General features: G+C 44.7%; 3 protein-coding genes, 1 long non-coding RNA gene and 1 pseudogene across 4 annotated transcripts; 2 read left to right on the top strand and 3 right to left on the bottom strand.

Moving 5' to 3' along the window:
• Nucleotides 1–40,784: 40,784 nt before the first annotated feature.
• On the bottom strand, nt 40,785–41,454 carry LOC103653103 (uncharacterized). The gene is made up of 2 exons (XR_002750460.2): nt 41,282–41,454; nt 40,785–40,855 (listed from the first exon to the last, which is right to left on the bottom strand). It is a non-coding gene; the product is annotated as an uncharacterized lncRNA (long non-coding RNA).
• A 1,029-nt stretch (nt 41,455–42,483) lies between these two features.
• Nucleotides 42,484–43,856, bottom strand: LOC103655218 (sodium/hydrogen exchanger 1-like; annotated as a pseudogene).
• An 8,363-nt stretch (nt 43,857–52,219) lies between these two features.
• On the top strand, nt 52,220–53,417 carry LOC103653102 (probable serine/threonine-protein kinase PBL8). The gene is made up of 3 exons (XM_008680065.4): nt 52,220–52,361; nt 52,890–53,023; nt 53,136–53,417. Exons 1-3 carry the CDS (start codon nt 52,241–52,243, stop codon nt 53,355–53,357), a joined length of 477 nt encoding a protein of 158 aa, XP_008678287.1. The 5' UTR covers nt 52,220–52,240; the 3' UTR covers nt 53,358–53,417.
• Nucleotides 53,418–54,796: 1,379 nt separating this feature from the next.
• Nucleotides 54,797–57,300, top strand: LOC100273294 (Vesicle-associated protein 4-2). The gene is made up of 7 exons (NM_001147735.1): nt 54,797–55,115; nt 55,634–55,704; nt 55,913–55,994; nt 56,094–56,209; nt 56,348–56,425; nt 56,533–56,652; nt 56,784–57,300. The coding sequence occupies exons 1-7, from the start codon at nt 54,956–54,958 to the stop codon at nt 56,841–56,843; spliced, it is 687 nt and encodes a 228-aa protein (NP_001141207.1). The 5' UTR covers nt 54,797–54,955; the 3' UTR covers nt 56,844–57,300.
• A 1,672-nt stretch (nt 57,301–58,972) lies between these two features.
• Nucleotides 58,973–64,832, bottom strand: LOC100275557 (uncharacterized). The gene is made up of 10 exons (NM_001149611.2): nt 64,615–64,832; nt 62,619–62,883; nt 61,794–62,000; nt 61,327–61,577; nt 60,934–61,150; nt 60,754–60,858; nt 60,058–60,330; nt 59,821–59,942; nt 59,546–59,665; nt 58,973–59,422 (listed from the first exon to the last, which is right to left on the bottom strand). Exons 1-10 carry the CDS (start codon nt 64,698–64,700, stop codon nt 59,335–59,337), a joined length of 1,734 nt encoding a protein of 577 aa, NP_001143083.2. The 5' UTR covers nt 64,701–64,832; the 3' UTR covers nt 58,973–59,334.
• Between the last annotated feature and the right edge of the window lie 6,657 nt (nt 64,833–71,489).

Raw genomic sequence — 71,489 nt, 5'->3', positions numbered from 1 at the left:
TAGGTTTGAGCTTTGCGCAGAGGGGTACACTTTACCCACTAGTCCGGTTTCTGCGATCTCACCGTCGTGAGACCCGAATGCCGAATCTCTTTCTTTCCTTGCACGTCCCCACCTTAACGGTTATACCGGAAGGAGTCAGGCCACCGCCATGTCCAAACCGCACAAAACATTCCCCCTCCTTATCCTCCCGGGGCTCCCCAGCCTTCATAACCCTGGGGTTTGGATCGTACGAGTTCAGATTGAGTGACTGCCCATACAGTCTCGAGTGGTTGTACTTGTCATGAGTACAGGTAGTGAAGGATGACAAACTGGTCCTTATGTGAGGGGACAATCCTTCTGCTCACACCTAAACCAGCTGAGCCATCACCTTAGGCCCTCCCCTAAACCAGGGAGTCCCTGATCATCCCTACTCAAAGATGATAAGGATGAAAACCCTTCATCATACATGAAAGTCGCCTAGAGGGGGGTGAATAGGGCGAATCTGAAATTTATAAACTTAAGCACAACTACAAGCCGGGTTAGCGTTCGAAATAGAAACGAGTCCGAGAGAGAGGGCACAAAACAAATCGTGAGCAAATAAAGAGCGAGACACGATGATTTGTTTTACCGAGGTTCAGTTCTTGCAAACCTACTCCCCGTTGAGGTGGTCACAAAGACCGGGTCTCTTTCAACCCTTTCCCTCTCTCAAACGGTCACTTAGACCGAGTGAGCTTCTCTTCTCAATCAAACGGAACATAACGTTCCCGCAAGGACCACCACACAATTGGTGTCTCTTGCCTTGGTTACAATTGAGTATGATCACAAGAAGAATGAGAAAGAAAAGAAGCAGTCCAAGCGCAAGAGCTCAAATGAACACAAATATCACTCTCTCACTAGCCACTATTGATTTGAGTTGTCTTTGGACTTGGGAGAGGATTTGATCTCTTTGGAGTGTCTAGAATTGAATGCTATAGCTCTTGTAATGTGTTGAAGGTGGAAAACTTGGATGCCATTGAATGTGGGGTGGTTGGGGTATTTATAGCCCCAACCACCAAAATATGGCCGTTGGAAGGCTGCTGTCGCATGGCGCACCGGACAGTCCGGTGCGCCATCGGACACTGTCCGGTGCGCCAGCCACGTCAGCCAGCCGTTGGGGTTCGACCGTTGGAGCTCTGATAGGTGGGGCCTCTGGGCTGTCCGGTGGTGCACCGGACAGGTCCTGTAGACTGTCTGGTGCGCCAACTGCGCGTGCTCTGACTCTGGCGCGCACTGTAGCGCATTGAATGCGGTTGCAGTCGACCGTTGCACGTGAAGTAGCCATTGCTCCGCTGGCACACCGGACAGTCCGGTGAATTATAGCGGAGCGCCCTCTGAATTTCCCGAAGGTAGCGAGTTCAACTTCAAGTGCCCTGGTGCACTGGACACTGTCCGGTGGCACACCGGACAGTCCGGTGCGCCAGACCAGGGTGCCTTTGGGTTGTCTTTTGCTCTCTTTGTTTGAACCCTTTCTTGGTCTTTTTATTGGCTTATTGTGAACCTTTGGCACCTGTAAAACTTATAGACTAGAGCAAACAGTTAGTCCAATTATTTGTGTTGGGCAATTCAACCACCAAAATCAATTAGGAAAAAGGTGTAAGCCTAATTCCCTTTCAATCTCCCCCTTTTTGGTGATTGATGCCAACACGAACCAAAGCAAATATAGAAGTACATATTTGAACTAGTTTGCATAATTGTAAGTGCAAAGGTTACTTAGAATTGAACCAATAAATTCTTATAAGATATGCATGGATTGTTTCTTTATATTTTTAACATTTTGGACCACGCTTGCACCACATGTTTTGTTTTTGCAACTCCTTTGTAAATTCTTTTCAAAGTCTTTTTGCAAATAGTCAATGGTAAATGAATGAGATTTTGAGAAGCATTTTCAAGATTTGAAATTTTCTCCCCCGGTTTCAAATGCTTTTCCTTTGACTAAACAAAACTCCCCCTCAATAAAATCCTCCTCTTAGTGTTCAAGAGGGTTTTAGATGTTAGTTTTTGAAGAGGGTGATCCAATTTGAAATTCTATCAAAAATAAGATACCAAGTTGAAAAACTTCATTATTTGAACACAAATTTTTGAAACCGGTGGTGGTGCGGTCCTTTTGCTTTGGGCTAATACTTTCTCCCCCTTTGGCATGAATTGCCAAAAACGGATACTTGAGTGAAATATAAGCCCTTTCAAACTACTTTCTCCCCCTTGGTGAATAACATATGAGTGAAGATTATACCAAAGACGGAGAGTTGCCCGGAGTGACGGTGAAGAATGAGTAATTTCGATGGAGTGGAGTGGAAGCCTTTGTCTTCACCGAAGACTCCAATTCCCTTTCAATCTATGACTTGGTTTGAGATATACTTGAAAACACATTAGTCATAGCATATAAAAGAGACATGATCAAAGGTATAGTAATGAGCTATGTGTGCAAAACATCAAAAGAAATTCCGAGAATCAAGAATATTTAGCTCATGCCTAAGTTTGTTAAAAGTTTGTTCATCTAGTGGCTTGGTAAAGATATCGGCTAATTGTTCTTTAGTGTTAATATATGCAATCTCGATATCTCCCTTTTGTTGGTGATCCCTTAGAAAATGATACCGAATGGCTATGTGTTTAGTGCGGCTATGCTCAACGGGATTATCCGCCATGCGGATTGCACTCTCATTATCACATAGAAGAGGAACTTTGGTTAATTTATAACCATAGTCCCTAAGGGTTTGCCTCATCCAAAGCAATTGCGCGCAACAATGGCCTGCGGCAATATACTCGGCTTCGGCGGTAGAAAGAGCGACGGAATTTTGCTTCTTTGAAGCCCAAGACACCAGAGATCTTCCCAAGAACTGGCAAGTCCCCGATGTGCTCTTTCTATTAATTTTACACCCTGCCCAATCGGCATCCGAATAACCAATTAAATCAAATGTGGATCCCCGAGGGTACCAAAGCCCAAACTTAGGAGTATGAACTAAATATCTCAAGATTTGTTTTACGGCCGTAAGGTGAGCTTTCTTAGGGTCGGCTTGGAATCTTGCACACATGCATATGGAAAGCATTATGTCCGGTCGAGATGCACATAAATAGAGTAAGGAGCCTATCATCGACCGGTATACCTTTTGATCTAGGATTTACCTCCCGTGTCGAGGTCGAGATGCCCATTGGTTCCCATGGGTGTCTTGATGGGTTTGGCATCCTTCATCCCAAACTTGGTTAGAATGTCTTGTATATACTTCGTTTGGCTAATGAAGGTTCCCTCTTGAAGTTGCTTCACTTGAAATCCCAAGAAGTACTTCAACTCCCCCATCATCGACATCTCGAATTTCTGTGTCATGATCCTACTAAATTCCTCACATGTAGATTCGTTAGTAGACCCAAATATAATATAATCAACATAAATTTGGCATACAAACAAATCATTGTCAAGAGTTTTAGTGAATAGAGTAGGATCGGCTTTTCTGACTTTGAAGTCATTAGTGATAAGAAAATCTCTTAGGCATTCATACCATGCTCTTGGGGCTTGCTTGAGCCCATAAAGCGCCTTAGAGAGTCTATAAACGTGATTAGGATACTCACTATCTTCAAAGCCGGGAGGTTGCTCAACATAGACCTCTTCCTTGATAGGTCCATTGAGGAAGGCACTTTTCACGTCCATTTGGTAAAGCTTAAAGCCATGGTAAGTAGCATAGGCAAGTAAAATGCGAATTGATTCTAGCCTAGCTACGGGTGCATAGGTTTCACCGAAATCCAAACCTTCGACTTGTGAATACCCCTTGGCCACAAGTCGGGCTTTGTTCCTTGTCACCACACCATGCTCATCTTGTTTGTTGCGGAAGACCCACTTGGTTCCTACAACATTTTAGTTAGGACGTGGAACTAAATGACATACCTCATTCCTAGTGAAGTTGTTGAGCTCCTCTTGCATCGCCACCACCCAATCCGAATCTTGAAGTGCTTCCTCTACCCTGTGTGGCTCAATAGAGGAAACAAAAGAGTAATGTTCACAAAAATGAGCAACACGGGATCGAGTAGTTACCCCCTTTTGAATATCGCCGAGGATGGAGTTCACGAGGTGATCTCGTTGGATTGCTTAGTGGACTCTTGGGTGTGGTGGTCTTGGAACTTGTTCATCTTCCTCATCTTGATCATGGGCATCTCCCCCTTGATCATTGCTCTCCTCTTGAGGTGGCTCAACTTCTTGATCTTCTCCTTCATCATTTTGAGCCTTATCCTCATCTTGAGTTGGTGGAGATGCTTGCATGGAGGAAGATGGTTGATCTTGTGCTTGTGGTGGCTCTTCGGATTCCTTAGGACACACATCCCCAATGGACATGTTCCTTAGCACGACGCACGGAGCCTCTTCATCACCTAGCTCATCAAGATCAACTTGCTCTACTTGAGAGCCGTTAGTCTCATCAAACACAATGTCACAAGAAACTTCAACTAGTCTAGAGGACTTGTTAAAGACTCTATATGCCCTTGTGTTTGAATCATATCCTAGTAAAAAGCCTTCTACATCCTTAGGAGCAAATTTGGATTTTCTACCTCTTTTTACAAGAATAAAGCATTTGCTACCAAAGACTCTAAAATATGAAACATTGGGCTTTTTACCGGTTAGGAGTTCGTATGATGTCTTCTTGAGGATTCGGTGTAGATACAACCGGTTGATGGCGTAGCAAGCAGTGTTGACCGCCTCGACCCAAAACCGATCCGAAGTCTTGTACTCATCAAGCATGGTTATTGCCATGTCCAATAGAGTTCGATTCTTCCTCTCCACTACACCATTTTGTTGTGGCGTGTAGGGAGAAGAGAACTCATGCTTGATGCCCTCCTCCTCAAGGAAGCCTTCAATTTGAGAGTTCTTGAACTCCGTCCCGTTGTCGCTTCTAATCTTTTTGATCCTCAAACCGAACTCATTTTGAGCCCGTCTCAAGAATCCCTTTAAGGTCTCTTGGGTATGAGATTTTTCCTGCAAAAAGAACACCCAAGTGAAGCGAGAATAGTCATCCACAATAACTAGACAGTACTTACTCCCGCCGATGCTTATGTAAGCTATCGGGCCGAATAGGTCCATATGTAGGAGCTCCAGTGGCCTATCAGTTGTCATGATGTTCTTATGTGGATGATGAACACCAACTTGCTTCCCTGCCTGACATGCGCTACAAATCCTGTCTTTCTCAAAATGAACATCTGTTAGTCCCAAAATGTGTTCTCCCTTTAGAAGCTTGTGAAGATTCTTCATTCCAACATGTGCTAGTCGACGATGCCAGAGCCAGCCCATGTTAGTCTTAGCAATCAAGCAAGTGTCGAGTTCAGCTCTATCAAAATCTACTATAGCTGACCCTCTAACACTCCCTTAAATGCTATTGAATCGTCACTTCTTCTAAAGACGGTAACACCTACATCTGTAAAAAGACAGTTGTAGCCCATTTTACATAATTGCGAAACTGAAAGCAAGTTGTAATCTAAAGAGTCTACAAGAAAGACATTGGAAATGGAATGGTCAGGTGATATAGCAATTTTACCCAATCCTTTGACCAAACCTTGATTTCCATCCTCGAATGTGATAGCTCGTTGGGGATCTTGGTTTTTCTCATAGGAGGAGAACATATTCTTCTCCCCTGTCATATGGTTTGTGCACCCGCTATCGATGATCCAACTTGAGCCCCCGGATGCATAAACCTACAAAACAAGTTTAGTTCTTGATTTTAGGTACCCAAATGGTTTTGGGTCCTTTGGCATTAGATACAAGAACTTTGGGTACCCAAACACAAGTCTTGGAGCCCTTGTGTTTGCCCCCAACATACTTGGCAACTACCTTGCCTGATTTGTTGGTTAGCACATAAGATGCATCAAAAGTTTTACATGAAATGTTATGATCATTTGATGCAGTAGGAGTTTTCTTTTTAGGCAATTTTGCACGGGTTGATTGCCTAGAACTAGATGTCTCACCCTTATACATAAAAGCATGATTAGGGCCAGAGTGAGACTTCCTAGAATGAATTCTCCTAATTTTGCTCTCGGGATAACCGACAGGGTATAAAATGTAACCCTCGTTATCCTGAGGCATGGGAGCCTTGCCCTTTACAAAGTTAGACAATCTTTTAGGAGGGGCATTAAGTTTGACATTGTCCCCCTTTTGGAAGCCAATGCCATCCTTGATGCCAGGGCGTCTCCCACTATAGAGCATGCTTCTAGCAAATTTAAATTTTTCATTTTCTAAGTCATGCTCGGCAATTTTAGCATCTAATTTTGCTATATGATCATTTTGTTGTTTAATTAAAGCTAGGTGATCATGAATAGCATCAACATTAATATCTCTACATCTAGTACAAATAGTGACATGCTCAATGGTAGATGTAGAGGGTTTGCAAGAATTAAGTTCAACAATCTTAGCACGTAAAATATCATTCTTATCTCTAAGATCGGAAATGGAAGCATTGCAAACATCTAAATCTTTAGCCTTAGCAATTAATTTTTCATTGTCATTTCTAAGGCTAGCAAGAGAGATATTTAATTCTTCAATCTTAGCAAGTAATTCAACATTATTATCTCTAAGATTGGGAATTGAAGTATCACACACATTTGAATCAACCTTAGCAATTAAACTAGCATTCTCATTTTTAAGGTTGGTAATAATATCATGGCATGTGCTTAGCTCACTAGTTAATTTTTCACAATTTTCTACTTCTAGAGCATAAGCATTCTTAACCTTAACATGCTTCTTATTTTCCTTAATTAGGAAGTCTTCTTGAGAGTCCAAGAGATCATCCTTCTCATGAATAGCACTAATTAATTCATTTAGTTTTTCCTTTTGTTGCATGTTTAGGTTGGCAAAAAGGGTACGCGAATTATCCTCCTCATCACTAGCATTATCTTCATCACTAGAGGATGCATATTTAGTGGAGGATTTTGATTTCACCTTCTTCTTTTTGCCGTCCTTTGCCATGAGGCACTTGTGGCCGACGTTGGGGAAGAGGAGGCCCTTGGTTACGGCGATGTTGGCGGCGTCCTCGTCAGAGGAGGAGTCGGAGGAGCTCTCGTCGGAGTCCCACTCGCGGCACACATGGGCATCGCCACCCTTCTTCTTGTAGTACCTCTTCTTTTCTCTTCTTTTTCCCTTCTTGTCTTCGCCCCTGTCACTATCACTAGATAACGGACATTTAGCAATGAAATGACCGGGCTTACCACACTTGTAGCAAACTTTCTTGGAGCGGGGCTTGTAATCCTTCCCCCTCCTTTGCTTGAGGATTTGGCGGAAGCTCTTGATGATGAGCGCCATCTCCTCATTGTCGAGCTTAGAGGCGTCGATGGGTTGTCTACTTGATGTAGACTCCTCCTTCTTCTCCTCCGTCGCCTTGAATGCGACCGATTGTGCTTCGGGCGTGGAGGGGCCATCTAGCTCGATGAGTTTCTTTGAGCCTTTGATCATCAACTCAAAGCTCACAAAATTTCCTATCACTTCCTCGGGTGACATTAGTGTATATCTAGGATTACCATGAATTAATTGCACTTGTGTAGGGTTAAGAAAAACAAGTGATCTAAGAATAACCTTGACCATTTCATGGTCATCCCATTTTGTGCTCCCGAGGTTGCGCACTTGGTTCACCAAGGTCTTCAAGCGGTTGTACATGGCTTGAGGGTCCTCGCCTTGGTTGAGTCGGAACCGACCGAGCTCCCCCTCGATCGTCTCCCGCTTGGTGATTTTGGTCACCTCATCTCCTTCGTGCGCGGTCGAGTACGTCCCAAATCTCCTTTGCGCTCTTTAATCCTTGCACCTTGTTATACTCCTCTCGACTTAGAGAGGCAAGGAGTATAGTGGTGGCTTGGGAGTTGAAGTGTCGGATTTGGGCGACCTCGTCCGAATCATAGTCTTCATCCCCCGGTGATGGTACCTGAACTCCAATTTCAACAACATCCCAAATGCTTGTGTGGAGTGAGGTTAGGTGATGCCTCATTTTATCACTCCACATATTATAATCTTCACCATCAAACATAGGTGGTTTGCCTAATGGGACGGAAATTAAAGGAGTACGTTTGGAAATGCGAGGGTAACGTAGGGGAATCTTACTAAACTTCTTGCGCTCATGGCGCTTAGAAGTTACGGACGGTGTGTCGGAGCCGGAGGTGGATGGTGATGAGGAGTCGGTCTCGTAGTAGACCACCTTCCTCATCTTCTTCTTCTTGTCACCGCTCCGACCCGACTTGTTGTGTGAAGGGGATCCCTTCACCTTGTTGGTGGACTCCCCGGATGGAGCCTTCCCATGGCTTGTGGCGGGCTTCTCGCCGGTCCCGGTCTCCCTCTTGGCGGATGCTCCCGACATCACTTCGAGCGGTTAGGCTCTAATGAAGCACCAGGCTTTGATACCAATTGAAAGTCGCCTAGAGGGGGGGTGAATAGGGCGAATCTGAAATTTATAAACTTAAGCACAACTACAAGTCGGGTTAGCGTTAGAAATAGAAACGAGTCCGAGAGAGAGGGCGCAAAACAAATCGTGAGCAAATAAAGAGCGAGACACGATGATTTGTTTTACCGAGGTTCGGTTCTTGCAAACCTACTCCCCGTTGAGGTGGTCACAAAGACCGGGTCTCTTTCAACCCTTTCCCTCTCTCAAACGGTCACTTAGACCGAGTGAGCTTTTCTTCTCAATCAAACGGAACACAACGTTCCCGCAAGGACCACCACACAATTGGTGTCTCTTGCCTTGGTTACAATTGAGTATGATCACAAGAAGAATGAGAAAGAAAAGAAGCAATCCAAGTGCAAGAGCTCAAATGAACACAAATATCACTCTCTCACTAGCCACTATTGATTTGAGTTGTCTTTGGACTTGGGAGAGGATTTGATCTCTTTGGAGTGTCTAGAATTGAATGCTATAGCTCTTGTAATGTGTTGAAGGTGGAAAACTTGGATGCCATTGAATGTGGGGTGGTTGGGGTATTTATAGCCCCAACCACCAAAATATGGCCGTTGGAAGGCTGCTGTCGCATGGCGCACCGGAAAGTCCGGTGCGCCAGCCACGTCAGCCAGCCGTTGGGGTTCGACCGTTGGAGCTCTGACAGGTGGGGCCTCTGGGCTGTCCGGTGGTGCACCGGACAGGTCCTGTAGACTGTCTGGTGCGCCAACTGCGCGTGCTCTGACTCTGGCGCAAACTATAGCGCATTGAATGCGGTTGCAGTCGACCGTTACGCGCGAAGTAGGCGTTGCTCCGCTGGCACACCGGACACTGTCCGGTGCTTCATCGGACAGTCCGGTGAATTATAGCGGAGCACCCTCTGAATTTCCCGAAGGTAGCGAGTTCAGCTTCAAGTGCCCTGGTGCACTGGACACTGTCCGGTGGCACACCGGACAGTCCGGTGCGCCAGACCAGGGTGCCTTTGGGTTGTCTTTTGCTCTCTTTGTTTGGACCCTTTCTTGGTCTTTTTATTGGCTTATTGTGAACCTTTGGCACCTGTAAAACTTATAGACTAGAGCAAACAGTTAGTCCAATTATTTGTGTTGGGCAATTCAACCACCAAAATCAATTAGGAAAAAGGTGTAAGCCTAATTCCCTTTCAATACACATTTTGAAAAGCATTTTCTTTTGAAAACTCACACCTTTTCTCAAATCATTTGTAACAAATATATCAAGGATTGATGCGGCAAGCGGCTAGGTGGCCATAATAACTTGTGTCAAATGCATATCATGCATAAAATAACAGGCTGAGGGTTGTGGTTGAAAAATCATAGGTAATTTATGCATCAAAGGGATCCAGTGAGCTTGTCGTGCTTATTCAGCGAAGGGGGAACGGGAGCTCGCGAAACTGGCTTCTAGCTCCACTGCCTGGCATAGACTTGCAGATCTGGCCTCCACGAGACGACACGAACGCTCCGATAACTATGCATCATGAACAAGCAAACATACAAACCAGCAAGTATATCAACAGATATTTAGTATAGTGGTCAGAATAGTGATACATGGATGGGTAGAGTCTTGAGCAGAATTTGTGTCTGGTGGTGGAGTGGAGGTGCTTACCAGGAGGGTGGACTGGAGGCAAAGCGACACTATGCGTGTAGCCGGCACAGCGGAGTAACTGAGTGGGTGGGGTGTTTGACTTGGCTGAGGGTGTTGAGTGTGTGTGGATAGGGAGAGGGTAGCTGGGTGTATTTATAGCTGGGTGTATGTGGTGTAGCACAGTGAAGTTCACTGTTGGTGAGAATAGTGACGAATGAATCGTATGACTTAGTATGAACAGGAGAGTTATAGGCAGAATATGGGACAAGAGTATTTTGGGAGTTTTCTGGAATATAAACCATGCTTAAGGGATGACATGGTTGGATAGGGAATATTTTGATAAGAATTTAGAAACAAGAATTATTGGAATCGGAGTTTGGAAGCCTGGTTCGAAGGAATCTCAAAGTTAAGCGTGCTCAACTTGGAGAAACCTGGGATGGATGACCAGATGGGAAGTTCCCTACTGGAAGTAAAATCACAGTCACCGGAGTTCGTAAGACTGGAATATGGGTCTGGCTGGTCTATAGGTGGACTGGACAACATGATGGATGAGTAGTTAAAATTTGGGGTGATCGGATGATCGATGAATAGTAATGATGAATAGTGACGATGAATAGCGACGACGAAAAAGTACCATAGATGCCATCGATGAATAGTAACGATGAAAAATAGTGTCGGTGAATAGTGTTGATGAATAGTAACGATAATGAATAGTGACAGTGGATAGTAACTGTTGGAATGTGTGCTCATACCCTAAACAGGGTTGGGGTGGTATTAATAGAATAAGTTACTGGGCCAGGCCCATTACACTGGGGGTATAACGGTCATTACAAGGGGTACTCCACAAACCCTAGACGGGTAGTCTAAGAGTAACGATGAATAGTAATGGTGAATAGTGATGGTGAATAGTCGTATGAACGAACGATGAACGATGAACGAACGATGAACGATGAATAGGAACTATGAACGAACGGACGAACGATCGGAATTTCGGCAGCATAACGGCAGGACAAAGATTATCTGGAAAAACGATGAATAGGGACTATGAACGAACGATGAACGGTGAATAGGAACTATGAACGAACAATGAACGATCGAATGATCGAACGAACGAACGATCGGAATTTCGGCAGCATAACGGCAGGACAAAGATTATCTGGAAGAATGATGAATAGGGACTATGAACGAACAATGAACGATGAATAGGAACTATGAACGAACGATGAACGATCGAATGATCGAACGAACGAACGATCGGAATTTCGGCAGCATAACGACAGGAAAAAGATTATTTGGACGAACGAACGGACGAACGGTCGAATGATCTGACGAACGGACGAACGAACCATGAACGATCGAATGAACGAACGAACAAACTAAGAACAGGGGGACGAATGATTGAAGAACGACTGAACGATCGTTGTGCTAGTGTGTGCTTGTGTGGGAAGTGGAGTGGGCGTGTGGGGGGAGTGGAGAGAGTTGCCATGAAATGGCTTGGGTGGGATGAGAGGAGGCCCTTGCCCCTCTATTTATAGCCATGGTGGGGGATTAGGGGGAGGGATGAGAGGATTAGTGGGAGGATGAGAGGATTAGTGGGAGATTAGCATGGATTTGTCTTATATGAGTGTAATTAGCTTGTAGAGCTCACCGTATGACACCGGAGACGTACGTACACGTATGAGCATGAGGAAAGTTATGAAGAAAATATTTGTAGGGACTTGAAAATGATTCTAAAGGTATTTCTTAGGAAGAAAATACTTGGAGATATATTGGTGGAATATTTGGGCAATATTTCTGGAAAGAAATTGAGGGGGGTTACTGGGGAAATATCTGGGCAGTATTTCTGGAAAGAATTTGAGGGGATCACTAGAGAAACATTTGTAGGATATTTTGAGGAGGATTTTGGAGAGAATATAGACCACTATATTTTATTTGTTGATATCAACTCGCAAACAAATATTTTGAAATGAAATTTGAAATTCATTTTGAATTTAGAGCGAGTTTGAGAAAATTTCAAGATTTTGAATTTTTTGGGATGCTACAAATCTACCCCACTTAAAAGGAATCTCGTCCTCGAGATTCGGCTTAGAAGGGTTATGGGTATAGCTTTACTTCAGCTACATATCTTCACTTTTGTAACACCCCTGGTGTTACTATAACTAAAACTTGAGTGTGGCATCATAAGCATTGGCATTGCATATGTTTGATACACCTAGAGTGCATTCACTAGGCAAAAATTTCAAACAAGTTGTATTGTTTTAATGTTTTTGCAAATAGAACCCTGGTTAAAGGACTTAACCCTAAATAGTGGTTAAAGGGGTAAAACTTAACCTAAGATGAGAAAACCTAAAGACTTTAGGGAAAGAGTCATAAAATATCCCCAAAAACAAAGTAGAGTCACATTTATACCCCTGGGATACCAGAACCCCTAATTGGAACCCTGGAAAACCCTAAAACTAAACCCTAGGGGCCTATGTGCAAAATTAGTCCACTTTTGGACTAAGGTGCAAAAACCAAGTCAAATAAGTATCCTAAGTCATTTGGTTCACAAATATGTGGACTTGAAAGCTAAACCCTAAGTTTTGGACTCATTTGCAAAAAGGACCTTGATTTTGATTCCTATGCTAAGTCTGAAATCAGGGTTATAGGCCCAACTTTGGGGCTGTGTAGCTTTCAAAATAGTGAGAATTCATGTTAGGTGACCACATCAAAGTTGAAGACCAATCATAGGAGAACAACTTTGTTTAAGGGTTCAAGCCATGATCCTATGAGAAATTTGGAGAAAAACCCAATCAAAGATGGACTGTCAGGCTGCCTGAAGTCTGAAATACAGATTAACTGTGTTGTGAGATAAACTTTGAGCTCGATTTTGAAGGGGATCTAGTGACTTTTTGTGGGAGCACATTGTAGCAAAATGATAGACGGATTATAGCTCTATAACTTTGCTGCAGAAAGTTGGCTTAGGTTTCACATGAAAATTTGAGAAAACTGGGCTCCAACTTGGTCAGTCAGTCGAGCTTTTTACTGAACCCAGTGCACTGTTCACCGTCTTCAGATAATATCGCGTGGTGGATAAGGTTTTGGACCTCGCCGGCGATAAGGATGCCACGGTGGTCGGGATGGACTGGAGGCCGCGGTAAATATCCTTGGTCACGTGGCAGTAACTCTCTGTGGTGGCGGACTCTAGTTAAACGGCGGTCGCCGTGCCATCCCCGAGTTCTGCCGCGCGGCGAGCTCACCTGCACCATTTAAAATCCGCGATCCTCATCCGTTGCCGGCCAGCCGCATTCCGGCCTTGTGCCACGTATCTCCACCGCATCGCCGTAAGCCTTAGTGACTCTCCGTTGATCGCCGGAATGACCGCCACGGTAGGAGCCACGAATCCATTGCGCCAGTACTCTTCTTCCTCCTCCGGCCACCAGCACAACCTGCTCGAATTGACCGCCGCCGCTGTCGCTCCCTATAAATTGAGCCCCCCACCAGTTCCGTAAAGTCCTAAGCTAACCAGCCACCTCGAATTAGCCCCGATCGTTCGCTGAGGTCCGCGAATTCGGAGTTTCCCCCAAATCGATCTCCGCCACCGTAAAACCCACCCCACCACGGCCAGACCATTCCGGTAAGGCTCTGCGCCTCTCCACTATTGTTCTAGTAGCTATGTAGGCCCATAAAGCTCACCGTAGCATCCGCTTGACCAATTCGGGCCTGGATAATTGAGAACATAAGATCGACGCCGCGGTTTCCGCCGTGCTCGTGGACCGGTCGTTCTCGGGGTGTTCAGGTCCAATTGATGTATGTTCCGAGGCTGTCGTAGGTCAGTAATGCCTCCCCGGTAGTTGGCCGTAGCCGCCGTCGCCGGCCATGGCCAGTACGAACCACGTCGGAGACAATCTGTGTGCGCGCCGTGATCAGGGGCATTCGCAGGGAAGAAATAGAAGGGGGAGGGCCTTTCTGTGATTTGTCAGCGACACAGTGCAACAGTAAAGAAGCTTGTTCTCCAATTAGCCAAACCCCGAGGGCCTCTGTGCAATTCTGCCATCGCGCGCGGACGCGGGCGCGCGCTTCCTGCGTTGTTGGGCCGGTTCAGGCCGGAATCAGCCCAACACTATTGAATATTTTCCTTTTTCTTTTTCAGGAACACTTTAGAAATATGTAGAAAAATGTAGAAAAATGATAAAATTGTGAAACCAATTTTCCTAGGCTTCTTATTTTCCCTAGAATTTAATAAAAATAGTTTTGTGATTTTTAGTGGAAATAAGAAATTTTAGGGTATTTAAAGTAGTTAAAAGTATTAGTTATGGATTTTTAGAAAATAATGGGTAAGCCCAAAAATGCCCAAACTTTTTATGGGAACTTAAGGAAATATTTAAAGCCTTGGGTAGAGTTTGAATTGATTTGGACCATGTTTGATAACTAGAACCCAAAACCACCCCCTGCCCTATGAACTCCTTTACCGACTCCGGAAACCCTAAGTTCTCGGAGTTCCGTGAAGGAAAGTTGTATTCAAGACTTAGTCAATAAATTTTTATTATCTTTGCATCCTCATGAGCATCCCATGGCATCCATTCTTATACCTATGTGTGGTTATGATTAGAACGTGAAGAAGAAATAGAAGTCACCGAAGACAGGACACCACCACCTTCGGATTCGCAACCAGGCAACTGCTTCTACTTCGATATTTGTGGATCCGAACCCGATTCACCTGTAAACGAAGGCAAGCCCCGGTGCATTTGCCACCTCCCTTGATATTTTAAAAATCTTTCTCACTTGCTTGATGCATTAGGTGATAGGAGTTGATTGCTAAAACAATTCCTGCATTACCTTTCTTGAATTTGATTACCTTCCTTGATCACCCGTTTTACAAAAGATTTTGATGCTTAGCCTTGCTTTAGAAAACAAAATGTTTTGTTTTTACAAAATATGATGTGGCAAAAGTGGGTGGGATGTTTTCGAAAATAAAACTTGATGATGGATCTATCAAAGGCCTTGATAGGTTCAACATCGGAAAAGATGTACCTCTACCAGGTACCAAACTTTGGGTTTGAAATAATTAAGTTGAGACCGGGCGGGTGACTTGCACGAGAAAGGAGTCTCGGTGTAGTGTCTCCGTCTGAGTCGATTAAGGACCTTGTCGATGTAGGCTTGATGATCGAGGACCCTTTAACTGGTCACATGCCTCGTCATGGGTAAGCCTTGCCTCGGGCAGACTAAGGCCAGAATAAGATAACACGAAATGGGCGTGGAGCGGTGGCGAGAGTAGTGTGTACCCGCTGTGGCAAGAGGCTGGACGGTGGTGTATCTGTGATCTCGGTTTGCGTGAACCTGATCTGGTCTTAAGAACCCTGGTGGCGGGTTGACATATGCAAGGGTTAAGTGCTACATATGTCGTGTGATTGGAGATCCTCAGCTGAGTATAATCGATTCGGATCGTCGTACCTTCGCGGTTATGAAGACTTGGTCACTGCCCTACACGTAGCATTCCACTAAAGACGATGGGCTTTTGTTAAGAAATTGGCTAGTGCAGGACCAGTGATTGAACTAGGGTAGAAAGAACTCTAGTGCAGGTAATTTTACTTACTTGACAAATAAAATTGGATTTTTAAGGATCCACTTTAGTAAGCATTTCTGCAAAACAGAGTCCTTGATTATTGAAAAGCCTTACCTTGACTCCCATATAACCAGCATACCCTTGAGAGTCTTTTCTTTAGTCGGGTAAGACTTGCTGAGTAATTCCATACTCAGGGTTTATCCCTTCGTTGTTTTTAGGTGAGGAAGTAGCAGATTTCTGCTGCTTCTGTGCCAGGGTGGTTCCCAAAGAAGAAAAACAAGACTGAAGTGCGGGAGGACTCGGTCCTCCACATAGGATCTTTTGCTTATAACTTATCGGGAGGAGTCTGTGCCTCCCTTGGTTTGTATAATATTACTACTCAGCACTCGCCTTTTTAGTTCTGGTCTGTAATAAAATAACTTAAGCTTGCTTCTAAAATAAATGTAATTTATGTAATCGCTTCCGCATTTCTTTATCTCCGATGTTCTGTAATGTCTGCAAGACGGGTGAAACGTTCCTGGTAAGGTAAGAAAAGATACCGAACTTGTCAAGTGACTTAGGAACATCTACAGGGTGTCTGATGTCTGTTAGACAAGGACAACTGTAGGTGGGCCTAATTACTTGGGAGGTTCCGTCACAGCTGGTATCGGAGCGTAGCCCTTCTTTGCAGATATTATGAGGCATCTTCAAAAGGATTTTCAAAAGTCTTACCTAAAAACTCTTTTCTCTTCTTACCTAAATATTCTGAAGAGTCTATCTTAAAGACCAGATAGGAAGAGTGCAATGTATAGAAGGTTGAATCGACTAAGGTTGATTCTATACTTACACATGCATCATGCTAAGAATTATACTAATAACATTTTCCCCCTTAGAAAGATGCCGCCACGCATAAGGCTAACGGCACGCAAGTCAACGGGACCGATTGGAGTGCCTCGGCATCAACTGGCCCCCCGACATGAAAGCAGCAGTAGTGGAAGTAATGACCCCATCGGAGATCTTGAAGCCCGAGTGAGTCGACTTCAAGCAGCGCTTCAACACAGGACCGATGCTTGGGTCGCAGACTGAGATAGAATCAATGAACTAAGAAGGGACATCCGTCACCTGCAGGATCAGCTTGCTGATCGAGACTTAGCACTTGACTGGGCAGTACAGTCTCGTTTGCTAGCATGCGCTAAGGAAGCAAGGGCTCAGGCCTGAATTAAAGAACTTAGCTCAACTGTCGACAACCTGCAGGTCTACTGCAATACGTTGCATGAGGAAGTCCATGTACTATACTCACAATTACACCTAGTGTGCCTGCACACCCTGCTGAGGCGGAAGCCGGACCCTCTCACATTGCGGGACGCGCGCTGGGTGGGGAGTTAGACCTTTTTGAGCCCCCTCCTTCTTTGAGGTTGGTTGACGTCTGGACTCCCACACCTGACGATGAGGCCGCCAAGAGTAATGGAAAGCAGGACTAATGGTGTAATAGAAGTAGAGTAGTGTATTGTAGGGTGTACTGTTGTATAATAGGTTGAACTTTTGTATAATGGGTAATGTATCCTGTTATGTAATATCGAGTCTGTATCATTACTTTTTATAGTAATGTAAAATGGAAGGTTTCTCTGGCATATTATGTTTACTTCAAATGTTCTTTGCCACAGATGCCGACCAGGACTCGAGGACAGGACGCAGCAGGAACTTCTGGGGGAAGGGATGTTACCCCAAACCCACCTCCGGTTCCTCCCACGTTAGCCAAGGCGATTGCCGCGTTGGTGAATGCCACCGCAGACAATACCCGCTTCCTTAGGGAAATGGCGGGTCAACAGCAATTCCAGCAGCAGGCAGGAAGGGGTTATCAGCAAGGCCCCCGTGAAACTACTTATTTGGACTTCTCTGAAACCCGTCCACCCCTATTCGTCAAAGCTGAAGATCCACTAGAAGCTGATGAGTGGATACGGGTTATTGAACAAAAGTTTGGTCTTCTCCGCTGCTCAGAAACGCAGAAGCCGTTATTCGCAGCACAACAACTACGTGGTCCTGCCAGTACCTGGTGGGGAAATTTTGTGGCTATTCAACCTGTCAACCATCAAGTCACCTGGGAAGAGTTTAAAGCAGCCTTCCGTGAGCACTACATACCCGAAGGAGTGCTGCATATGAAACAAGAGGAATTTATGAAGTTAAAACAAGGAGGAGATACCGTCAATCAGTATCTCAACAAGTTTAATCACCTGTCGCAGTATGCCATCGACCAGGTGAATACTGATTTAAAGAAGAAGAACTGTTTTATGCGGGGTTTAAATGATCGGCTACAGAGAAAGATGGCCACATGCATAGATCTCACGTATGGAAAGGCTGTCAGCACAGCCTTATCTGTTGAAGCAAAATACGCAAGTTCTGGGAAGAATAAGGGATTCAGTGGTGAGAGGCCTAATCAGGGCTAGGCGAAGAGGCAACGGTTTGTGATCCGACCTTCAAGCCAAAATCGCACTTTTTCTCGTCCACCCTCATTCCCTTTCAAACAGCCAATCATTATTCGCCCTAACAATACCCCCACTACCCCAAATCAGCCGGGTGCCCCAGGCACTCGATTCCCTGCCTTGCCTAGTTCTTCAACTGGGTGTTTTAATTGCGGCAAGTCGGGACATTTCATCAAAGACTGCCCATATCCTAAGCAAAATCAATCAAATGCTCTGCAAGGATCTGGGAGATCAGCTCAGCCCAAAGGAAATGTTGTGGGGAAAAATACAAAGAAGACGGGGCGTGTATATTACACCCAAGTGGCCACTACACCGGAAGGAGAGCCGGTGATGATGGGTACGTTTCCCGTGGCCAGTCACCCTGCAATTATTCTTTTTGATTCTGGTGCTTCGCATACCTTCATTAGCAAGAAATTTGTGGAGCAACATCACATTGCATGCCATGAATCAAAAGAGGGATTTAAAATTCATTCACCTGGGGGACACATTTTTACTAGAGAAGTGGCCTATGAAGTGCCAGTAACAATGGCCGGACGGAACTTTCCTGCTAACATGATTGTTCTGAAAGGCCAGGATATAGATGTAATTTTGGGTATGAATTGGTTAACCCAACACAAGGCAATTCTCAACACTGAACTCAGAACCGTCAGGTTGAGCTATAATCAAGAAGAGATTCTTTTGTCTCTCCCCGTAACCAATCCAGCCAAAGCTTCTGGTAGAATATTCGAAGCCATTGTACCGGAGATCAAGAACATTCCGGTAGTATGTGAGTTTCCAGATGTATTTCCGGAAGATTTGCCTGGACTGCCCCCTGAAAGAGATGTAGAATTCGTAATTGAGCTAAAGCCCGGTACGGCTCCCATCTCCCGAAGATCGTACCGTATGCCCCCTAATGAGTTGGCGGAATTGAAGATTCAATTACAAGATCTACTGAATAAGGGATTCATCCGGCCAAGCTCGTCCCCATGGGGTTGCCCCGCCATTTTTGTTAAGAAGAAGGATCAAACCTTGCGAATGTGCGTGGATTATCGACCCTTGAATGAGGTCACTATCAAGAATAAGTACCCTCTTCCAAGGATCGACATCTTATTTGATCAACTGACTGGGGCGAGGGTATTTTCCAAAATTGATCTCAGGTCGGGCTATCACCAAATCCGTATTCGGCCCGAGGATATACCGAAGACCGCGTTTACTACGCGGTATGGATTGTTTGAATACCTGGTAATGTCTTTCGGGCTCACAAATGCTCCTGCCCACTTCACCTATTTGATGAACTCGGTGTTCATGCCCGAGTTGGACAAGTTCGTGGTAGTCTTCATCGACGATATCTTGATATATTCTAAAAATGAAGAGGACCATGCTCAGCATCTACGGATTGTATTGACGCGCCTGAGGGAACATCAGCTATATGCCAAGTTCAGCAAGTGCGCGTTCTGGCTGGAGGAAATTCAATTTTTGGGGCACGTGTTATCGGCTAAAGGAATTGCGGTAGATCCTAGCAAGGTCAAAGATATTCTGGAGTGGAAACCCCCAACCACTGTTCACCAAGTCCGGAGTTTTCTTGGACTAGCTGGGTATTATCGCAGGTTCATACCAGATTTTTCTAAGCTTGTGAAGCCAATCACAAGTTTATTGAAGAATGACATTAAGTTCAATTGGTCTTCTAAGTGTAATGAAGCCTTTGAGCAATTGAAGACATTATTAACCACTGCTCCGGTATTGGCTCAATCGGACATCACTAAGCCTTTTGATGTATATTGTGATGCATCTGGCAGTGGGCTCGGCTGTGTACTGATGCAAGAGGGCCGAGTAATTGCGTATGCTTCAAGGCAGTTGCGCCGACATGAGGAGCATTACCCAACTCATGATCTGGAGCTAGCTGTTGTGGTTCATGCCCTGAAAATATGGCGTCACTATCTGCTGGGAAATATCTGTCACATATATACAGATCATAAAAGTTTGAAGTACATCTTCACCCAGTCAGAGTTAAATATGAGGCAAAGACGATGGCTTGAGCTTATTAAAGACTATGAACTGGAGATCCATTATCACCCAGGCAAGGCCAATGTGGTGGCAGATGCACTGAGTCGTAAGACTTCCTGCCACTGTCTTATGGCGAAGACCTCCGAGAACACTTTGTGTCAAGAGATGGAGAAGCTAAACCTGGGGATAATCCAACAAGGGACTCTGAATCAGCTAAAGCTTGAGTCAATCATTTTGCAAAGGATAATTGATGCTCAAAAAGATAATCTGGGTATGAAGCACATACGAGAGAAGATAAAGGCTGGAGTAGCCAAATGTTTCAAGGAAGACGATCAAGGTGTGATATGGTTTAAAAACCGCATAGTAGTGCCAAAGAACGAAGAACTCCGCCAGCAAATTCTTGATGAAGCACATCTTAGTCGTTATTCTATTCATCCCGGAAGCACTAAGATGTACCAAGACTTAAAGCAACATTACTGGTGGACAAAGATGAAGATCGAAATTGCACGCTATGTGGCTAAGTGTGACACTTGCAGACGTGTCAAGGCCATACACATGAAAACTGCTGGTCCATTACAGTCGTTACCAATACCAACATGGAAATGGGAAGAGATCAGTATGGACTTTATTGTGGGATTGCCCAGGACCGCAAAAGGATATGACTCTATTTGGGTTATCATTGATCGACTTACCAAGATCGCCCACTTCCTCCCTGTCAAAGTAAAATATCCCGTCATTACCTATGCGGAGTTGTACATCGCCCGTATTCTCAGTTTGCATGGTGTTCCAAAGACTATAGTGTCGGATCGTGGACCACAATTTGTATCCAAATTCTGGGAAGAACTTCATAAATCCCTGGGTACTAAGTTACTCCACAGTTTGGCCTATCATCCTCAAACCAGTGGACAGACTGAGAGAGTGAACCAAATACTTGAAGATATGCTGTGGGCATGTGTTCTGGACTTCTCACAGAAATGGGATGAATGTTTGCCTTTGGCGGAGTTTTCATATAATAATAGCTATCAAGAAAGTATCAAGATGGCACCCTTTGAAGCTTTATATGGACGTCGATGTCGTACTCCGCTAAATTGGTCTGAACCTGGTGAAAGGTGCTTCTTTAGGCCTGATATGGTGAAAGAGGCCGAGGATAAGGTTCAGAAAATTATTTATAATATGAAGAAGGCACAAGCTCGTCAGAAGAGTTATGCAGACACACGGCGAATGCCCTTATATTTCCTGGAAGGAGACTATGTTTACCTGAAAGTCTCACCAATGAAAGGAGTATCGCGTTTTGGGGTTAAAGGGAAACTTGCACCCAGGTACATTGGTCCATTCCTGGTGCTTGAGCAATGTGGACCAGTGGCATACCGACTCCAACTACCCGAAACATTGTCTGCTGTGCATAATGTGTTCCACGTGTCACAATTGAAGAAGTGTCTTCGGGTTCCCGATCGAACCATTGAAGTAACGGATGTTGTCCTTGAACCGGACTTGACATACTCTGAGCACCCTATTCGAGTCTTGGATCAAAGGGACAGGGTTACCCGGAGAAAAACTCTCAAGTTTTATAAGATACAGTGGAACCAGCATTCTGAAGATGAAGCTACTTGGGAAACTCAAGACTTCTTGAATAAGAATTTCCCAGGCTTTCTAGACTCATGTAATTTGTAAAGTGTATATAGTTATTGCAATAAAGGAATGAACCCCCACACCACCCCTGCCTTGTACCAGAATTAAGGAAATAAAAGTATTCCGCGTTTCCTTTTCCATTACTTACCCTAGGACTTTTAATCTCGGGACGAGATTCTTTTATGGGGGGAAGGATGTAACACCCCTGGCGTTACTATAACTAAAACTTGAGCATGGCATCATAAGCATTGGCATTGCATATGTTTGATACACCTAGAGTGCATTCACTAGGCAAAAATTTCAAACAAGTTGTATTGTTTTAATGTTTTTGCAAACAGAACCCTGGTTAAAGGACTTAACCCTAAATAGTGGTTAAAGGGGTAAAACTTAACCTAAGATGAGAAAACCTAAAGACTTTAGGGAAAGAGTCATAAAATATCCCCAAAAACAAAGTAGAGTCACATTTATACCCCTGGGATACCAGAAACCCTAATTGGAACCCTGGAAAACCCTAAAACTAAACCCTAGGGGCCTATGTGCAAAATTAGTCCACTTTTGGACTAAGGTGCAAAAACCAAGTCAAATAAGTATCCTAAGTCGTTTGGTTCACAAATATGTGGACTTGAAAGCTAAACCCTAAGTTTTGGACTCATTTGCAAAAAGGACCTTGATTTTGATTCCTATGCTAAGTCTGAAATCAGGGTTATAGGCCCAACTTTGGGGCTGTGTAGCTTTCAAAATAGTGAGAATTCATGTTAGGTGACCACATCAAAGTTGAAGACCAATCATAGGAGAACAACTTTGTTTAAGGGTTCAAGCCATGATCCTATGAGAAATTTGGAGAAAAACCCAATCAAAGATGGACTGTCAGGCTGCCTGAAGTCTGAAATACAGATTAACAGTGTTGTGAGATAAACTTTGAGCTCAATTTTGAAGGGGATCCAGTGACTTTTTGTGGGAGCACATTGTAGCAAAATGATAGACGGATTATAGCTCAATAACTTTGCTGCAGAAAGTTGGCTTAGGTTTCACACGAAAATTTGAGAAAACTGGGCTCCAACTTGGTCAGTCAGTCGAGCTTTTTACTGAACCCAGTGCACTGTTCACCGTCTTCAGATAATATCGCGCGGTGGATAAGGTTTTGGACCTCGCCGGCGATAAGGACGCCACGGCGGTCGGGATGGACTGGAGGCCACGGTAAATAACCTTGGTCACGTGGCAGTAACTCTCTGTGGTGGCGGACTCCAGTTAAACGGCGGTCGCCGTGCCATCCCCGAGTTCTGCCGCGCGGCGAGCTCACCTGCACCGTTTAAAATCCGCGATCCTCATCCGTCGCCGGCCAGCCGCATTCCGGCCTTGTGCCACGTATCTCCACCGCATCGCCGTAAGCCTTAGTGACTCTCCGTTGATCGCCGGAATGACCGCCACGGTAGGAGCCACGAATCCATTGCGCCAGTACTCTTCTTCCTCCTCCGGCCGCCAGCACAACCTGCTCAAATTGACCGCTGCCGCTGTCGCTCCCTATAAATTGAGCCCCCCACCAGTTCTGTAAAGTCCTAAGCTAACCAGCCACCTCGAATTAGCCCCGATCGTTCGCTGAGGTCCGCGAATTCGGAGTTCCCCCAAATCGATCTCCGCCACCGTAAAACCCACCCCACCGCGGCCAGACCATTCCGGTAAGGCTCTGCGCCTCTCCACTATTGTTCTAGCAGCTATGTAGGCCCGTAAAGCTCACCGTAGCATCCGCTTGACCAATTCGGGCCTGGATAATTGAGAACATAAGATCGACGCCGCGGTTTCCGCCGTGCTCGTGGACCAGTCGTTCTCGGGGTGTTCAGGTCCAATTGATGTATGTTCTGAGGCTGTCGTAGGTCAATAATGCCTCCCCGGTAGTTGGCCGTAGCCGCCGTCGCCGGCCATGGCCGGTACGAACCACGTCGGAGACAATCTGTGTGCGCGCCGTGATCAGGGGCATTCGCGGGGAAGAAATAGAAGGGGGAGGGCCTTTCTGTGATTTGTCAGCGACACAGTGCAACAGTAAAGAAGCTTGTTCTCCAATTAGCCAAACCCCGAGGGCCTCTGTGCAATTCTGCCATCGCGCGCGGACGCGGGCGCGCGCTTCCTGCGTTGTTGGGCCGGTTCAGGCCGGAATCAGCCCAACACTATTGAATATTTTCCTTTTTCTTTTTCAGGAACACTTTAGAAATATGTAGAAAAATGTAGAAAAATGATAAAATTGTGAAACCAATTTTCCTAGGCTTCTTATTTTCCCTAGAATTTAATAAAAATAGTTTTGTGATTTTTAGTGGAAATAAGAAATTTTAGGGTATTTAAAGTAGTTAAAAGTATTAGTTATGGATTTTTAGAAAATAATGGGTAAGCCCAAAAATGCCCAAACTTTTTATGGGAACTTAAGGAAATATGTAAAGCCTTGGGTAGAGTTTGAATTGATTTGGACCATGTTTGATAACTAGAACCCAAAACCACCCCCTGCCCTATGAACTCCTTTACCGACTCCGGAAACCCTAAGTTCTCAGAGTTCCGTGAAGGAAAGTTGTATTCAAGACTTAGTCAATAAATTTTTATTATCTTTGCATCCTCATGAGCATCCCATGGCATCCATTCTTATACCTATGTGTGGTTATGATTAGAACGTGAAGAAGAAATAGAAGTCACCGAAGACAGGACACCACCACCTTCGGATTCGCAAGCAGGCAACTGCTTCTACTTCGATATTTGTGGATCCGAACCCGATTCACCTGTAAACGAAGGCAAGCCCCGGTGCATTTGCCACCTCCCTTGATATTTTTAAAATCTTTCTCACTTGCTTGATGCATTAGGTGATAGGAGTTGATTGCTAAAACAATTCCTGCATTACCTTTCTTGAATTTGATTACCTTCCTTGATCACCCGTTTTACAAAAGATTTTGATGCTTAGCCTTGCTTTAGAAAACAAAATGTTTTGTTTTTACAAAATATGATGTGGCAAAAGTGGGTGGGATGTTTTCGAAAATAAAACTTGATGATGGATCTATCAAAGGCCTTGATAGGTTCAACATCGGAAAAGATGTACCTCTGCCAGGTACCAAACTTTGGGTTTGAAATAATTAAGTTGAGACCAGGCGGGTGACTTGCACGAGAAAGGAGTCTCGGTGTAGTGTCTCCGTCTGAGTCGATTAAGGACCTTGTCGATGTAGGCTTGATGATCGAGGACCCTTTAACTGGTCACATGCCTCGTCATGGGTAAGCCTTGCCTCGGGCAGACTAAGGCTAGAATAAGATAACACGAAATGGGAGTGGAGCGGTGGAGAGAGTAGCGTGTACCCTCCGTGGCAAGAGGCTGGACGGTGGTGTATCTGTGCTCTCGGTTTGCGTGAACCTGATCTGGTCTTAAGAACCCCGGTGGCGGGTTGACATATGCAAGAGTTAAGTGCTACATATGTCGTGTGATTGGAGATCCTCAGCTGAGTATAATCGATTCGGATCGCCGTACCTTCGCGGTTATGAAGACTTGGTCACTGCCCTACACGTAGCATTCCACTAAAGACGATGGGCTTTTGTTAAGAAATTGGCTAGTGCAGGACCAGTGATTGAACTAGGGTAGAAAGAACTCTAGTGCAGGTAATTTTACTTACTTGACAAATAAAATTGGATTTTTAAGGATCCACTTTAGTAAGCATTTCTGCAAAACAGAGTCCTTGATTATTGAAAAGCCTTACCTTGACTCCCATATAACCAGCATACCCTTGAGAGTCTTTTCTTTAGTCAGGTAAGACTTGCTGAGTAATTCCATACTCAGGGTTTATCCCTTCGTTGTTTTTAGGTGAGGAAGTAGCAGATTTCTGCTGCTTCTGTGCCAGGGTGGTTGCCAAAGAAGAAAAACAAGACTGAAGTGCGGGAGGACTCGGTCCTCCACATAGGATCTTTTGCTTATAACTTATCGGGAGGAGTCTGTGCCTCCCTTGGTTTGTATAATATTACTACTCAGCACTCGCCTTTTTAGTTCTGGTCTGTAATAAAATAACTTAAGCTTGCTTCTAAAATAAATGTAATTTATGTAATCGCTTCCGCATTTCTTTATCTCCGATGTTCTGTAATGTCTGCAAGACGGGTGAAACGTTCCTGGTAAGGTAAGAAAAGATACCGAACTTGTCAAGTGACTTAGGAACATCTACAGGGTGTTTGATGTCTGTTAGACAAGGACAACTGTAGGTGGGCCTAATTACTTGGGAGGTTCCGTCACAACTTTGCAAACTCTTCGAGGAGATGGAGCTTCAACAAAATCTGGCCTTTGAGGAGCATCTGATTGCTGATTGCAATCGCTAATTCTGGCTACTCAAAGATCATCTTCAGGCTTCTGGCTTTCGCTTGGCAGCTAGCTTATTGAGGAAGCATTGATGCCAACACGCAAACCTTTCTCTTGCGAACTCCCACATGGATTCCTTTCTTGATTGGTCTTCTGGTGCTTCATCAATAGAACTTGGGTGACCACTTCTCATCTAGAAACTTATATGCTTTGATGATCTAGTCCTCCACAAGCTTGCGACAGGCCTTCTTCTTTTTCTCCATAGCAGGAACCTTGCTGGAACACTACCCCACTTAAAATTGAATGAGGGTAGAACTCTTGAATCTCGGGGATTTAAACTCCTTGAAGTACCTCATAACAAGGGTGTTACGGGGCCTTCTTCTGCTGTTGCTGCTTGAGCAGGCTGCGGAGAGATGACTGACATAGAGTTGATTTTGGGAGAACCTTCTTCTCATCTTCTCTTCATTTTTTTCCTTACACTTTTCACTGTCTCTTTCTTTCTCTTTGCTCTTCCCACTGGAGGATTCTATCAAAGAGTATTACCATCATACAGAGGAGGAAACCAAGGACTATGAACCATGTACAATAGTCTTCAACCCAAGAATCACCAAGCATTGTGATCTTAGGGGCGAGGGAGTGCAAAAATGGAGTTGCTTGCGATTTGGCAGAGGGGATTTTATCTGGTGTGTGCTTTGCTTTGAGCGAGATGGGAGTTGAGGGAGCTGGTGTGGGGAATTTATAGGCGAGCAACATTGATGGTGGTGCTCGGGGGGTGTGGAGTGGTGGTGATGGAGCAGGTGACACGAGGTAACGGGTGCGACATGGGGAAGGGAGGGACGGTGTTGCTGGCGGTGATGGCGGCGGTGGGTGCGCTGCAAAGGGGAAGTGGGGCGGTGGTGGTGCGCATGGAGGCGGGCACACGTGCGGGGGGTACGGGTGAGTGGTGGGGTCAATGACCTTGATGTTCGTGGTCTCTGGTTCCAAGAATCTTTGCCTCTCTGTATGGTAATAACTCCTTTTGTCCTCTTTTCCTGTTTACTTTGACTCAGGGGCAGTGCTTTGATTCTCAAGGTTGGTCCTTTTGACTAAGCGGCTGGACTGGTTTCTTCTATAGCTTATTCCAGGCTTCAAGGGTAAGCTTCCCGATATCTTCTTGGGTAAGGCACTTTTCTCTTTAGATGGGTTAAGATGAGAATGGAAGCATAAGGTGAGGATTAGCTCTAACTTGTTATCTATGTTTTTAGAGAAAACCTTTCTTAAAAAGAAGGAAAACACACAAGCTCAGCAATGATAAGCACAAACAAATCAAATGTTTTGAATAAGGGAGGAATAGAGTTTTTCAAAGCACGAACTACTCAGATTCGGGGGCTAAGCATAGCTACTATTTCTCGGCTCCTGAACTGAGAACTATGCTAAATGCAACTTATGAGCACTAACGTTAAAGCATGACATATGCACTCAAAAGGGAGGAAAACATCAAGCAAAATTCATTTTGAAATGCCCTAGGGGGCCACACAATTAGAGTTTTGCAAAACACGAGTCTACACGGTTACCTCTCATACATGCAGGGCTCTGGCCAAAGTGAAGAAAAACTTCACTACCCAATGGATGCAGAGGACTGGGCATAACTAACTCAGATCTGGCAGCTTCTCTTCTAGCAAGGCTGGCGCACAACTTCAATCTGATACATCTCCTGGATGGGTCAAGAGGGAGCTGATGTTGATGACTTCTTCTGGCAGCGACTGATATGGCAGAACAGGGTCGAACTCTTCTTCAAGCGGGACTGGCTCTTGTAGCTCCTCAGAGGGCGGTGGTGCTGGTGCTTGCAGCTTCTTCTTTGATCTCACGGGACGGTGCTGGAATCTTCTTCATGGTGAGGGGCTCAAACAACTCTAGCGGGGGATCTTGGGAGGACTCGGGGTGCTCTTGCTTATCCATAGCCTGAGGGAAGACTAAAATTCCTTCCAAGACTATGGCTCCTTCCGGGAGTTCCCAAGCCTTCTTTTCTCCTCTGGTAGAGACCGGGTGACCTTCAAGAATCTAGGGATCTTCAGCTCTCCTCGGTTGAACTGGGTTGGATGAAGCGGGTTCTTGGATTCGTAGGGCTCTACATTGGTTATGGGTTACCAAGTAGGCCTCCATCAACTTCTGGACATGCTCATCCTTGGCTTGCTTCAGGGCTTCAACAGCAATGACTTCACGACTTTCCAAGGCAGTTGCACGGGCTTGAGCTGTGGTGAGATCCACATGGAGCTAACGGTTGCGCTTCTCTCCATCTTCTGCTCGGGCAATCATCTAACGGTGGTGCCGAGCCAAGAAATCATACTGGGCATCCAGGGTGAGCAGGTATGCAGTGAGGTACACGAATGTGGGGTCGTCCTCAAGCAACCGCTGACCTTCCAATGCACGCATCCTTGCCATCTAAACTGGACAGTTTCTCTGAAAGGGCGGAAAGAATCTGAGCGGGGTGTCGGCCACTTCTTCTTCATAGATCTGACACAGGGCCCTCAATGCCTTGCGAGCGACGACTTGGCAGGTGTCTTTGAATCTGTGCCCCACAGCAGTGACACTCCATTCCACATGGCGCGGACTGGATCCAATGTACACAGTCACGACACACTTCTCTGTGCCATGCTCGACGAATTCACGAGCATCATACTCTGGCTGGCTCCTGATTCCAAGGCAAACTATGCATGCTCTCAGCAACTTGGGGAAACCATCTTCATTCTAGCAAAAGCTGGTTTGGCAACGAACCTCCATCTGACTTCTAAGAGAAGGAAAGGGGGAAAGCATTTTTGAAATGAAGGGATGAGAGCAAGAATTTTTTTTAAGAAAATAGTTTTGACTCAAAAACTTTTGGATCAGGCTAAGGCTTACGTCCTGTGGCCAACCTAACAGCTCTGATACCACCTGAAGCATCCCGGTCCTCTCGGACTCAAATGTGATACAATTACTAGTCCCAGGAGGCTAGTAAACACATTTATACATCAGATAGTTCCAGATCTGCTTAAACGAGACAAACCTATAAAGGTGGCGAACAACTTTAAGAGTTGGTCCACAACTCGGGACATATCATCAGAGTGGGGCTGAAGCAGCCCGATATACGCAGCGAAGCAAATCAGCGGTCCAACAGCCACAGGCAAGGTAGGGAACAGTCGTAACTCTTACCCGATCTCCTTTTTCTGAAAAACAACAAATAAGCAAGGGTGAGTACAAACGTACTCAGCAGCCCACCTTCACCCGCGGAATGGGGAAATCAGATATAATGCATGGAATATGTGGAGCTCAGGATATTTTTGCAGAAACAGCAATATTTTATGTAGGGTTGTTTTGAAAAACATTTTGTATTTTGCAAAGCGCATCCTCTCCAAAAGGAGCAGGAAGTTTTTCAATATTAGAACAAAATCCCCTGGACTAAACCATCCAGGTATCTCAGCAGTTTCCCACTGGTTTTCATTTTCAAAAACAACTACTGGACTTCTCGTCCACCGTAGCTCATGGCTCAACCGCCGGACCTTTTAAAAACCACTTTTCTCAAAATCATCTCTCTTTTTTTTGGAAAACAAAACACTAATTATCATACCACACCAGACTCGTCCATACCTGTGGACACAGACTATTCGAACAGGTTTGAACTTTGCGCAGAGGGGTACACTTTACCCACTAGTCCGGTTTCTGCGATCTCACTGTCGTGAGACCCGAATGCCGAATCTCTTTCTTTCCTCGCATGTCCCCACCTTAACGGTTATACCGGAAGGAGTCAGGCCACCGCCATGTCCAAACCGGACAAAACATTCCCCCTCCTTATCCTCCCGATGCTCCCCAGCCTTCATAACCCTGGGGTTCGGACCGTACGAGTTCAGATTGAGTGACTACCCATACAGTCTCGAGTGGTTGTACTTGTCATGAGTACAGGTAGTGAAGGATGACAAACCAGTCCTTATGTGAGGGGACAATCCTTCTGCTCACACCTAAACCAGCTGAGCCATCACCTTAGGCCCTCCCCTAAACCAGGGAGTCCCTGATCATCCCTACTCAAAGGTGATAAGGGTGAAAACCCTTCATCATACACATTTTGAAAAGCATTTTCTTTTGAAAACTCACACCTTTTCTCAAATCATTTGTAACAAATATATCAAGGATTGATTGCGGCAAGCGGCTGGGTGGCCATAATAACTTGTTTCAAATTCATATCATGCATAAAATAACAGGCTGAGGGTTGTGGTTGAAAAATCATAGGTAATTTATGCATCAAAGGGATCCAGTGAGCTTGTCGTGCTTATTCAGCGAAGGGGGAAGGGGAGCTCGCGGAACTGGCTTCTAGCTCCACTGTCTGGCGTAGACTTGCAGATCTAGCCTCTACGAGACGACACGAACGCTCCGATAACTATGCATCATGAACAAGCAAACATACAAACCAGCAAGTATATCAACAAATATTTAGTATAGTGGTCAGAATAGCGATACATGGATGGGTAGAGTCTTGAGCAGAATCTGTGTCTGGTGGTGGAGTGGAGGTGCTTACTAGGAGGGTGGACTGGAGGCGAAGCGACACTATGCGTGTAGCCGGTAGAGCGGAGTAACTGAGTGGGTGGGGTGTTTTCCTTGGCTAAGGGTGTTGAGTGTGTGTGGACAGGGAGAGGGTATCTGGGTGTATGTGGTGTAGCACAGTGAAGTTCACTGTTGGTGAGAATAGTGACGAATGAATCGTCTGACTTAGTATGAACAGGAGAGTTATAGGCAGAATATGGGACAAGAGTATTTTGGGAGTTTTCTGGAATATAAACCATGCTTAAGGGATGACATGGTTGGATAGGGAATATTTTGATAAGAATTTAGAAACAAGAATTATTGGAATCGGAGTTTGGAAGCCTGGTTCGAAGGAATCTCAAAGTTAAGTGTGCTCAACTTGGAGAAACCTGGGATGGGTGACTAGATGGGAAGTTCCCTACTGGAAGGAAAATCATAGTCACCGAAGTTCGTACGACTGGAATATGGGTCTGGCTGGTCTTAGGTGGACTGGACAACATGATGGATGAGTAGTTGAAATTTGGGGTGATCGGATGATCGATGAATAATAACGATGAATAGTGACGACAAAAAAGTTACCATAGATATCATCGTTGAATAGTAACGATGATGAATAGTGTCGGTGAATAGTAACGATGGTGAATAGTGTCGATGAATAGTAACAGTGGATAGTAATGATGAATAGTGATGGTGAATAGTTCGTATGAACGAACGATGAACGATGAATAGTTACGATGAACGAATGATGAACGATGAATAGGAACTATGAACGAACGGATGAACGATCGAATGATCGGACGAACGAACGATCAAAATTTCGGTAGCATAACGGTAGGACAAAGATTATCTGGAAGAACGATGAATAGAGACTATGAACGAACGATGAACGATGAATAGGAACTATGAACGAACGATGAACGATTGAATGATCGAACGAACGAACGATCGGAATTTCGGCAGCATAACGGCAGGACAAAGATTATCTGAAAAAACGATGAATAGGGACTATGAACGAACGATGAACGATGAATAGGAACTATTAACGAACGATGAACGGTCGAATGATCGAACGAACGAACGAACGGAATTTCGGCAGCATAATGGCAGGAAAAAGATTATTTGGACGAACGAACGAACGAACGAACGAACGATCGAACGATCGGACGAACGAACCATGAACGATCGGATGAACGATCGAACGATCGGACGAACGAACGAACAAACTAAGAACAGGGGGACGAACGATCGAAGAACGACCGAACGATCCTTGTGCTAGTGTGTGCTTGTGTGGGAAGTGGAGTGGGCATGTGGGGGGAGTGGAGAGAGTTGCCATGAAATGGCTTGGGGTGGGATGAGAGGAGGCCCTTGCCCCTCTATTTATAGCCATGGTGGGGGGATTAGGGGGAGGGATGAGAGGATTAGTGGGAGGATGAGAGGATTAGTGGGAGATTAGCATGGATTTGTCTTATATTAGTGTAATTACCTTGTAGAGCTCATCGTATGACACCGGAGGCGTACGTACACGTATGAGCATGAGGAAAGTTATGAAGAAAATATTTGTAGGGACTTGAAAAATGATTCTGAAGGTATTTCTTAGGAAGAAAATACTTGGAGATATATTGGTGGAATATTTGGGCAATATTTCTGGAAAGAAATTGAGGCGGGGTTACTGGGGAAATATCTGGGCAGTATTTCTGGAAAGAATTTGAGGGGGAGCACTGGAGAAACATTTGTAGGATATTTTGAGGAGGATTTTGGAGAGAATATAGACCACTATATTTTATTTGTTGATATCAACTCGCAAACAAACATTTTGAAATGAAATTTGAAATTCATTTTGAATTTAGAGCGAGTTTGAGAAAATTTCAAGATTTTAAAATTTTTTGGATGCTACACACAACAAGTGTGTTAATTGAAGTCTTTTATCTAAAAGACACTCTACACAAAAGTCGCCTAAGGGTGCAGCTGGAATAGCACAACAAGTGCGTTAATCGAAGTCTTTTATCTAAAAGACACTCCGCGTGAAAGTCGCCTAAGGGTGTAGCCGGAACAGCACAACAAGTGTGTTAATCGAAGTCTCTCATTAAAAAGACACTCCGCGCAAATTCGCCCACGGGCGCAGCCGGACCAACACAGGCGTACGAATACGGCAAACAGGCCACATTACCATAGAAATTACAATTACATACACACGGCGAGGGCATCACATATTACAAAGGCTCAACCTTCGGGATGATACCCATCTCCCTGTAGTTAAACATCATTATCCTCAATCCCTCACCCTCAAAAAGCTCTGAAGATCCCCCTCGCCTATGCTCGCCCCAGTAGGCGAGGACAACAATTCTCGTTTACCAACCCGGTCTACTCGGAGACGGCCACGCTCCATCCCCATACGACGGCGCCTGCCACTCCGTGAAAATTCATCCACACTATGTTTTCCCACCACCCTTCGCCGCCTACACCCAGTACTCGCACTAGGAAGATCTCCGGCACCCTCCACACGCGGCGAAGTCTTCGCCGCAGCCACATCCAACGCAACAAAATAATCCAAGCCTTCATCCGAGGACTCCTCCGTCCAAGGAAATGAACTCCCAGATTCACTATCGGACTCAAAACACTCATACACATAACCAAACAAACTATCATCGACAGACACTACGGTTGAGGCCGCCACAAAATCAGTATTGTCAGCAGCGGTTGCTTGCGCAAGCCCAAACGTCGGAACCTGCACAGCAACCGAGGCTCAGCATCACAGAGACAACAGTTTACACTTAAAATCTCCAAACCCTATTCCGCCACCTGCGAAGGCCCGGCCACCGCCGCGGGGTCTTCGGCAGCTGGTTCGCCCATCGCCTTCGAAGCGTCCCCACCCGTCACCGCAGGGGCTGGCGCGGGGTCTTCACCAGCTCCAGTCGGCGCGGGGTCGTCGAGGGGCCCTTGCCCGCATCGGATGGCGGCGCCAGCTCCACCCCGATGCCTCGGGGAGCGTGCTGTCGGGCAGCGTGCCGTCCAGATCGCCAAGATCCTCCACCTCTTCATCGTGCGCCATCTACAGCAATAGCACATTCCTTCAGCAAAACCACACATACCCACACATATAACCACACAAAGAATCAAAGATGAGCCTTTACCTGCTCAATCGCCCGGTCGGACCTCTCCCGGACCGTCTCTCGGCCGTGAGGGCCCCACATCCTGCCGAAGAGCACTCCCGCCGACCGCTTCAGAGCCGGGTCCTCGACCTGGAAGATTTCGTGTTCGAAGCCTTCGTCCGACTGGTCGAAGACCTCGAAGTGTCCGCACCCCTCGCGGGACAGAGCATTCACGGCCCCCTCGCAGGTGACGAGGGAGGCAAAGGACATGAGGCCCGTCACGATTGTCGGGAGCACCCCCCAGCTCCTCCTGTAGCCACTCGAGGAAGCGGAGGCCCACCTCTTGGCCGGGCGCTTCGAAGGCGGCGATTCGCACACCCAACTCCCGGTACGCGTCCACAAGCTGCGCATGCGTCCGCTCGACCTCCGCGCGCGTCGAGGCCTCGGTTTTGTCCACGCGATTGCGCAGGTTGTTGAGCCTCGCCTCCAGCTCCTCGGCGCGTTAGCGGGCGAGACTGGCCTCCACCCGCGCAAGTTTGGCCTCGGCTTGAGCAGCCTGCGCATCGGCAATGGCCTTGTTCGCGTCCCTCCTCTCCTCCACCAGCTGACGCCAGAGATCCCCCTTCTTGGCCTCCGCAGCAGCCAACCTCTCCGTCAGCCTGCGGCTTTTGTTTTCCGCAGCCGACTTCTCCCGAACAGCATCCGTATGCTGCGCCCGGAGACACTCGATTTCGGCAGCAAACTCTGAAGTCAGAGCACCCGACGCAACATGGTCGGCGAAGTCGGCCGCCTGCCACAAAAACCCATGAGATTCGCAATCACATAAAAACAATGAACTATCAAAGTCCAACAGGACTTACATGCTTCAGCTGCTGCGACGCATGCCTCAGCTGATGGGACACAGAGCCCGCCACATATTTAGCGGCGGCGGCCGATGAAATCTCGCCGCTCGCGTAGAAGGTGGACCACGGGTCCTGCGAAGCACCCTTTGCACCAACCGCCGCCGTCGGCGAAGTGGCCGCCACCAGAGTCGGGACAACAGCCAGCTGTCCCACATCCGACCCTGCACCATGATCTTGTTTAAGACCTAGTCCCCGTTAAAAAAAGTTTACCAACGAGATAATCCCCCACACAGATGTCCGTGTCAAAGTCAGCAACACACGCCGCCGCCACGTCAGTGCGCGCCGGCGACGACAGGCTTCGCTCCTTCGCTCCTTCGCGGGCTCGGCCGAGGGCAGCTTGCCCGCACCAGAGGCAGCAGCCTTCGCACCCGTCAAAGACTTGCTAGGCCCGGTGGTTTGCTACTGCCAGGGGCGGCAGACTTCGCGCCTCCCCGCGCCTTCTTCGCCTCGCGAAAAGGGTCCTCGACCCTAGTGACCGCCCGGCGCTTCCGCGCCACATCTTGACGATCCTTCTCCATCACTGCCGATACAACAACAGCAATATTCCATCCATAAGGAAAAATATTCAACTCACGAGCCATACGAGACGTAAATATGTCTTCGCCGGCCGCGCGAGGGATCGGAACGTTCCTTGGCCATCGACCCCCGGTAACCCTCACCATTCGCGCCGAAGACTCCCGGAGCTCGGGCGAAGACATCCTTCCCCCGAGGGCCGCGCAAGTACCCATTAACTCCACAGCAAAACGATCAGAGACCCCCAACCCTTCGGCTGCAGTACCTAATTTTCTCTTCTTCATGGCCGACGCAGCCTCCGTGAAGAACCTTCCCCAGCCGCAGCCACTGGTTTCTTCCCGCAACGATCGACGGCCACAGCAGCGTCATCCCTGGGATAGCCGTCGTACGGCAAACGATTCAACTCGAAGACCCTATTCAGGCGAACGTTGGATCCACGAATATCCCAACTCCGTAGAGCCTCTGTCCGCGGCACATACCGCCCCACAATCCTCACAACTCCATCCTCCACTTCACGCACGAATGCGGCTGGGTCCCGGCCGTGCAGATCCAACGTGAAGGCCGGACTTCGCACTTGCTGCTCGCCCAGGGAGGGCATCTAGCGAGGGCATACTTCGCCCAGCGCCCAGCCATGCGCCAAGGGCCACACTCCATAACCGCTGAATTCCTCAACCAAATCGCGCCCGCTACTCATGCGGGCAGCACACCGAAGGGCCCCTTCGTCCCTATCATCCTCCGCCACCTCAAACGACGGGAACACCACATAACAGTGGGAGCACATCACAGCCGCCGGGAGTCCTGGGAGGTCTTCGACTTTGCCTCCCGACACATAAAACCAATAATCATACCAATTGCCCCACTTGTTGCGGGCGCAGGGAACTAGTTCCACAACTTTCGCCGAAGTCTTCCCAATCCTCGGCGTAAAGGTGCACAATCCAAACTGTGCAATCTTGCTCCCAAATTTTCTCTTCTACTAGTGCAGACAGTAATTCTTGGCGAAGACCTCTACAGAGGGCTGACCGCCATACGAAGTCACCGCTCAGACATACTTCGCCAGGGCCACCACGACATTAGGTGTCAATTGGTGGATCTGCACGTCATACCTCTGCAAGACCTCCGCCACAAAACGATGCGCAAGTAGGCGAAGGCCGGCGATAAAAAACGCCTCGAACACAACTATCTCACCCTCCGGCTCAGGAATCTCTTCCGCCCCCGGAACTCGTCCAACTCCATTCCCAAAATACCCCAACTGCTCCATGTCTTGCACGCGAACCGAGGAGATCCTCGAAACGCCAAACTCCACCATGTGGCCCGGGTGTAACTCCACCGCCGCCAAATCGCTCATGGTATCCTCGGACGACGATTCGCCCAACGGCGCATTCGGAGCGGACGAAGAAGAAGTCGACATTACTACATACCGTCGGCGGCGGAGCGCGGTTTGCTTGACGCGGGCTAGATCTCCGATGAAGAGGAACAAGGAGGGCAGGCGAGTGGGCGAACGGTTTCAAAATGTTAGGGTTTTGCGGCGCACAGAAAGGTAAGAGAGCCAGGGCCGCGCCGCCCCCCTTTTATACATAGGGCGCGACGCTTCGGGAAGCCCGCAGTCCAACAGTACCACGTCCATCAACGGTCACATCAAAAACCCCTCGCGGAACCACTTCGAGCGAGGGCAGCGTCTCCACCATCTAGCGACGTCTTCGGCACCAGATGACTCAGTCGAACTGGTCCCTCGGAGGGCAAATGTTGGGGCGAAGGCAAAGATGCTACCCTTCGCTCTAGGCCTTCGTCACCTCGCTGCACCAACGGAGGCAAGATGACCGGCGCGGCCCACCCTTCGTCCTCCTCACTATAAGATGAAGGCCTACGACGAAGTCTCTCCATCCTACGCCCTCACCCGACCTGGAGGCCCACGTGGGATTCGGCCCACTGTAACAGGCCCCGCACGGAGAAGCGTGTTACGAGCCTGATTTGTAATAGCTTTTCTGTAATGATAGTCGGTAACCCTCCCTTATGGGAATATTCTGGGGATAGTCCAGGTGACTGAGGACATAAACGTCATTACATTGGGACGTTGGGCACTCGGGCACCTATAAATACCCCTGTACAGTGCCTTTGAGAGGCTGGATTAACAGAGCAATTGCCATCTCGAGTTAAACCTTGCTTGCACTCTTTCCACTCCCATGTTGGATCAACTTGCCCAGTAGAGTAAGTTCCAACACCTCTATATCAACAGTAATGACAGAATCGTAACTACATTAATTTTTTATAGTATTGATTTAAATACAATTGTAACTTAGGTACGTAATGCAAAAATGAAGTAAAGTATTTTTTGAATTATGGCATTTTCTGAAAATCGCATGAGTACATAATGCAAAAATTCATTTGCAGATGCAAAATTTTTTATATTGAAATTATTAATTATGTGTTCACAAATGTGTGGGCAAAAAAAGGTTTTTTCCATGTGTTGGTGAACCGGCGGCACGAGGTTTCTTCTCTGTCACTTTTCCTCCACCGCATCCAGCTCCTCGTCGATCGAGCTCCTCCACGCTGTCGGCAGCAGATGCCCGTGCTCCTTGATGACGGACATCGCATCCGAGCTCCTCGATGACGCCCACCACCATCGTCATCGAGCGACTCTGCACCGCTATAGTAGAGCGCCTGCGCGCTGGTGGTAGACGTGAGCTCGACAGTGAGTTGCGACACGCTAGTCGTCTTCCCAGCGTCGCTGCTATCTTCTCTGCGGTGGCCATGGCATTGTGTTCATCAGACGTACGTGCGACATAGCGCACTTATAGCGGATGAACATGACTCCTCTAGATTTAGCGGCTCTAACGCGTCTGCTAAATTTTACCGTCCCGTTTATCGGACCTTGCTGGAGGCCCTACGGAGACGTCTGTCGCTATATTTAGCGGAGAAGATGATTTATAGATTATTGTTGGAGACAGTCTAATGCTTGATTTAGTGCAATCAACCTTTATAAACTATCACATTAGATATCGATCACATTACCGACCACACCATCAATCATCGTCATGGTTTACTAGGTGAGTGTCCGTGCGTTCAACGGAAACGTATAATACCACAGCAAATTATGTACAAATGTGTGTTATATTGTTATTTTAGTCGAAGTATTTCACCAGCACATTGCAACCATTAGTTCTATATATGATAGTAGAGTGTCGTGCATCGCGATAGAATATAAATCATTCAATGAAATATTAATTCACAACGATTACTGAAGTTTATTTTATTGTTTGATATTGACTATTCTATGTATTTCAACAGATTCTTTATCTTTTACTTGCTTGCCAGTGGCCCATGTTATATGAGGTTAGCAACATTTTGACCCTCATCCACAGACACAACACTGAAGTTCTGAATTGAAGCAATAATCTTAGAATTGTCAAACTTGCATTTACCATCACTCCCAGTGTAACGGTAATCCTTCTCTCTTTCAATGCCACCAGCCTTGGAGATGACTGAAGGACGCGTCATCTGCACACCATTGCATCCCGAATCACATAAATCAGGTTCCGATGAGTCACACTGCAACATTTGCAACAAGATTGGGGAATAGTGAGTTTGGATTAATGTGAGGTAAACCAGGTACCATTATCTTCAAGCCAGCAACTATGCAAATTCTACTGCCCAAAACATACAAATATATGATTGACATCTCAAGGCTTTAGCTTCATGCATGTTCATTACTCGATAATAAAGCACTGCAAAATCACTTTGTCACATTCAAGAAAAAATAGCAAAAGCATCATCCAAAATTAAAACATTACATAGATCAGATATTGGTTAACTGACATATACAGTGAAATTGCTTCTTGCCCATGATTCAGGAACTTTAGATTCAAAATAGCCAAATAATGATCCAGAAGATATCAAAAAAAAGCTCGTAAATCTCTACTACTAATAATAACAAAAGTCACCTATTGAAGCTGAACCATGGATGGCTATTACAATAGTAAGTGAACACATTGCGATCTCCTGTTCATAGGTAGGCCTATGTATACTTAACTGATGACCCAAGACCAAACCAAAATAATCAAGATTGAAACCGAAATATCCAAAACCAAAAAATAGCCATTAGTTCAGGAACTTAACTGATGACCCAAGACCAAACCAAAATAAATATAAATGGAACTAAAACAACTTGGGTTTGTAGGGAGAAGATCAGTACCTTGTGATCCTTAGGCTTAGTGAAGAACTCCACAGTTGGTTTTGACCCAATGGTCAGCAAGACACCAGAAACAAAGAGAATCTGACAACATGACAAGCAACAGAATCATCAATAAGTTCAGGATCACCTTCCATAATGTGCCCCTGAGTTATAGCAAAGGCGATGAAATAAGCCCAGGTAGTGTAGTCCGCATTATATCTTCTATTTGTACAAATAGTAGCATTCTGATAGCAATGTTAGTGATAGAAAAGGGGAAATCATCTCAGGGGAAGAAATGAGCTTCAATTAACTACAGGCAGTTACACTTCAGTAGACTGAAGGAGACCAAATAAGGTTTGTAATATTTTTAAGGGAAAATGTAGTAAATGCTCGAACCTCCACAGCTGTTCCAGGTTCTCCCACGTCCTGAAATATGAATAGGCATTAGGTTATGACCCAGTATAACATGAAGAACTCAAAAGGAATAAATTCTAAAGGTGAACTCCACCTCATGGGGATTGACCAAAACAGCAAAAGTAACTCTGAATCAATGGGGACTATAGAAGATGGATAGAGTAAAATATTCTGGAAGGACAAAAAATTTGCTGGCTGTCTACATATTGTAATCCATACTCTATACATTTAATCAATGTCTTTTTTAGAACAAAAATATATCCAGTAAATGTGCACCAAAATAACATCATGTTGTTCTATTTTGTGAACAAGCAGATATCGCATTAGCTTCAATTGTTAACTGTTACTGAAATAAATCATCAGATGAAAGGTCAGCAGCTAGAATGAATATTTACTGAAATAAATAGACAACAGGTATCTCATTAGCTTCAATCGTTAGAATTCTAATTTGATAACCCAGATAACAATACATACCAAAGAGCTTCCAGACAATTCCTTTTTCAGTTGTGAAAGATCATCATCAACAGATGAAGTCTCAAGCAGTGCAAACTGTTCACCAATAAATAGAGACAGTCATGTGATATTAGCACATGGCAAGTATTTATATTGGTTTGTAAATGTTTATTTTTACCTTTCCTTCTAATAAATCATCAGTTGCTAACTAGCCGAGTGCCTCTGCTTGGGATTCCATTGCCATAACTAAGCATTAAATTTAGATATAGAGCTTAGTTGATGTTTGATTGTAGTGAACAACGTAGCCATCAAACTGTACTTGTACATGCTCAGCCCTAAATGATTTTACGACATAGTCTCAGTAGGGTACTTGTACATAGTCAAAACTTGCCTGACATGTCATCAGGCTCATGAAACATGGCAAAATTGACAGCGAGGGAAAATTATAAGACTAAATACATTTCATAGGCATATTGGAAGTTGTACGAAACCAAACGCCAACCAAAAGGAAACATTGTTTTTTTAAAAAAACACTCTGACCTCAGCAATCCTGAAACAGTACCACTCTCAAGCTGCGCATTAGCAGACACGTCAAGATCCTGAGGAAAGAAGAGCGTGCAAGATTGGTAGATCCATTAATCATGTATTCACATCGATTAAAAGATGACTTATTGAACACCGCAGAGCTAGAGCTACAAATAAGCAACATGATTATGACATGGGTTGTTTCTAGTTACTGATAACCAGTGGAAAATTCTAAGGTTGGTATGAAGTTATCTTACCTACATGTGTTACGGTACAGAGTTCTACTCAGGCCTTCTATGTCAGAAATTCCTTTGCTTCCAGCCACTACCTCAAGAACTTGCCTGAAACCGATAGCTCCGAGTCAAATTTTCTGGGGGCAACATTCATGTGAGAATAAAAAATTGAGTAACAGATAAGTCTGACGAGTTCAGCTCCCAGTAATAACAATGGAACAATCATGACTTAGGAAATAAGGCTAATAAAGCACAAAAGTCAATGATCAATGCTCAACAACATTGATCAGGGTAGAAATACAAATTTCCATGTAAAAGACAAGTTTCTTGTTTAGTCTCTCTACAGAGAAGGGCATGAGTTAAGGTTGGATTACTTGGATGCTTCTACAGAGAAAGCATGTAAAAGAATGGAGTACTTAAATGAGAAGCAAATATTCTCTACACTGGAAAACAGTTGTCATATTTAAAAACTCAGCAACCAGTCTATACCGAGCAAGAAAACCCAAGAATTGATTGCAAACTGTTGCAACGTACCTGACTAAACAAGGCTCATTGCGACCTTTTACTGTTGAATCTGGCTCATACTTTTCTTTCTTCTTGGATGGCCAGACAGATTTTACATACTGGCTTCCAGCATGAGTATTTATTATGTCACAATATGGAGAATATGTTTCTATCATCAACCTCTCAACAGGAATGCCTCGTAGAACCTCAAGATTTTCGTTAGTTTTCAGAGAGCAACCATTAACACCTGCAACCACGATGCACAATCATCTGACCCGACTGGGAGATAAAGAATAACAGAGTATCAAATTTTACAGTTGTTTCAGTTATCAATATCCAAATGGAAATTTTCAACACAGAACTGAATCACAAAGAGGAATTACAACAGAATTCGGAATAGCTTGTTACAACTACCTAAAGGGTGGTTAATTGACTATCTTTACTCTGAAGTTTATCATGTTGCAAGAGATGCAGATTTTTATTGCTAGGTAAAGAGATTTTACCGATAAACACCTTCTCAAAAGAAAGTAGCCTATCCCAATCTTCAACATTGTTTCTTTGAATCACCTGTTTGAAGACAAGTTAACTCACTGATTAGGTTTTAAATCTATGGTTATAACATCTAAGAAGACTTGCAAGGTTGAATTTTGCAGTTTCGATTTTAAAAACAATTAAAGAGACTACATGACTTTTGTGACATTTAGTTGAGAATGAAAACACTGCAACTTCTATATATAAGATTAAGAAATGAAGGCTGTTGATGTTGGTATGTTTTTCTATAAACTTTGTCAAAGTTAGAGAATTTTGACTTACGACAACAAAAAATGTCCTATGTTTTGGAATGGATAGAGGAAACAAAAGCAGTAACACAATTCCAGACCAAAGCTCAAACCAGATAGACCAAACACAAGATTTATCTTATTGTAAGCCAACACAATAGACACAACACCTCTCATGAGACCCGCCCACCAAACAATAACCTGAATGACCAATATCATGTAAGGAACATAACAACTGTTTCAAGAGAACATAAGAAGTTAAGATGTTGCTAAGTTAAAGACTTACCTGCTGCCTAAAAGATATCTTTCCATTTGGAGTTTTTTTGGTCAAATTTGATAGAAAGGATAGTGGGAAAACAAAAGCAGCTCTTGAAACCAGCACCAAGGCTAAAATGGTGCTGCTCAAAGCGATAGACTTTACCGGGCTGCAAATGATAGAAAATACAGATTCAGAAGAAAGATCTTCTAGTTGAGCAATGAAGAGAGAGAAAGAGGGAGAGAGTATGCCTATAAGTTTGACCGACAATCTTCCACTTCTCTATATCCAATGCATCCATACCAACATAAAGAAACAAAAAAGTCTCGGAGATAAATGACAATGTTGCAAAGGCATGCATGTGATCCATCCAATAGTACATTAGCATAATCATTACCAAAGAATGCATGATCAAAAGCAAATGTCCATACAGAAGGTATGAAGCTACTTACTTGGTTGTGACCCTCAAACTTTCTGTTACATTGTGCCAAGTATAGTGTGACATTACGATACTGCAGAAAAACACAGTGAGAATGCCACTCAAATCGAGCAACTTACAATAAAAAGGCAACCCGTTAATAACAATTTACAGCTATGTTTGCTTTTTAAAAAATGCAAAATGTCTGCAGAGGTTAAAAGTACAGGGTGCTCACTTCAGCTAGCATGTAAGATAAATAATCCATTAGCATCATAATGGAAACTTCACGATCGGTTGAATGCCTGGGGTGCATGTCAAATAAGAGGAAACATGCCAAAGTACTTCTTAATGGTATAAGCACTAAGAAGTCCAGACTGCAGAAAAAAACATGTCAGTAAACTTTAGCAAAGCTAGAAGTGGAAGAGCATATAACTTACAGCTACTCCAAGAATGGTGCTGGAGCCGAACAGATAAAGGAAACTGCCAATGAAGTCCAGTAATTTGGCACCGCTGATATTTCTAGGATCAAAGTTCTAGATTGCATTGAACAACACAATAGAAGTTGCGTCATTGACAACACCTTCACCAAACACGAGGTTGTACAAGAATGGTGTCTCATCTTGGCTTAACACCTGCAAGGTGCAAACCGAGTCTGTGGCCGAGAATATTGCCCCAAGTGCTGAAATTTAAGATGTATAAGAGTCAGAAAGAAAGAGCTGTATATGGGCAACAGAAGTGTTTATGCTTTGGGTGATGAACTTACCAAGATAGTCTCCCAGTTCAAGTGCGCCGATATTAAGCCTTGATATTAGTCCTAGAGCGCCTATTGAGATCAAATGTGAGTTAGGCAGGCAGAAATCCAGAAGCATATAATCATGTTAAAAGTGAAATTTGGGACCGAACCTACCAAGGGATATTACAGTAAAAGAGATCAAGGTGCCAACTGCACCAAACAGTGTAATAGTAATGAAGTTTCGAAAGAACTATTTCTTTTTTTCTCGAACGCGCAAGAGACATGCACATCTTTTGAAAGAACTGTTTCTTCTTCACTTGGAACCTGGCTTATTGGGGAAGAAAAAAAGAAATGTGAATACCTACAACCATGTAGCAATTTGTTCTTTCATATACTCATTTTTAATTGCCAATCAACATCAAGAGCAAGACCATACTAAGATTCCATTTAATGCAGATATATGTTACACTATCAATGTATCATAATAATTGAACTAAACCTGCTTTTTGGTTGAAATTTTACCGAACCAGAGGATGAACAGAATGGAAACAATGGGTATTCAGAAACAACATACCTGGAATCCATGAGATCATCTTTACAGGATAGAACTTTTATAGCATGCTCAAAAACAGATAAGACATCTTCTCCCATGTGTATGGCATGCACAGAGAAACTGCATCAAATGAAAATGAGCTGGAACATCAGGAATCCATTCGCATGGAAGCATGTCAAGGCTTAACTACAGAAATTAGATTGAATATACAGACCCTAAGTTGGATCATAAATGTACATATTGCTTACTTGTGGTTCACATGGCTGACTAAAGGAAGGTCATAATGCTGAAGTTTCTTAACAGTAGTCTTATAGAACGGGGTAAGAACTTCACCAACTGGAGAGATTCTTGTGTGCTCAAATATGTGATCTATTTTTGTAAACCAGCGCTCCAGTTCTTCAGGTCCCAACTTAAACTCTAACAAAACCAAGGAACAGTTAATGCTTAGTATAAACAAACTGACTACAAACTTTGTGATTTGATATAGATGATTTACCATGTCATCCATTTCCATCAAATCCAATAAAGATGAAGTTCACAGGGATCGGAAGATAAATGGAATCAACCTCTGCCAGGCTCAAATAGTTTGCAATATTACCTTGGTATAAGAAAAGACGAAATTTAGTAGTGAAAAGATCTCTGCTTCTTAAATAAGTACACACAACAATAGCACCTAGACTATCCATACTTCATGTGTGATTCCAGCATTGTTCACAACTCATAAGGTACTGTTTTAAGGCATAAGAAATACTCTAACTTGCTTTTTATAAGTTTAGCAAATTCAAGAGATGTCCACAGTGCCACCAAGGATCAAGTCAACATCTCCACCCTTTGATGTCACATTGATGCTTTTATCAACACCAGCTATGACCTTGGGGTCGCAGGTTCGAATCCCCTTGGGGTCATGTGTGTTTTTTAATTTTAGCTAGACGTGGGCTGTGGGGTGAATGAGAATGGGAACAGGCTGTGCCGCGAGGGGGGAATGAGAAAGACAGAACAATGAATGTGAATGAACAGGGAATGGCAGGCTACCCTTGCAGCCTTAACAATATAAATCAATTTTTATATTTGAGTGATGACAATAGTTCTTAAAGCACAATATAATAGTGACAAAATTCAAATGAGTATAGTTGTAAGCAGATGCATACTCAATTAGTGAAAAGATTTTCTTTCCTATGATTCTTAAATGATGCTAACTGGAACTCTTCATGTGCAATATAAAATTTTATGTCCACAAAATTTTAGTTCAGATGCATACCCGATTAGTGAAAAGATTTTCTTTCCTATGATTCTTAAATGATGCTAACTGGAATTCTTCATGTCCAATATAAAATTTTATGTCCACAAAATTTTAGTTCTCACTGGCAGCTCGGCAGAGCTTCAGCTCATTTTTAAGCTGAGCCAGAGCTCAAGATCAAGAATGAAAATTTGACTTGGATATACATCTAATGCAATTTGTTTGGAGACTTTGGATTAGGTTGAAATAAAAAATACTCAGTGAACTGAATTGTAACCATGTGCTGGTGGCCAGGGAATGAACTGGATCAATTAGATTGCCAAAACACATTACATGTTGGTGTGCCATGGCGTCGCCTTCCGTGTCTTTCTTGTAAGCATAAGAAACGGTGATTCGGCAGTTGCATAACTGTTGGTTGTTCATGACCTGAAAATATAGCAGAGAAAGTAGCATGAAACAAATGCCAGACAGTCAGAACCATTGCAAATTGAAATACAGGAAATCGGTGTGATGATTCCATTATTTCTATTGCTTGATCAGATGATTCAAAGGACTCATAGCTCACAAAGCCAAAGCCTTTCCAATTTTAGGGTCTTGCATTATCTTCGACAAAAGAAAAAGAATATCAATAAATTATTGCAGGTGACAACTATGCTTTAGAAATAACAGACTGCAACAGATGATGTGAGGTGTTACTCCTAACACCAGTTTTAATTTTATAACTGATACATGACACTTACAGGATCATTGATTAGATGAGTTTATCAAACAGGATAATGGTTACCATGATTTTAGCTCATCTACTCTCTAAGCTATTATTGTATTTTGTACAAATGAAAGCAAATAGTGCTATCAAGTGACGAGCGCTTAATAATTTGAAATTGACTAAACACTGTTACACATAAGTTATATTGGCATAAGACCTTGAAAGTAGTTGAATTATGAGATTCAAGTATAGTGAATTTAGTTTACTTTATATGTAAGCTATCGCTTTTTTATTTGATTCAGCCATTTGTATAATACTGCTACTCGCAAATCAGATATTATGTTCACCAGTTCGGCTGCTAGATAATCACCAAATATTATTCCTACTGCAATATTCCTACCAATTTGAGGACATAGTGTGTTTTGAACTCAAGAATTGTACATAATGCTAAGATACATATTGCACAGGTTGTCTCTATTCAAAAGAAGAAAACCATGTAATGCCCCTCTGTGGTCCTTACCTGTGAGCTTGGGGACGCTGAGTCTCTCGCAGAGTAAAATTGCAAAAATGGTTACAATTCCTAGAGAGGTGAGAGGTGATTGTACGAGTGGTCTGACCACTTGCGACTGAGCCCCCGCAGGATCCAGTATACCACGCTCGGTCTCCCTGAGGACGATGCGTTCCCAATAGGTGTACATGGGGTTCTTCCTCGCGGGGCAACTGAACACACGGCTGTCGATTTCGCAGAACCCGAATGACCACTCATCCTCGTCGTTGACCTGCAATGATGGGTTCAAGAAATGGAGTGAAATCCAGGGATCTGAGCGGATGGCAAGCGAGCGCGACTGGCTAGAGAGTAGAGAGGACGGACACAGAGAGATCGAAGCAGTTGCTCTCCGTGCAGGCGCGAGAGGCGGTGTTGGTTGATGTCGCCGAAGCGGAGCTCGCGGGGTGAATCTCGACGAGCACGTCCTCGCTGCCCATCGCCACCTCCCAGTCGCGGCTAGCTAGAGAGTAGAGAGGACGGACACAGAGAGATCAAAGCAGTTGCTCTCCATGTGGCCTCGAGAGGTGGTGTTGGTTGAGGTGCGATGGTGGCGAGGCGCCCAAGCCTGGATCCATTGTCGTGGGTGGCGGACGAGCGGGCCTGGACCGGCATTGGTTGAGATCCGATGGTGGTGAGGGACGTGGGGGGGCGACGCGCGAGGTCGAGGCCATCGCAGACGATGATGGAGAGGTTGAGCGCCTTAACGACGCGGTCGGAGAAGTCGGGGACGAGGCAGACGAGCGGGGGCCGCGCGAGGGGCGAGTCCCGACTCCCGAGATCCGAAGAGCAAGCATGAGGGAGAGGGGAGGGTGCCGGGATGGAGATCGCGGGGGTGCGGCTGAGGTCGACGCCACGACAGTGGCGAGGGTGGAGGGAGCGGCACATGACGGAGACGTTTGGATGAGAAGGTAATCGCAATCTGCGGGGGGCGGCTGCGGCTCGTGCGGAGGAGGGGGTAGGAGGCGGCGGGAGGAGTGTCGAGGCAAATCTAGGGTGCTCGCACGGTTGGACGATCGGGTGGGGGCGGGGCGATGCGTGGGGGGTGAGAGTGCGCGCAACGGACGGCTGAGAGACTCTAGAGCGTATTGGACGGTTGAGATCGTCGGAAGGCAGAACCAGGGGAGGCAGCCTACCCCTTACAGCCTTAATAGGTAGTATAGAAAAGGTGGCTAGGCGGAACTAGGTGCCCAGCCACCGCCTAGGCGACTTAGGCAGGCGCCTAGGCGACTTAGGCGGGTGCCTAGGCGACGCCTTAGTAGCTGTTACAAACAGCTGTTACAAAATACCAAGCAACCAAACCCCAGAGCAGAGAGCAGCAGCCAGCAGCCAGCCGCGCCCAGACCCCAAAGCAGAGAGCAGACGCGCGCCCAGACCCCAGAGCAATAGCAGCGCGCCCAGAGAGCAGCAGCCAGCCATGCCCAGACCCCAGAGCAGAGAGCAGCCGCGCGACCAGACCCAGAGCAACAGCAGCGCGCCCAGAGAGCAGCAGCTAGCCGCGCTCAGAGCAGAGAGCAGCAGCCAGCCGCGCCCAGAGCAGAGCAGCAGCCGCGCCTGCGCGTAGCGAGCAGGGAGTAGACGGGCGTAGGGAGAGAGGGAGCGCGAGAGAGAGCGCGTGCAGGGAGAGGGAGCAGACATATTTGCCGCGCGCAGGGAAGAGGATTGCAGCGTGCAGGGAAGAGGGAGCAGACAAATTTGCGGCGCACAGGGAGAGGATTGCGCGCGCGCACAGGAAGCCCAAAACGTGAGGCCCAGTACAAACCCTAGCCCAGTACAAACCCTAGATGCTAAGGCGTCGCCCAGACACCTACTACGCCAAGGCGGACGCCTACCTCGCCAAGGCGGACACCATACGCATTTTTACCTGGGCGGCGCCGACGCCTAGCTCCGATCGTCGCCTCGACGCCTTTTAAACCATGATCATCGTTAACATTTATGTGCCACAATATTTTAGTGTATAACCTTTACTACCAGACTAGAAATATCTCAACGACACATCAACTTTTTTACTGTAATTTTATTTAAAATAAAACACGAAGTTTTATCAAAAATAAAAATTCTAGAACACATAAGTGAACAAAAAAGTTACATAACTCCTAAAAACAACTAAAACCACATTACTTTAAATAATAAAAATATATAATTCATTAAATAAATTTACAGTGCTTTAGAGGTTATGGTGGGACTAGATATGTTTTATTAAATTCTTTTCGAATAGACTAACATAAATTACGGTCTCACATTGCAGGAGTGCTTTAGAAGTTATGGTGGGACTCAAGTATCTCATAGTTGTTCACGCCATATGATTTCTACACCTCTTAGTTAATAATTATAATATGCTATCTTCGTTCTCAATATTTGTCGCTTCTTAATTTATTTTTAAATTAAACCGTGATAAATAAAAAAGAATGAAAAGAGTACATAATAGTGCATATACATGTAATCTGAGTATTTAGTGGAAAAAATAATCTCGCTAACTTAGGACCACTATTGTGTTAATCTCAACTACTAATTATGTTAGTAGTGTAGGCGTCCAACAATCCCTTGGCGCACGTTTTGCTGCGCCCGCATCCCAAATCCCGCAGCTGCATTTGATTGAAAGTCGCCTAGAGGGGGTGAATAGGCAAATCTGAAATTTATAAACTTTAAGCACAACTACAAGCCGGGGTTAGCGTTAGAAATAAAGTCGAGTCCGAAAGAGAGGGCGAAAACAAATCACAAGTAAATGAAAGAGGATGACACGGTGATTTGTTTTACCGAGGTTCGGTTCTTGCAAACCTACTCCCCGTTGAGGTGGCCACAAAGGCCGGGTCTCTTTCAACCCTTTCCCTCTCTCAAACGGTCACCTAGACCGAGTGAGCTTTTCTCCTTAATCAACGGGTCACTTAGACCCCTTACAAGGACCACCACAACTTGGTGTCTTTTGCTTGATTACAAGTTGCTTGAGAACAAGAATGGAGGAAGAAGAAAAGCGATCCAAGCGACAAGAACTCAAATGAACACAAATATCTCTCTCTCACTAGTCACTAAATGTTTGGAGTGATTGTGGACTTGGAAGATGATTTGATCTCTTGTTTGTGTATTGGAGTGAAGTCTATAGCTCTTGTATTGAATGCAATGGCTGAAAACTTAGATGCCATGAAGTGTGGTGGTTGGGGGTATTTATAGCCCCACCCACCAAAATGGCCGTTGGGGAGGCTGTCTGTCAATGGGCGCACCGGACAGTCCGGTGTGCCAGCCACGTCACCCAACCGTTAGGGTTTGACCGTTGGAGCTCTGACAGCTGGGACCACCGGACAGTCCAGTGGTGCACCGGACAGTCACTGTTCACTGTCCGGTGCGCCTTCTGGCGCTGCTCTGACTTCTGCGTGCGTTGTCCGCGCGCTGTAGCGTTCACTGTTCACTTTTGTAGACGACCGTTGGCGCAGTAGCCGTTGCTCCGCATGGCACACCGGACAGTCCAGTGCTACACCGGACAGTCCGGTGAATTATAGCAGAGTGGCTCTCCAAAAACCCGAAGCTGAGCAGTTCAGAGTTGATCTCTCTGGTGCACAGGACAGTCCGGTGCGCCAGACCAGGGCAGCCTTCGGTTGGTTTTGCTCCTTTCTTTTTGAACCCTATCTTGGACCTTTTTATTGGTTTGTATTGAACCTTTGGCACCTGTAGAACTTATAATCTAGAGCAAACTAATTAGTCCAATTATTTATGTTGGTCAATTCAACCACCAAAATCTTTTAGGAAAAATGTTTGACCCTATTTCCCTTTCAGTTGCTGCCCCGCATACACCCGCGGCTGCTGCCCCCTGTCCCGCCCGATCCGCGGCCGCCTCCTCCTCCTTCCCCTAATCATGCGCGTCTCGCTCCCGCCGATCCGCGGATCGGCTCTGCTCTGCCCTTCCGTAATCAAGCGCGAATCTATTCCCTCATTCTCGTCTCTCTCACAACTGCTTTCTTCCTTCCTGTTCCTGATCGTCACCTCTCGAAAGCCAGGAGGACCCTCGCCTCCCCCTCCGCGTGCGCGTGGCAGCTATGGCGATGGACGACCTCGCGGGTGCCTCCTCCTCCTCCTCCTCCATGGCGGCAACCTCCTCCTCGTACAGCTCGCAGACGGTGTCGTACCCTAAGCGCAACCGCAAGCAAGCGCAGGCGCCCGATCTGACGCTACAGTCCAATGGCAAGCCTGGCGGCGTCGAACGAGAAGCGCTCCTAGGAGGGAGGTCAAGAAGCCTAAGAAGTCGCCGTCGCGTGTGGCCTTTGCGGGGCGTGCTTCTGGCCGACGGTGACGGTGGACGGTAACGGCGGCGGCTCGGCCAAGGCAGCCACATTCACGACACAGGTGGTGGATTCTTGTTATTCTCTTCTCCTTTTCCCCCAATATAAGTCTGCTTTCAGTCGGTTGGGTTGGTGGATGGTTATTGTTTGTTTGGTCTGAGAAAGATTTGACCCTTCCTGCTTGTTCGTTAGTGGCAAAAGAGTTGGTTTGACGATTAGCATCTTCTCAGACTGGCATGCAATGGTTATGAGGTAAATTAAGGGTCAAACTCCAGCGGTTGAACTTTATTTTCCTACACTTCAGCCGTTGAACTGAAACTCTACTTAGATGTGAGTTGGTTGTTAGTCGCTCAACTTTTCAGCAAGCCAAAAGTCATTCTTGGTGGTTTGGCTGATTAGATTGAACTAATACAACATTAGATGATGCATTTAACCTTGTCCTTTTCTCCTTTGCTAGATTACTTGGTGTCAATTCTGTAAACAACTTGCACTATTATTTACGAATTCACGCCAAACTATTTACATGCTCATCGATAAGAAGTAAAAGTCGTATGCTAATCCGATTTGTAAGAAATTCCCCTTCTAGCCTGCCAATAGTCTGTGCTTCTTATCTTTCAATCCAAATAGCTTTATGTTATTTATTGTAGCGCATTTCAGTTGCTAACTGAGTTTTCAAATCATACGAAAACAACTGAAGCTGACATGGTAAAAGCTCTAAGAAAGTCTATGGTTCATTGGTTCCAGGAACCAACTACATTTGACTGTGTTGCTTGCTGCTGTTATGTTATCATATTGCTTAAAAGTGACACCTCCACAAATGATTAACCTGGATAGCATAATAAAACATAATCATGATACTTCAAGTCAACTGGATAGGTTTGATCCTGTATTAAAAGCTGAGAATGACTATGCCAAGTACATAATACTTTGGATCAGTGCCTATCAACTTTATCTAAACATTTGGGATATTTTGGAGTCTAATAGTTTTGGCTTCACTAAATATATTCTATCTTATCTTAGTACTTGATGTAGGTAAAATTTCTATTTTTTGTGTGATGTTTCAAGGAACTTTATTTTCTCTGTAGCAATAGAGACAAGATATCTGTATGCTAGCAATCGGGAGCTTGGTGATCATTTTCAGACAAAACGTGATGGTGAAAATGGTGTTGATGCATCAATTGAAAAGAGAACACCAAAGCTACTTCAGTTTACCTTTCAAGAGTTGAAATCTGCCACGCTTAACTTTAGGCCAGACAACATTCTTGGGGAGGGTGGGTTCAGTTATGTATTCAAGGGGCGGATTGAGCCAAACAGCACAGCTCCTGCAAAACCTGGCACAGGGGTTACTGTGGCAGTCAAAAGTTTGAAGCCAGATGCGCCTCAAGGTCATAGAGAATGGGTGGTAAGTATTGTATGTCATTTTTATTTTTGAATGGAGTGTTGTAGGTATGGTTTTTAAAAATAATCACATTTCCAGACAGAAGTTAACTTTATGGGACAGTTGCATCATAAACACCTTGTTAAGCTGATTGGATATTGTATTGAGGATGATCAAAGGTTACTTGTATATGAATTCATGGCACGGGGAAGTCTTGAAAATCATCTTTTCAGAAGTAAGCAATCACCTAACAGAGTTAATGCTTTAAGTTGAGTAGATTTAGTGCCTTTATTACTAATTTGTTTCCCCACTTAGGCCTAACCAGTTTTTTTCTTCACTAAGTCTTCTTTCATTTTTCTGAGCAACCTTGGATTTTTTCGTTCTCTATCCTCTGTGACATCAGAGATAATTACATTCTAACTTGATTTGATTATGGTAATGTAGACCTGAACATTTTAGCCTGCCTTATTAAGTTTGATCTGTGCCAGTTACACCTGTTGAGATCTTCTTAGTTAGAGCTGTGCAATAGTACTGTAGTGAGCAAGGATGCATGCCTACTACCAATGGTGGTGTTCATTCTATTGCTAACTTCTATATTGGTATTAGGTCATACCCATGTAACAATTATTATTTTGAAGGGGGTAGGGACATTACCAGCTTTTCACAAAGTTGATTTTATTTTATGTGCTTAATCTTGTCAACCATAATCTTTCTATCTGCTTGTTCTTATGATCCTGTCATCTTACTTTGTTTAATCTTGAAGGGGCTCTTCCCCTACCTTGGTCCAACAGGATGAAGATTCCTCTAGGTGTCGCGAAAGGACTAGCCTTCCTCCATGGAGGTCCCAAACCTGTAATTTACAGGGATTTTAAGACATCGAATGTTCTTCTTGATGTGGTACTTTATCAGTTCAATATGTTTCATATTGTGCTTAGACAATGCACGCTACCTTGTTAATTGTGGTGATTTTACTTCTTTTTTTGAACATGTGGTGATTTTACTTCTGTAGGAGTACAACGCAAAACTATCTGATTTCGGTTTAGCAAAAGCTGGTCCTCACGGTGATAAAACTCATGTATCTACTCGGGTTGTTGGCACCTATGGTTATGCTGCACCAGAGTATGTAATGACAGGTATCAGGGATAAACTTTTGACTTCAGTAGCTACCTGTAGCAGAAATTCTGTAGCTTGCTTATCTGTTGCATGTTGGTTCTTTACACTGTTTTTCTAAGCTTGTAGTTATTCTCGTGTTCACTCCATATTGGATAGTAAATTGGCTTAACATTTTTGTCCGAAGACATAAAACTGGGGTGCCATTACAAATGTTCTTTCAAGTGAAACTGTGTTTTTCGTTTTTACATGCAGTAAAGGTTGTAGACTTATATAATGAATCTTCTGCTCCACTTCTTTGGGACATGTTTTAACATTTCTTAACATTTCTCACTCTGTAACGCTTTCATACCACTTTTCTTATGTTTTAGATGCGCTTTTTTTGAGACCAAGCCCTAAGGGCAACAATGGGGATGACCAGCGTCTTGGTTTATCAAGAGGAAGTTAATCCCTCTCAACTGAAACTCCCATCAAATTTGGGGCATAATGTGTCGATTCAGTTATAACTATTATATGTCATTTTGGGTTAGCAAACTGTATCTACTAATTTCTCAGACTTATGCCTTTTGAGCTAGAAACTTGTGTAAGGATTTGTTGCACTCAGTGACATGCTGATATTTGAACTATTTAGGCTGCCAAATCTGAATTTTTTAACTATCAAGTATCTCAACATTTCTCTCATCCTAACACTTTCAGACTGTTCTCCCCTTTTTTTGGGGGCATGTTTTAACATCTCCCTCATCGTTGAACCCTTTCAGACTCAAAAAATAATGAGTACTATTGACGATCTATTTAGAACAGCTCTAACTATATTCATCAAATTGGTTGCTCGTGCGTTGTATGACCTTTAAAATATTTCATTTTACAGTATATCTTATATGAATAATTTATAATTGTATAGTGCGAGTAGCAGATTACAATAGTGACGGATAAACATTGTATTTTACTTTACATGATGGATGTTTTCGATGTGTAAGGCTTTTAAGGCATGTAAAAATTCTTAACTTTTAAAAGATGCTAACACGAACATAAAATTGCAATTAGTATTCTTGAATTTCAATGTATCTTGTCATAACATGTTCACTCCGTAGCGACACACGACGTTCACCTATGGGGTGTTTGGTTTGAGGAATGAGGTAATTCATCATTTTCTCACTCCTCACTTTCTTGTTTGATTTGTGGAATGGAATGAGTTGATCCATCACCATTTCATTCCTCATAAGCTAATAATAGTAATAACATGAGGAATGAGTTTATTCCACCAAATTTATGAAATGAACTTATGATGCACCACCTCATCTAGAATGGATTGATTCTTTAAACCAAACACCACCTAGTGTTACAAATAAACAATAACTATATTTAATAAATATCTAAATACCTATTTAGCAAATTACGGCAACTGGTTACCGCCGCCCCCATCCACTAGCTCCGTCGTCGCGATTGACGATTCCACCGCTTGTACATTTCCCCTCCCCCCCCCCCACACACGCCGGTGCGTCGCCTGCGCAATCATACTTCCTACCCTCCCCACCTCTTCCACGGTTCCACCCCGTCCCTCTCCTCTCGAGAAGCACCCGCACCATACATCTTCCGGCGCCCGACGCGGACGGCGAGCCGCTGCTGCTGCTGCCGCCGGAGGAGGAAGGGCACCAGGGCCAGCGGGTGCAGGAGGAGGAGGAGCAGCAGCAGGCCGCCGGCCGCTTGGGGCTGTGCCACATGCCGCTCTGGGGGGCCGCCGCGTCCGCGGCGCCGGCAGCCGACGGCGACGCCGCCCGCGCGCCGTCGGGATCCGGCGGCGGCGTCAAGGTGATCCGGTCGCTGCTCCCCACCCGGCGCCGCCTCCGCCTAGATCCGCCCGCCAAGCTCTACTTCCCATGTAAGCAAAATCCACAAGCGGGGCCGGGGCTCTGTTAATTTCTTGCCTCCCGAATCTTCTTGCACCTCCTCCTGGTGGTTTATTATACTAGACAACTCTGTTAGTTTCTTGACGGATGGCCCGTGGAGAAGACGGCGGCTTTCAATCGTTTCCACCTGGCGCCTTTGGCCCCGGCTGCGCGCGTTTCCCGCTGGCCGCTGCTATCCGATTTCTTGATTCGGTCGCTCTGTCTCGTCAAGGCGTGCACCGCTTTCCATGTTGTTTGTTCAAAATTTCTGCTTCTGCAACTTTGCTTGTTCTGTGAAAACATAGGTTCCATTTCAACTTCCGTGATTCCGTCGGACAGGACCCGTATTCGTCGAGAAAAAGTCCCTTTTTCATAGACGAACTTTGCACGACTGTTTCTTATATAGAGATTTAAGTCTATAGATGGTAAAAGGCCATGGGAGACATACAGTTTACTGGGAAAACCAGTTTCCGTTCAGCTGTTTTTCTCTCCCTAATTTTGATTTATACAGATGAGCCCGGCAAGCAAGTCCGGAGCGCGGTCAGGATCAAGAACATCAGCAAGTCCCATGTGGCCTTCAAGGTAGCAAACCACTGTCTCTTATTCGGTTACGCTATTATTGCTAGATGCTTTTTCTGTAATGTTCTTTTTGCAAATTTACCAATACCAACCAGTTTGTTCCTAATCTTAGTTAGCCTACCACTATGCTGCAACTAGTACAATCGTTAAGCTCTCAGCTGCACAGTGCCCATCAGCAGAGCACTAATCTTAAGCATGTTTGCTGTTGCAGTTCCAAACGACTGCACCAAAGAGTTGCTTCATGAGGCCTCCGGGCGGTGTGCTTGCTCCAGGGGAAAGCATCATAGCAACAGGTATTCAGATTTGAGACCAATGAATATCATCGCATTGCTAGTTGTGGCGCTCTCAAGTTATAATGGCCTAATCCCTGCGTTCCCTTACTTCAATTGTAGTTTTCAAGTTTGTGGAGCATCCGGAGAACAACGAGAAGCCGATGGACAAGTGCAAGGTTAAGTTTAAGATTGTCAGCCTGAAAGTCAAAGGGCCGGTGGAGTACGTCCCTGAACTGGTAAGCTATCTCTCCACCAGCCCTGGCAGACTCATTGTACTGTTCAGTTTAAATGTTGGAAACCTTCGCTTAACTGATTGGCCATCACCATTTCAATGGCTGCCTACACTGAAGTTTTTAACGACCCTTCTGTTGCAGTTTGATGAGCAGAAGGACCAGGTCGCGGTCGAGCAAATATTGCGGGTAGTATTCTTGGATGCTGAGCGCCCAAGCCCAGTAAGCCTGAGCAAAACCTCTTCGTTTTATTCTGTCTTGGTGCAATGCAATTAGTGAAGCATAGCAAGTTCAACTTACGCATCTTGGTACCATTTTTTTTCTGGCAGCAAATGGACAAACTCAAGCGCCAGCTAGCTGAAGCAGAAGCAGCCCTTGAGGCACGCAAGAAACCTCCAGAGGACAATGGTCCCCGTATTGTTGGTGAAGGCCTTGTGATTGACGAATGGGTAAGATTATGGCTCTGTAGTTACCAATGGCAGTGCCTCGTCTCTTTAATATAGTGTTCAAGCATTAGAAATGCAGCTCTGCTACTGCCTCCTGTGCTCCAACGTTTAATTTCTTGATTATATTATTCCAGAAGGAACGAAGAGAGAGGTACCTTGCTCGCCAGCAGATCGAAGGTGTTGATTCGGTGTAGACACGAGGCAGCCCTGTAAACTATGCAGAATGAACATACCGTTTTATGGGCACGCACTCCAGCTGTCAAATGGATTTGGAGCTTGATTTTGCGAAGGTTCGGATTTGGAGCAATCAAGCAACAATGAGGCTTTTGTGTATTTGGGGTTCACGCTGAACTTCTGTCCTGGGTTTGGGTGTGTGTAGATAAGCAGCCACTGCTTGGTAATAGTAATAGTACGTCCTTCAGCCATGTACTCGTGTTGTGGAATGTGGGTCTCTATGTGAATGTGATGCATTCTCTAGCTGCTGTCCCGTCAACATTAAAAGTGTAATTGTAATGTCAAAAGGCACACTCCAAGGTGATTCAGTGGTAGTTCTGCCATCATGTTAGTTGTTACAGTAATTCTTCCATCACTTGTTTGTACAACTCATACATGTCATGCCACCCTGAGATTTATGTCATTCAGTTGTCAGTCAGTTGCTTGGTCCCAATGAAACATTCTGGACTAGGCTTAGCATCTCGTAATCTCCTTATGCTTCTTTGATTTTGATGTGTGTGTGTGACCTGTGCTGTGCTGATATAACTGTTCTTGTTCATTTGTGTTCATCTGATCTGTACTGATGCAGCTGTTGAGCTGGAGGAATTAGGTGCAAGTATACCTAACCCACCAACCAAATAGGTGGAATGATAATGGAGCTTTATTTCTAGTCCCTTTTTTTGTGGCCTGGACAAGCTGTTGCTTTCATAGGATTCGAGTATTGGGTGATTTCTTAAATGCTCATTTCAGTTTCATAGCCAGATAGGTGTGATCAATACATCCTTGACTTTTGATATTGAATATGTGCAAGTTGCCGCTTGTATATTGCTGTATTTCACTTTCAAAGAGACAAGCATGCATGCTTGAGAATAGTTCTTCTGTGCAATATGGATATTTGTTTAGGCTATCTCTAGCCGATTTTCTATCAGATCATATTTCCTATTTTAAATTTCACTCTGTAAACAATTCTATGTTCCCTATTTTATCTACTGGATAGTGTTATTGGAGGGTTATATTCGTTGAACACCTTAAAACTGGTATTTTTGCCGCCAACCATGTACTGCGCGTTCTAGAATGGTTTGAAAATTTCACATTCAAACCTGGGTTCCTCTTTGAAAGCGAAACACGTGAACATCTGCTTGGCTTTGAATTTTCATCGGAGATGTTGAAGTTTACCAGAGAATTTGGACCAATTCCTGTTTTGCTGCAACGTCCGTGTTCATCGGGAATATATCTTCTCTATTACGTCTCTATCTTGCCCTGTGTTCGAGGGAATTGCCTGCTCCACTGACGCTCGTAACGATCAATGGTGTCAGCTAAAAGAAATTTATCGGTAAATATACATACAAACACAGACAGTTGTTTTGCATAAGATTATGGTGCAACTCAACTACAGCATTATCAGCTCAGCTCATAGTTGCTTGATGAACTTGCCAGAAGCCCAGAATGTCAGTACGGAGTACTCGACCTAAGACTGACTCCAACACATAGCAGCCATATTGGCCAGCTATTTGAATGTTTGCATGCCCATGCAATTTTGGCTGGCCATCTAAAAATCTTAACTTTGTAACAGACCATGCAAAATAGCTGCACATGGGACCAATTAGTCAGAGACAAAGAAATCAAATTGATTGGCATGTGTCGTGGCAGCCATTCTACCTTTCCTCTCTCTTGGCTGCCATTTTTGTTGCCCGTATAGCTGCCTCGTTAGAGTCTACAGTGCCGTATGAACACGCAAATTACCTTTGCATGGCGGGATACCTGCTCCGTTGCAGTCAGCCTAAGGGGGTTAAAACCGCCTAGCCTAAGGGGGGTTAAGACCGTCTAAGGAGGGTTAAGACCGCCCCCACAGTATTATAACTAGAAGAAGACATTCTCATACAGATCGAGAAAACCTCCCAACCTCTGCCCTATCTATACACAGCGGCACCGCATCCTATGTGAGAACGACCGTGACCAGAACTTAGACCTGTGTTTTAGTGTAGCAGGACTTGAAAAAGTGCTACTCAGACCACTTAACCACCTCAACTAGATACCATTTCGCTCAGTATCAAGTACTGGCTACCAACTTTCGACACCACCAACAATTTACCAAGTGCCAGAAAATTCATGTAACCAACTGAACCACTAGTTCAGCACACAATGAGTAGCCAAAACAGGATTTCACACAACAAAATCAGGTCCAAACTGACCCTTCTCCATATCACATATTAGTGGTAGAAAAAATAGCTATTAAAAGAATTCTGAGCTTACTCAGACCGCAAAAGTGCAGTGCAACTCTCTCAAAAAGAAAAGGTAGGTACAAAGGAATTTCTTCGTGGTGCACTATACAAAGTGCAGGGGAAGTCAGATTCTTCCCTAACAACAAAAGGGGAACATTTATGTGAAATCAGACTAAAAAAAAAGTGGGAAGAGGCTGTACTGGCCTCGTTCATCTGAATATATGTCACAGCAAAATCTTTTCCCTCTTGATCATATGCAACTCGAGTCTCTTCCGAAGATGAATCGGCGTGTCCAGTCTGATACCACCAGCATCCTCGTGCGCCAGCTGATTTGTTTGCTGAACACAGAGAACAGGGAACATCATTAGACGTACTACTGACGATGAATGGATCACAAATATGGGGAAGAAGAGTGGCAGCACGATCTGCTTTGTTGTCATGGAAGGGGGAAAGACGCTTACGTTGCGTACACGGAGTACCAGAGCCACTGGGAGCTGTGGCCAATGGAGATCCAGTCCCCGGGAAGCTGTGCAGCAGTTTGCTCCCCTCCTAGTGGGGCGAATTGGCCCAGATGCCGGTACCTGGAGGGTCAGAAAAGCAATAGCATTAGATGCTGCTGTACAGAAAAAAAAGTTGATGCTTTTGGAGGAGGGCAAAGGCATGGCGAACAGCATTTGGATCAGAGTGAAGAGCCAACTATGGAAACATTGAGCAAATGAGTGGTGGAATAGGAAACCTGAAGGGGCGGAAGCGATGGCGGCCTTCTCCCCTGATGCGGATTGGGCCTTCAGGGTTTTCTTCAGCATCCTTCATCTTGTTAAAGCACCTAGCAAGATATTGGCCCTGCTGCGATGCGACCTGTCAAGAGAAACGAGCAAGTCAAATTTTGGACAAGAGGGTGATCCTTCGATTCGATTCGGTTGCTTTGGAGCTGTTAAGCGAGTTGAAGCTCTGATGAGTAATAGAACACTACCTGAGCGGTCGCAGGTAAGAATTTGACTTGTGAATCCACGAGCGAAAGAGCCTTCTTGAATTCCTCGATGTTCAGTTCCACGGATTCCTTCTCAGCGTCTCCTTTGGCGCTCCTCACTAGATCAGCGATGCCGTTCATCTGCTTGCTCTTAAGGTAGAGCTGTACTTGCGGGTACCTCACGTAGATATCATCAAGGATATCTTGAATTTCTTTCACAGTCAAGGTTCCAGACTTATCTTTATCTGCGACTCTGAATATTTCTGAAATGTCCTCCTGCAACAATTACACATCAAGATCATAAATACGTGAAGGCAGACGACAGTTTAGCAAAACATATACTACTAGTTAGCTCAAATCGTGTATTACAGATAATCAACACTGGACCACTGGATTGCCAATAATACATTCAAGTTCCCTATGAAGTACCAACCATATCTGAAGTGAACCAGTGGCCTCCATGGGAACTCCTATTAAGAAACATTGGCTTATGAATTTCTTTTGAGGGAATATTTTTTCATGCATTTCACTTCTTATGAACCAATAGACAAAGCCTATGAATTTAGTACTGAAATTTCCATATATAGGTCAGTGCAAAAGATTGCATTGCTGAGATACCGTTACTGAAATTTTCCTGAAGGGACTAATAAGAATTCAGGCCAAATCCAAACGGACAAGTAATAAGCTTTCATTACATACCATTACTTTCCTCTGGTTTATTGTAGCACAGTCACCTATTGCATAGACACCATCACATTCACGGACCCTTAGCCATTCATCAGTAGCCAAGACACGGCGATTAGCCTATATATGCAGATAAATGTTCAGATGGTCAACTTAATGCAGAATAGTAAATGGACAGTTGAATTTTATATCTACCTGGCCAATTTGTTTCATAAATTCCACAACGAATGGACGAGTTCCAATACCAGTCGACCAGACAGCCATCCCATAAGGGACTGAAATATCCCCGGTGGCAGGATTTTGCATGGTAATATCATCCTTAGAAACCTTCACAACTTTATATCCAGTTTTCACATCAATACCATCCCTTCCAAACTTATCCTCAGCAAAATTAGTTATCCTCTTGTCAAACCTTCAGGAAATGCAAGCAACCGTTAGTCTAGTAAACAATGTAACTTACGCCAGGTAAACATGCCGAGAAATTGTTGGGGCAATAGTTAAACATGGCATGGAACAAAAACATAAAATGTGAAACCCGATGTAAAACATCAAAAGGATGAAAAAACAACATAGATTCGTATGCCTTACATGGTCAGTATATGATCTGCAGCTTCAATCAACGATATCTTGACAAGGTGCTGAATCGAGGGGTAAAGCTTGGATAAATCTTCGGTAACAAAATCATGCAAAGATGCTGCAAATTCCACTCCAGTAGGTCCACCACCCACAACAACAAAATGAAGATTCTTCTTCCTCTCTTCTTCATTAAGAAAGGGGAGGCTTGCTCTCTCAAAGCAGTCCATCACACTCCGTCTGATCTTTTGAGCATCCTCTACTTCCTGCAATTAAAGTACAAAATGAGTAAAACGATGTGGCTTGGAATGAAAAAAAAATCATGTATGTAAAACATTATCTTTAAAAAAAATGAAATCCTTATCTTAAGATAAGTCAAGAATTTAGATATGGTTCATTTCCATGTAGACAAGTTACAGATATGGACCTAACAACATACATATACAAGGAATTCAAGTCCTGCATTCATAATGGAGGGTTACCTTCAAGAAGTGGCAATTCTCTACCACACCAGGAGTATTGAATGTATTTGTCCTAGCCCCAACTGCTACCACGAGATAGTCATAGTCAACCAAGAACTCGCCATTCCCCTCAAGGCTTGTCCCAACATTCGAGCGACAATGGATTTTCTTGCTTTGTGGATCAATCTTGAAACACTCTGCTTCCCAAAATTTGATTTCTCCACCTTTCTGTTAGGCATAAGAGGCAACAAATGAATATCAGTCCACTGGCAACAAATGTAATCATCTGATTGAGTTAGCATGCTAGTGTTTAATATTTTGGAGTGATTCAAACACGAATAGTGTTTGCTGCATGTTTAGAAAAGGGGAAAACGAAACATGGTTGTTCCCAAATGAAAAGAATCATCCACTGATTGTATGTGTGGGACCCAACTTGCCGAGGTGCAAGATGCAAGGTCAGAAAGATGCCGAACTTCAATGGTTCATCAGAGGAAACAAAACGCCCTAATGTTTTCAGTAAACAGTATTCAATGAGTTTAGACAGAGAACTGAAGCTGCTGCTAGACAAAACAATAATCAAACTACCACTATACATAAACATTCAAGTCATACAATGTCCACAGCACTGATGCACTGGTACCTTCACTGCAAACTGACAATTGTCAGCTGCTCTGGTTCACAACTAAATCCTATGTTAAGGCAGAAGAACGGCATCTAATCTAATGATCTAAAAATGGCCAATGACTCTTTTGAAATAAGAATGAGAGAAGCACGCGGGATGACGTAAATGCTAGAACCTATTAGCAGTGAGAAGGAACCCACAATAAACTCTGCAGAACAGCATACCTTCTCCAAAACCCTACGGATCGGCTCCACAATGCTCCTAGGCTCAACTGTTCCAGAAGTGACACTCGGGAGCAGCGGCGTGAACGCGAAGTAGTTCCGAGGAGATATAACCTGCACATCATACAGTCTGCTATCGAGGTTCCTCAGGAACGTCGTGCCGCCCCAACCAGTCCCAAGCACCACGACCTTCTTCCTCGGAGGAAGCTGCGGCTGCTCGACAGCAGCATCTGATCCGGAGTCGGCGTACGCGACGAGACCTCCGCTACTGCCAGGTACAGTAACTTGTGAGCAACTGTGAGCTATATAAATATAATACATGATTTAGTTGAAGTTTGTTTGAACTACAAGCTGTTGCATGATGATGTAATATTTGAGCTTTGAGCCGTAAGGCTGTATGCATGCAAATGCAAAAGGACGGAACGATATTTCCATTTCCAAAAAAAAGGACATAGTGACAGATTTATGAGGTCACAGAATTGGTTCAGACATCTATTCTTAGAGAATGTAATGTGACCTGTATATATTCTACATTAAGGCAGCCTCATTGTTGCCCAGCAGTATAAGTAGTTCTCTTTTGGATATTTATTTTCTATACATTTTAAGTGTTTCATTTTGAATTTATGCCCAACAAGCAAATTATGCAGATTCTTAATCCAAAGAAGAAGGGAAAGCGTAGTACTTATGAAAGGCAGCAGCATGTTCCACGTTTAGTTCGGTACACACCAAACAATAGTTGTTGACATGTTGTAACCACTACTCTGGTTTGTGGCCATACCATAACGACCTCTCGCATTTTTTTACTTTAATTAAATACTAACCAGAGAACATGATACTGTAGTAAGGAAATGATATAAAACATGATGCTGTTCAGGGTTGGATATATGAAGAACTCACAGCTCGGCCAGCTCGCTCGAATCGGCTAGCTCGATTCATTAATATTTTTCGACTTGCTGAGCTCGTGCAGTTAACGAGCTTCGTGAGCTTAATGAGCTAAAGCTGTTGGCTTCAAAGTTTAAACTTACATTTATATGGCAACATATCCAGTGTAAAAATGATTAGGGTGCTAACATCAAATCAAATATTGTGAATCGGATCCACCGTCTTGGCGGAGTGCAGGGTGCATCGTTCTCGGGCGAGATGGCATGGCACGCAGCCGTGGATGGTAGATCCGAGGGGCAAGACTTGACGTCAACGTGTTAGCACCTTAATTAATAGTTTTAAAGCTGCATATGTTGCTTGTATTATATTAGTTTTGCTACGGAATATAGAAAATGGAAGTCAAAGTTTTTTCTTTCTTGCTGGTCTCATGGGCCATCCAGCGTTGAAAATTCAGAGCTGGAGTCTGACCACCACGACCGACGTGGGGGGTGGGGACTGGGCAGGGGGACTCACATCACAATTCACATGCAGCGGAGAAAGCAAAGCGAGGTTTTTGTTCTTGGGCGCATCCGCACAAGGACCACCACGGAATATTCACATGCCTAGAGCAGTGCCCATGACGGCGTGGGGACGCCTCAGATTTGCAATTTTATCGAATTAGGCGAGGCGAATTGGCAAAACAGTTCTTTTACTCGCAATTCTATTTGTTGTTGTTGTTCTTGTTGTTGTTCATCTCGCTAATCTAACATCAGCTGAGACTTGAGAGAAGGGCAAGCTAGATTTCAGAGGTCGAGAAGGCGAGAAAAGCCGGGACACAAGGCGAACAGCTATTGCCCTTGCCCTCCCAAGATCCGCGGGGATCGAAACCACAAGGTAGCAGGGAGGGAGGAACTACGGCACAAGTCCCTTGGACTGGATCTCCTGACAGGAAACGGAAGAGGAATCGGTCGCAGAAAGTCGCGAGATCCCAATGCACGTTTCAGGGACCCCGAGACAGGGCGATATGTACTAGTACAAAACAGAGGTGGTTACAGAGAGCTGCGCGGCGGCGGCCGGCGGGCGCGGAGGAGGAGGAAGAAGAAGAGGGCGATGAATCGATCAGGTAATTAGAAGTTACCTGGCGGCTGCGACGACGAGGAGGAGGTTGGAAACCCCCGGGCGGCGGCCGGACGCGGCCTCCCACAGGAACGCCGACCACCTCATCTCTGCCTCTGGCTGGCTGGCTGGCTCCGGTGATCTCGGAACAAACAGCAAACGACGACCCACCCGCGCTGCGGCAAAGAGGCGTGAAGGAAGAGAAGGCTCGGGAGGAGAATGGCAGGCGCGGCACAGCACGGCAAAGGGAAAGGAGGCTCCTTTATACTTGGAGGAAGAGGGGAGCCTTCAACGAAGCGAGAGCGAGAGCGAGAGCTCCGCCGACCGCGGTTTCCTGGTCCAACGAACCTCGCGCCAGCCCTTTTTCTTTCCTGCCCGTGGCCGTGGCTGGCGGCGAAGCGAGGTTGGTGGCTGCCGTGTGGGGCCGCCGGGGGTCTGGGAGATAGCAGAAATTGTCATCTACTACGTCTCCAAACTCTTAAAATTCACATCCAAGTTATTAATGGGTACTTACATTCGCTCACAAATATATGACAACATTATCTTTTTTCGAAAATTTGGACCACTTATCTTAAAAATATAAAATTTTATGTTAAATCTAAACTATCTTAAGTGATAAAACAAATTAAAAAAATAAATGATAACACATTTTTTAAATTAGATGAGTGGCTAATTTTTTTTAAAAAAATCAACTATATAATATATTTATTATCATATATTTACGAAGGAGGGAGCACTACGTTGTAGTATTTTACGAGACGGCTGGTGCAGCTTCTCCTTCTCTTCTCCGCCAAGCGGCCAATAGGACACGTGGTTGGCATGCTGTGCTGGTGCCGCTCCTGGGTCGTTGTGTCATGTCATGTGGGAGAGCTGGCAGCTTCGCCCTTTTCGCCTTTTTTTTCTTCTAATTGGGCGGCCAGCAGTGTGTTCTAGAATCATGGAGTAAATCTGGAGATATTCCCTTTCTTTCTCATGATACTATTAACGATGAATGATTGAATTGTTTCTTTGTTCAACAAAAAAACAATTACAATTCTAACATAGTATTATATTTAATATCTTAAGTTCAATTAGTTGTAGATACTTAGAGTTATAAATGTGAATGTCATTTACAAAGAATTCAGTCAAACGCGAATCACATTAACCAACATGCAACTTGGATATAAGTACGGAGTATTTTGCATGTGCGTACGCGTACAAACCATTACTTGTGGCCCAAGAAGAAGAGGGAAGAGGACAGGACAGCGAATCAGGTGCGCGTCTAGGATCCCGTCCCTGGGCGTCGAACCATGGGAAACGTGTCGGTGCAGACATGGGCTAGAGAAGGCGCCTATTATTTGGTTGTGTACATCGACCAGTATTTAATAGAAACGCTTGGCGGAAATAATTAATAGAAAATTCACTTGTATTTGAACAGTATTGTTGTTATCACAATATCGCTGCTCAAATCAGGTTGGGGGCAATGACGAAATGACGCTCGAAGTGAATGGTCAGGTTACATTGCACACACTTACTCAGCAAGCGCTTTACTAGTGCCGCTACCGGAATCCGGCTCTTTGCCGAATACATAGCTCTTTGTCGAGAGCAATTTATCGAGCACTTAGCAAAATATACTTTGTTAAGTACGTGCCACACTCGGCACAGTAAAGCACCCGGCGAAGAGCGTCTTTGTCGAGAGTTCGACTCTCGACATGAAAACGACTCTAGGCAAGACATCTTAATTTGTCAAGAGCCCCACGCTCAGCAAAAGTGGGCGCTCGCCAAAGCACCATCAGCTACCGACGGCAGCTGACGTCCGTTAACTTTACCGAGTGTCCTAGTCACACGCTCGGCAAATTAACTTCTTTGCAGAGTTTTTCATTCAGACACTCGATAAAGAACATGCTTTGCCGAGTGTCTTCTTCTGACACTCGGCAAATTTATTTGCTCTTTTTTTCTTTTCTCCCAAACTTTTTGTACCGTGTTCATATAGTCCTTGGACCTACATGTTCGATTCTGGCACATTTTCTCAAAGTGTTTGATATACCTACTAGATTTAGTTCACTTAATTGAATTTCTTCGAATATATACAATTTGAACTGCAAGTCACTCGAAAAATATAAAATAGTGAATGAAAAAATGATATTCATGTTACTAAGCACATGTTATGGCCTAAATTAGGAATGTACCAGAATTTTCGAACACCATGTTCACGAAACATGACCGCGAACTTGCGATCCAGTTGTTTTAAAATTGTATAAAACACAAACAAAGTCAGAAAATCATTAAACTTGTTGAGATGTCATGATATCATATGTAGAGACCCTGATAAAAATTTGAAAATGTTTCGGCAAAGTTGTCACACACTATGTGTACAAACCTAGCCGACCTCCGTAGAAGTTTTATGATTTCATGTGAAGGTCGTCTAAGTTTGTATCTGTTTTCAATTGTCCACATTTTTTAGACAATTCGTGGTTGCGTAGATGTGGTTAGTTTCCATGCTCTACTCCAATCCGAGACAAAGTGTCGGTGTCACCTCCTTGGTGTTCTCCGGATACACACTCTCCCTGCCAGGACGTGTATTTGGAGAACAACGCAGAGGTGCTACCGAAATTCTGTCTTGGATCAGAGTAGAGCATGGAATTTAACCCCATCTACGCAACCGCGTGTGGGATTAGAATGTATCCTCACCTATTATAAGGTAGGAACGTAGTGTACATGCATTACATGTTTATATTACACTATGCTATTATATATGTTAGAGGATGGAGAACCGTGAGTGAATGTACATGACCTGTGTAAGAAGTGATGATGTCACCCCTGAATGGATTAGAAAGACCGATGCTTTCTTGGAACGAGCATTTGGCAAAGCTGCTAAAAGAGCGAGTCTAGTCCCATGTCGGGGCAACAAATGTGCCAACATGAAAAGACAAACAAAGAAGACCATGGGAGAACATATTTAGAAGAATGGATCTACGTTAGACTATACTCGGTGGATCTTCCATGGTGAAACGCATCGTACGAGAGATGAGGCCGAGGACGAGGAGGGGGAGGAGGACCAACAATATGACGGAGGACGTGCAGCAGAACGAGGACATGCACAATAGGTGGACGACCTGGCGCAGCATGACGACGACGATGACGCTCAACTGGACTGAAAGGGAAATGGCGTCTACCATTTTCTCTAACTGATTTTGGACCTTGATGACCATCACAACCTTATAGACTAGCTAGTTTTCCTAGTTGATTGATTCACATGTGCATAAGTCCAACCATCTCATTTCTAAATTGACTGTCCGAAATAATGTAGATTATTCCGGACAGGAGCGCTTTTGGGAAAATCACCTGTGCGCGGACCGTCCGAACCCTTCCGACGGATCGTCCGTGACTCCTCAATGCACCTCAGACAGGAACTGTGTAAATCTCAACACTTCTACTACGGTCTATCTGAAAGAGAGAAGAGCACTGTCCGAGACCAAGCGTGGACCGTCCGGGCGTTAAAAACAGAAAAAACCCGAAGGTGCCGGATTCGGTAAAATTCATTTTTAGCGTCCCCGTGAACCGTTTGGGGTGCATGGCAGGATCGTCCGAGACTGCTTTACATGACATCTAACGATGCATTAAATGCACTTATTCCATTGATATAGCCATTACTGCTGACTATTGTGATTTCAGGTGTTGATGTGCAGGGGCGGACCATCCGGGCTAGGAGCGCAGACCGTCCGCGTGTGGCAGAAAGTTGGCAATGACTAGGAAGTAGTTGGTGGATATAAATACAACTCCAACCACCTCCATTCAATAAAATCAAGCCTCTACAACTCACCTTCATTGCAAAGAGCAAGTTCTTCACTCCATCCATACTCAAAAGCATCAAAAGTTTTCTCCAAGTGTCATAATTGTGTTTGAAGATCATTAGTGATTAGTGCTTTGAGGAGACTCAAGAGAGTGTGACATTGTGATTTTGTTGTTGCTTTTTGGCATGGTTTCTTGATCGTGCTTTATTCATCTCCTTGTAATGTCACACCCGGTTTTGGAAGGGAAACCGAATGAGAACCATGTACGTGCCAGGATCAGAGACTCACGTACACAGCGATTACATAATTGGACATCATCACACATTGCTCAAAGTAAATAGCAGAAACGTACTTTATTACATCAAGATGTTCAAGACATCTATAGAGTCTATAACATAGTCATTAACATCAATATCATCAAAGTGCGGAAATACGAAGCGTAGTAGATAACTAGAACTCGCCGTAGTCCTGAAACTACTCAAAATCCTCCATGTTGCTAGCATCTCTTCCTGAGCACTGAGTACAATGGGGACAACCTGGGGTGGGGTGGTTTGTAAAGCAAGGGTGAGTACACATCAACGTACTCAGTAAATGTCCCGTTTGGCTAAAGTGGAGTAGCTATATGTGAGTTAAGGTTAAGTAGTTGCTTTTAGTTGGTCAAGATTTATTACTATTAGTAGAGCCAAGTTTTAGTAATAAACCCAGTTATTACCCAAATGTACTCCCTCTAAGAGGAAGTACCAGATATCATAATTATACCATCATCATTAATCATCATCATAAAAGTAACTAAAGTTCTTCTAATCAAAGAGGATCACAAGGCCGCTCTTAATCGTGAGCACGACTGATATACTATTTTCTAACACTCTATAGAGGTCACACACTTTACCCACAAGCCGTGATTCCCATTCTGCCCGAAAAGAGCCAATCTCCATTGACCACTACCTAGGTGGCCTGGCAGGGTATCACTATGTAGCCTTTATAAAGATTTACCTGAGGTCATAGCCGTCTGTTAGGTTTCTCCAGTTTGATAAACACAGTAGCTCTCCCCAAAGGTGACTAACAAAACCAAATCAAGAACCTCTGCAACCAGCCTCGGCAGAGCAAGTACTGTGCCCGGACCCCATTGACGGCCCTACGACGAAGCCAACTACTCCTCTAGTTCCTCTAATTAATCAGCTAAGGGCGTCCCATTCCACCCTCGTGGTTGCACTATTATCCCGGGTTGTCACTCCCCAAACAAGTCCTTACGGAGAGGTACTTAGGAAACAACTTGAGTCCCCTAAAGTATCACAAGATCATCATCGAGATAACATCATCGTATCATAATATTCACATCATGGTCATTGATTAAAGTAAAGCAATAGCATAGTGCTAACCATGATAACCCAAAAGGTAAACAAGGATAAGTAAATACAGACTAGTCAATCCTTAGGTTTCAATAATGTAATGCGAGATAGTGAATTATAAAGTATGTAGGGCATAATGGGTCAGAGGACACTTGCCTTCACCAGGTTGTTGTGACGGAACCTCCCAAGTAACTAGGCCCACCTACAGTTGTCCTTGTCTCACAGACATCAGACAACCCTGTAGGTGCCCCTGAACTACTTGACAAGTTCGGTATCTTTCCTTACCTTACCAGGAACGTCTCACCCGTCCGGCAGACATTACAGAACATCAGAGATAAAGAAATGCGGAAGCAGTTACATAAACTTACATTTATTTCAAAAGCAAGCTTGAGTTATGTTATTACAGACCAGACTAAAAGTGAGTGCATATAAGTATTATTATACAAACCAGGGAGGCACAAACTCCTCCCGAGAAGCTAAAAGCAAAAGATCTTAAGTGGAGGACCGAGTCCTCCCGCACTTCAGTCTTGATTTTCTTCTTTTGGAACCACCTTGGCACAGAAGCAGCAAAAGTCTGCTACTTCCTCACCTAAAAACAACGAAGGGATAAACCCTGAGTATGGAATACTCAGCAAGTCTTACCCGACTAAAGAAAAGACTCTCAAGGGTATGCTGGTTATATGGGAGTCAAGGTAAGGCTTTTCAATATTCAAAGACTCTGTTTTGCAGAAATGCTTACTAAAGTGGATCCTTAAAAATCCAGTTTTAATTTTGTCAAGTTAAGTAAAATTACCTGCACTAGGGTTCTTTCTACCCTAGTTCAATCACTGGTCCTGCACTAGCCAATTTCTTAACAAGAGCCCATCGTCTTTAGTGGAATGCTACGTGTAGGGTAGTGACCAAGTCTTCATGACCGCGAAGGTACGGCGATCCAAATCGATTATACTCAGCTGAGGATCTCCAATCACACGACATATGTAGCACTTAACCCTTGCATATGTCAACCCGCCACCGGGGTTCTTAAGACCGGATCAGGTTCACGCAGACCGAGAGCACAGATACACCACCGTCCAGCCTCTTGCCACGGAGGGTACACGCTACTCTCGCCACCGCTCCATGCCCATCTCGTGTTGTCTTATTCCGGCCTTAGTCTGCCCGAGGCAAGGCTTACCCATGACGAGGCATGTGACCAGCTAAAGGGTCCTCGATCAACAAGCCTACATCGAGACGGTCCTTAATCGACTCAGACGGAGACACTACACCGAGACTCTCTTCTCGTGCAAGTCACCCGCCCGGTCTCAGCTTAATCATTTCAAACCCAAAGTTGGTACCTGGCAGAGGTACATCTTTTCCGATGTTGAACCTATCAAGGCCTTTGATAGATCCATCATCAAGTTTTATTTTCGAAAAACATCCCACCCACTTTTGCCACATCATATTTTGTAAAAACAAAACCTTTTGTTTTTCTAAAGCAAAGCTAAGCATTAAAAAGCTTTTGTAAAACAGGTGATCAAGGAAGGTAATCAAATTCAAGGAAGGTAATGCAGGAATGGTTTTATCAAGCAACTCCTATCACCTAATGCAGCAATCAAGTGAGAAAGATTTTTAAATAGCAAGGGAGGTGGCAAATGCACCGGGGCTTGCCTTCGTTTACAGGTGATTCAGGCTCGGATCCACAAATGTCGAAGTAGAAACTATTCCCGGCCTGAGTGTCCAAAGGTGGTTGTACTTGCTCTTCAGTGACTTCTATCTCTTCTTCACGTTCTAATCATAGC

The sequence above is a fragment of the Zea mays genome, chromosome 4, assembly GCF_902167145.1.
Source record: "Zea mays cultivar B73 chromosome 4, Zm-B73-REFERENCE-NAM-5.0, whole genome shotgun sequence".
In the NCBI taxonomy this organism is placed as follows: Eukaryota; Viridiplantae; Streptophyta; class Magnoliopsida; order Poales; family Poaceae; genus Zea; species Zea mays.
This window is presented reverse-complemented; position numbering and strand designations above follow the sequence as displayed.

Excerpts from the sequence above, each read along its gene's own strand:
- LOC100273294 (NM_001147735.1), top strand. The coding sequence starts at position 54,956 with ATGCCGCTCTGGGGGGCCGCCGCGTCCGCGGCGCCGGCAGCCGACGGC. Across the intron at positions 55,116-55,633 it reads CGCCAAGCTCTACTTCCCAT|ATGAGCCCGGCAAGCAAGTC; the intron begins GTAAGCAAAATC and ends TGATTTATACAG. Across the intron at positions 56,210-56,347 it reads TGGAGTACGTCCCTGAACTG|TTTGATGAGCAGAAGGACCA; the intron begins GTAAGCTATCTC and ends CTTCTGTTGCAG.
- LOC100275557 (NM_001149611.2), bottom strand. The coding sequence starts at position 64,700 with ATGAGGTGGTCGGCGTTCCTGTGGGAGGCCGCGTCCGGCCGCCGCCCG. Across the intron at positions 61,151-61,326 it reads GCAGATCATATACTGACCAT|GTTTGACAAGAGGATAACTA; the intron begins GTAAGGCATACG and ends CATTTCCTGAAG. Across the intron at positions 59,423-59,545 it reads TGGTACTCCGTGTACGCAAC|CAAACAAATCAGCTGGCGCA; the intron begins GTAAGCGTCTTT and ends CTCTGTGTTCAG.
- LOC103653102 (XM_008680065.4), top strand. The coding sequence starts at position 52,241 with ATGGGACAGTTGCATCATAAACACCTTGTTAAGCTGATTGGATATTGT. Across the intron at positions 52,362-52,889 it reads TGAAAATCATCTTTTCAGAA|GGGCTCTTCCCCTACCTTGG; the intron begins GTAAGCAATCAC and ends TTAATCTTGAAG. Across the intron at positions 53,024-53,135 it reads CGAATGTTCTTCTTGATGTG|GAGTACAACGCAAAACTATC; the intron begins GTACTTTATCAG and ends TTACTTCTGTAG.